The 70397-nt window shown below is 51.5% G+C and overlaps 2 protein-coding genes across 2 annotated transcripts; both read right to left on the bottom strand.

The window, feature by feature from the left end:
* Window positions 1-12563: 12563 nt before the first annotated feature.
* CHAT (choline O-acetyltransferase) lies at window positions 12564-61668 on the bottom strand. Its single transcript, XM_045567972.1, has 15 exons — window positions 61427-61668; window positions 59240-59343; window positions 55982-56173; window positions 55278-55396; window positions 53888-53941; window positions 50143-50323; window positions 48036-48213; window positions 30060-30229; window positions 27587-27687; window positions 26630-26758; window positions 24125-24247; window positions 20538-20679; window positions 20322-20384; window positions 14608-14745; window positions 12564-12888 (listed from the first exon to the last, which is right to left on the bottom strand). The coding sequence occupies exons 2-15, from the start codon at window positions 59303-59305 to the stop codon at window positions 12619-12621; spliced, it is 1926 nt and encodes a 641-aa protein (XP_045423928.1). The 5' UTR covers window positions 59306-59343; window positions 61427-61668; the 3' UTR covers window positions 12564-12618.
* A 1478-nt stretch (window positions 61669-63146) lies between these two features.
* On the bottom strand, window positions 63147-65567 carry SLC18A3 (solute carrier family 18 member A3). Its single transcript, XM_045567971.1, has one exon. It carries the CDS (start codon window positions 65131-65133, stop codon window positions 63535-63537), a length of 1599 nt encoding a protein of 532 aa, XP_045423927.1. The 5' UTR covers window positions 65134-65567; the 3' UTR covers window positions 63147-63534.
* Window positions 65568-70397: the final 4830 nt, after the last annotated feature.

Raw genomic sequence — 70397 nt, 5'->3', positions numbered from 1 at the left:
TGCTCTCTTTCTATGAAAAATGACATTACTACTTTGATAGGGATTGCATTGAATTTTTAGATTGCTTTGGGTAGTACAGCCATTTTAACAATATCAATTTTTCCAATCCATGAGTATGGGGTGTCTATTTGTTTGTGTCCTCTTCAATTTCATCAGTGTTTTATAGGGTCTTTTTAATACATTTTTTGCCTCCTTGATTAAATGTATTCCTAGGTATTTTGGGAAGTATCTATTATAAATGAGATTGCCTTCTTGATTTCTTTCTCAGCTAGTTCATTATTGGTCCATAGAAATGCTGCTGGTTTTTGTATATTGATTTTGTATCCTGCAACTTTACTGACTTTGCTTATCACATCTAAGAGACTTTTGGTGGAGTCTAGCTATAAGATCATGCCATTTGCATAGGGGAACAATTTGTTTCCTTGTTTCCAATTTGGATGCCTTTTATTTCTTTCTGTTTCCTGATTGCTCTGGCTAGGACATCCAGTACTATTTTAGATAGGAATGGTGAAAGTCAGCATCCTTGTCTTATTCTAGTTCTTAGAGGGACAGCTTTCATCTTTCCCCTATTTAGTGTAACGTTATTGTGGGTTTTTCATATATGACCTTTATTATGTTAAGGTATGATCCTTCTATGCCTAGTTGGTTAAAAGTTTTTATCATGAACTGATGCTGAATTTTATCAAATGCTTTTTCTGCATCTATTGAGATGATCATATGGTTTTTGTCCTTCATTCTGTTGATGTGATGTATCACATTTATCGATTTGCATGTGTTGAACCATCTTTGCATCTATGGGATAAATACTACTTGATCATGGTTTATTATCTTTTTGATGTGCTGTTGGATTCAGTTTGCTAGTATTTTGTTGAGGATTTTTGCATCTGTGTTCATCAGGAATATTTGCTTGTAGTTTTTGTTGTTGTTGTTGTTGCATCTTTGTCAGGTTTTGATATCAGGGCAATGCTGGCCTCAGAGAATGAGTTAGGGAGAATTCCCTTCACTGATTTTTTGGAATAGTTTGAGGAGAATTGGTGTTAGTTCTTGTTTGTTAAGTTTGGTAGAATTTGGCAGTGAAGCCATCCAGTCCTGGCTTTTCTTTGTTGGGAGACTTTTTACTACTGACTCAATCTCATTACTCATTATTGATCTCCTGGGATTTTCTGTTTCTTCTTGATTCAATCTTGGTAGGTTGTATGTGTCCAAGAATTTATCCATTTCCCCTAGGTTTTCCAGTTTGTTAATTAATAGTTGTTCCAAAGTCTCTGATGATCCTTTATATTTCTGTGGTATCAGTTGTACTGTCTCCTTTTTCGTTTCTAATTTTTTTTATTTTGGTCTTTTCTCTTTTTTTTCTTGGTTATTCTAGCTAGTGGTTTATTGATTTTATTTATCTTTTCAAAAAATTAACTTTTTATTTTGTTGATCCTTTCTATTTTGTTTAGTCTCTATTTCATTTAGTTCTGCTCTAATCTTTATTAGTTCTTTCCTTTTACTAATTTTGGGTTTAGTTTGTTCTTGCTTTTCTAGTTCCTTGAGATGCACCATTAGATTTTTTTTTATTTGAAACATCTCTTTTTTTTATGTTGTCATTTATTACTATACAATTCCCTCTTAGCACTGCTTTTTATCCCAAAGGTTTTGGTATGTTGTATTTTTATTTTTGTTTCAAGAAATTTTTTACTTCCTCCTTAATTTCTTCTTTGACCCAGTAGTCATTCAGGAGCATATTGTTTTAATATCCATGTATTTGTACAGTTTCCAAAGTTCTTCTTGTTGTTGATTTCTCGTTTTATTCCATTGTGGTCTGAGAAGATGCTTGAGATGATTTTGATTTTTAAAAATATATTAAGACTTGTTTTCTGTCTTAATATATGATCTATCCTGGAGAATGTTTCATGTGTTGATGGGAAGAATGTGTATTATGTAGATGTTGGATGAAATGTTCTGTAAACTTCTGTTAGGTCCATTTGGTCTAAAGTGCAGTTCAAATTCAATATTTCTTTGTTAATTTCTGTCTAGGTGATCTGTCTAATGGTGAGAGTGGCGGTGTTGAAGTCCCCAACTATTATTGTGCTGGAGTCTATCCCTTCCTTTAGATCTAATAATATTTGCTTTATATATTTGGGTATTGTTATGTTGGATGCATATATGTTTAGAATTGTTATATCCATTTGCTGGATTGATCCCTTTATCATTATATAATGGCCTTCTTTGTCTCTTTTTCTGTTTTTGACTTAAAGTGGGTTTTATCTAATTCAAATATAGCTACTCCTGCTTATTTTTGGTTTCAATGTGCATTGTATATCTTTTTCCATCTGTTTACTTTCAGTCTATATGCATCTTTACAGGTGAGGTGAATTTCTTGTAGGCAGCGTATAATTGTATCATAATTGTTTACCCATTCAGCCAGTCTGTATCATTTAAGTGGAAAGTTTAATCTGTTTACATTCAATGTTATTATTGATATGTGAGGTCTTATAAGACCTTAATTGATTTCTGGTTGTTTTATATATCCTTGCTCCTTCATTTCTCTCATTGTTTATCATCATGGTTTAGTGGTTTTCTGTAGTTATAACATTTGCGTCCTTCCTTTTCCTTACTTGTGTGTTTGTTCTACCAGTGGGCTTTATACTTTCATGTGTTTTCTTTTTCTTTTTTTCTTTCTTTCTTTCTTTCTTTCTTTCTTTCTTTCTTTCTTTCTTTCTTTCTTTCTTTCTTTCTTTCTTTCTTTCTTTCTTTCTTTCTTTCTTTCTTTCTTTCTTTCTTTCTTTCTTTCTTTCTTTCTTTCTTTCTTTCTTTTTTTTTTTTTTTTTGAGACAGAGTCTTGCTCTGTTGCCTGGTAGAGTGCCATGGTGTCAGCTTAGCTCACAGCAACCTCAAACTCCTGGGCTCAAGCGACCCTCCTGGCTCAGCCTCCCAAGTAGCTGGGACTACAGGCGTGCACCACTATGCCTGGCTAATTTTTTATATTTTTAGTTGCCCAGCCAAATTTCTTTCTATTTTTAGTAGAAATAGGGCCTCAGTCTTGCTTAGGCTGGTCTCAAATTCCCAAGCTCAAGCAATCCTCCCACGTTGGCCTCCCAGCGTACTAGGATTACAGGCATAAGCCACCACGCCCAGCCACTTTCATGTGTTTTCGTGATGGTAGATATCGTCCTTTCATATCCAGGTGTAGGACTCCCTTAAGCATTTCTTGTTGCGTCAGTCTAGTGGTGATGAATTCCTTCAGCTTTTGCTTGTCTGGGAAAGACTTTATTTCTCCTTAATTTGTGAAAGATAACTTGGCCGGGTATAATATCCTTGGCTATCACTTTTTTTCTTTTAGTACTTTGAATATATCATCCCATTCTCTGCTGGCCTGTTCTGCTGAGAAACCCACTGTTATTTGAATGGGGGTTCCCTTATAAGTGACTAGATGGTTTTCTCTTGCTGGTTTTAGAATTCTCTCTTTGTCTTTGACTTTTGAGAATTTGACAATAATGTGCCATTGAGAAGACCTTTTTAAATTGTATCTATTTGGGGATCTCTGAGCTTCTTGTATCTGGATGTCTAAATTTCTTACTTGACTAGGAAAGTTTTCAGCTATTATTTTTTAAAATAGGTTTTCTATCCTTTTGGTTTCCTCTTCATTCTCTGGGACACTGAAATTTAAATATTTGGTTGCTTTCTGGTATTCCATATGTCACAAAGGCTTTGCTCTTTTTTAAAAAATTCTTTTTTTTTTATTGTTGTCTGATGGGGTTATTTCAAAGATCTGTCTTCAAGTTCTGAAATTCTTTCTTCTGCTTGATCTAGTCTATTGTTGAAGCTCTTCAGTGCATTTTTTATTTCATTCAATGAATTCTTCAGTTCCAGGATTTCCATTTGGATCTTTTTCTGATATTCATCTCTTTGGTAAATTTATCATTCATATCCTGAATTGTTTTTCTGATTTCTTTGTATCATTTATCTGTTTTATCTTGTATCTCACTGAGCTTCTTTAATATCAATATTTTGAAATTTTTTGACATTTTATAATTTTCTTTTTGATTGGAATCTGTTGCTGGAGAATTATTGTGTTCCTTTGGAGCTGCCATGTTTCCTCACTTTTACATGTTTCTTGTGTCCTTACATTGATATCTGCACATCTGACCTAACAGTTGCTTCTCCTGATGTTTTGGGTTTACTTTCATAGGAGAAGATTTTTCCTGAAGATATATCTATGATGTTGGTTGGGTAGGGCACTGTAGCTCTGATTCTGGGTACATGAAGTAGTGTAGTCTCTGTATAATTTCTTCAGCTGTAAACAGCATCAGTTGTGTCTATGATTTCCTCAGTGGCTTAATGTGTAGTTTTTAGTGGAGGCTGTGGTTAAAAGTTTTACTGGGAATGGGGATACCAGGTAGGCCAATCCTTGGGCCCCAGTGGTGGTAGTGGCAGGCCGAACATACCTCTTCTTGGGCCCCAGTGGTGGTAGCAGCAGGCTGAACATACCTCTCCTTGGGCCCCAGGATGGTGTATGCTGGCACTGGTGTTAGTGGGTCCAAGAGGACTGATTCTTGGGTCTCCAGGTGGCTTGCTCAGATGTTGGCAGTGGCAGTGGTGGCCTGGGCATGTGGGAAAGTTCTGAGGCCCCCAGGCAATAGGTATGGTGTGGGCAATGGTAGTAGCAGTGACAGGACAACCCTTAGGCTGCCAAGTGGTCCGCGCTGGTATTGGCAGTGGCTGCCCCAGGCCCCACAGGTGGCACGTGTGAGTGGGTTCCAGCTGAGGTGGTAGTAGCAGGTTGGGTGGGCCCATCCTCAGACCCCTGGCATGAGTGCTCAGGTGCCAGTGGTGGTGGGTGGGGCAGGGCAAGCCCCAGGCCCCTGGATGGCATGCTTGGGCACTGAGGTGAGTGATGCAGCCAGGTTGGGTAGGCCTGTCCTTGGGCCCCCTGATGGTGTGTGTGGATGCTGATTGTGGTGGACAGAGGTGAGGTGATCCCCAGGTCCCCAGCAGAGTGCTCTGGTGGGGGCAGCAATGGCGGTACTGCAGCCCTGCTGCTGGGGAGGGTGGGATTGCTTTCAGTGGCAGCAGCTATAGGCAGGTGACTGGAGTGTACTCCCTTCAGCCCCAAGTGACAGCTGTGGGTAGGAGAGCCTGCCCTGAGGGTACTTGTAAATGCACTGTGGTCCCACTGCTGGAGGTGGCAGTGTCACTGCCAATGGCTCATGCTTCAGCCCTGATGGCAATAGCCAGCAGCAGCAGTGGCTGGGGGTGGGGGATGTCAGTGGGGCTCCAAGGGTGCAGCGATGCAGAGGCTATTGGTCCCCAGGGCAGGATGCAATCTGGTGGGGGCTGGGCTCCCCAAATGGCACCTGGCCGTTGCTGCTTAGGACTTGACAGGTGTGTGGGACCCAGTGTGGGCTCCGTCCCTCTGGAGCTGTGGTATCGTGTGGCTTTCAGTCAGCTCCCCGTGTTAGTCTCAGGGCCCTCCCGATGTTAGTTGAGGGGCTCTCCCGTGGTAGGATCGCAGGAGTCCATGCTGGAGATGGGGACCACTGGGGCCTCTCACTTTCCCTTTCCCCACCCTGGGGAGCCCAGCAGGCTGCCCTGCTTCGCCCTCCTTCCTTGCTTTGGGTGTTTGCTGTCACTTCTCTGTTGAATTCTAGTGTTCTCTTCTATTCCAAGTGTGATTATCTGCTCACTGTTTGGGTTCTTCTTTGCGGAGGAGGCAAGTACCAGATGCCTCTTGTCAGATCTCTTGAAGCACTGCCATGAGGTTTTTTACAAAACTGAATTATGAATGACTGTTGAATTTTATTGAATACATTTTAATGATTGTAATGAACCTACTATTTTTATTCTTTATGTTGTTAATGAGTAAGTGACATGTACTCTTTTTGGATAAACCTGATTTGGTCATAGGTGTATTATCTTTTTCATATACTGTTAGAATTTGTTTGCTTATATTTTGTTTAGGATTTTTGCATATATATGCATGGGTGGAATGGACTTGTATTTTTTTAAAATTGTATGTTCTAGTCTGGTTTAGGTGTCAAAGTTAAACTGGCCTCAGGGAATAAATAAGGGAGTATAGAAAGAGAGGGCATATCCCCTTGTTTTGAATATAATTGAAATGATCAGTTCCTTGAAAGAACTGGTCTGTAAGACTTTATATTCCTACCTCTTTTTATTTTCTCCGAGGGAAGATTTTAAACTACTGCTTCAGTTTACTTAAGATTTATGAGACTATCTGGAAATTTGTTTATTCTTACATTAGTTTTGATAAATTGTATTTCTCTAAGAATTTTTCTATTTATATCTATGTTTTCAAATTTATTACCATAAAGTAGTTGATGTATTTTCTTTTTAATGTCTGCTTTATTGAAGTTATGTTGAGTTTTTATTCATAATAGTATTTATTTCTAACTTTCTTTATTTCTTTTTTTTGACTGGTTTTACCAGACTTGTCTGTTTTGTTAGTCTTTTGAAACACCCAAATTTGCTTTGTTTAGCTTCTCTGTTGTTTTGTTTTCTCTTTTATTGGTAGCTGTTTTTATCTTTATTATCTTCTTTCTACTGCCTTTGAGTTTACTGTTTGGTTCTTTGTCTTACTTTTTAAGTTACACTTAGCTCATCAATTTTCAGTGTTTCTTATTTCCTGATATAATTATTTAAAGCTATAAAGTTCCCCTAACCAGTTTTGCTATATCTCAGAAGTTTTGATATAAGATATCTTTATCATTCTGCTCAAAGAATTTAAATTTCCAATATGATCTATTCTTTGACTCAGGAGTTTTAGAATCATGTGTTTCTTCAGTTCTGGAATATTCTTAGCCACTTTCTTTTTGAACAGCACTTTCCCCCAACTCTCTTATCTCTCTTTCCTGAACTCCTACATGTATGTTGGAACTCGTTATATAATCTTCCCTGTATTCCTTTAATAATTTCCTTAATAATATTAAACATATTGTTAACATAAAAACATACAGAGATAAATTTCTAAGTAAAAATGTTTTCTGGGGGAATAATATATAGGAAGTAAGATTGTAATCCAAGACATACATACAGACCAGGTGACTTTTGGTATGTGCAGAGAACAAAGGAAAAGGTAAGGTTTTATTAAGGAAAGAAGTTAGGGTATGGGTATGTTCGTACTGAATGGGTGCCGTGTGCACTGTCTGGTTGATGGACACGCTTGAAACTCTGACTCGGGTGGGGCAAAGGCAATATATGTAACCGAAACATTTATACCCCCACAATATGCTGAAATTAAAAAAATAATAAAGTACTATGCAACCATTAAAAAAAAAAAGTTACACCAGTTGTTTTGAAAGGACGTTTATTGGCCCTGACAGCATCTGACAAGAGCTGGTGAATTCTGATTGGCCAGTGTCAGTGGTTGTTAGGTGGGACATGTGGTCTTGGGGTTTTGGATTGGGCTTGAGAGACAGTGCGTCAGGCAAGTATTCTTGTAATAAGAGGCTAGTTGTCCTTGTGCTGTGAGCGTTCCTTATGCTGCTGGATGTTCTTGTGTGATTTACATAGTAAGCTGTGGTTTGGAAAAATTTCTTGTGCTAGTTCTGGTCATCAGACAACTCTTGCATGACAGCCCTCCCTTCATGGCCTTCTCTGGCTCCATTTTACCAGGGTTTGACTCTCTACTTTGAATCTTATAACTTTCACAGTACTTATTTTATAGTTTCTCTCTGATTCATCTATTACCTCCAGCCTTTCTCCTGTTAGCTTAATCTGCTACTTTCCCTCAATGTACGCCATTTCTGGTGTTGTTTGTATTTTCTGTGAACTCACCTGCAAGTGTTTTCCCCCTGTGGGTGTTCAGTGTGTCCGGGGTGGAAAGTGGTTTTATATTTGATTCTCATGAGGTCCTCTGGGTCTTACTGACTCAGACCAATTTGGCTTTTAAAAATTATTGGCGTGGAGGGCCTGCTTATGTAAGTTGTATAAATTCAGACTCTTCATCCTCATATGGCCTAAGTTTATGGTTTTAATTTTTCATGGATATCTTTTTCCTCCATCTACAGCCCTGAGTGGATGGCAGCCTTCCTCGCTCGTCTCCGGGGCTGACGAGAAAAGTTTTTCTAGTCCTTGTCATGTGGTTGTGACACCTCCGGGAGGTCCTGGCTTTGTGCAGGGAGTTTAGCTGCTTCCCCAGCCTTGCATGGGCTGTTATGTCTTCTCGACTCGCAGGGATGGCCAGCCCAGTGGGGCCGCTGGCATCTGTGTCTGGGCTGGTATGCCTTTAGCTCCTGCTTACTGCTATGCTTTGACATCATTCTTTTTTTCTGGAATGTGAGGATCTGTTTTCTTTCTTTTGAATTTGACTATCTATTTAAGAGAATTTCCCCCTTTGTGTGTGTGTTTTTGTAAGAGGAGGGGTCCTTCTGCATCAACTCAGCCTGCCATATTGCTGTTCCCAAGTATAAGAAATAGAGACCAAGGACAGGGTCTGGGGTCCATTGGCATATATGGGACAGAAATAGGAAGAGAAATCCCTGAAGGAAATGAAAACAGATGGTAGGAGAAAAAGGAGAGAGCTGGTCCCTGGGAACCAAGGGAGAACAGAGCTTCTGGAAAGGTCCTTTGATGTGACGTGAGGCCGGCTTTTCCCAGGGATGGCATATTGTTTATCCTGCAGACTCAAGAGACTGCTTTGAAAGGAAAACTCAGAGAAACGCAGGGAGATCAGCTAGATTTATAAAGGGAACTCAAGGCACTTTCTCTCTCTCTGTCTCTCCCTCTCCTCTCTTCTCCTCTCCTCCCCTCTCCTCTCCTTTCGTCTCCTCCCCTCCCCTCTCCTCTCCTTTCGTCTCCTCCCCTCTCCTCTCCTTTCCTCTCCTCTCCTCTTTTCCAAGGAGAACTGCTTAGGAGTAATTTGGAAACTTCTAGTTGCTCTTGTGAACCTAGGAGGGATTTCTTCCCTGCCTCTTGTCCCCACATCTACCCCACTGGGAGCGTCAGGTTATTTTGTACCTTGGGGGTTGGCTTGCCTGTTTGTGCCTCTGTCTTGGTGTCCGTCTCTTCACCTCTGGTTATTCGGGGGCCGCCTGCACCATATGTGATAAATAAGAGCAAACCCACATTACTTTGATCTTGTTCTTCCTTTTTCCCTCCACTCCTCCTGGAATGTTCTTAGCTGTTCTCTCTCTTTGAATAGTGCCTTTCCCACATCTGAATCTTGCAAATCCATACACTTTAAGGTTCTTTTTAGACTCAAATTGGAAAGCATTTGGGCTTTCCCTTGGAGGAATCTCAGTTCTGACTCTGTGGATTTTTGTGGCTGTGGAGGGCATCTTGCAGCCTGGCGTCTGTCTGTGGGACGTGCAGGGCAAAGGAACCCGTGTGTGCATGTGTGTGAGAGCCTGCAACAAGAGTGCTAGGTTTGCACATCACTTCCTAAGTTTTTAAACAATGACCACCTCATATCATCTCTCCACAATCCTAGAAGGGAGGAGTGCTGACATCAACATTCCCATTGTGTAGATGAGAAAACCAAGGACTAGAGAGGTGAAGTGACTTCCCCAAAGTCCACAGCAAGTTAGAAATAGAGCTGGGTTTATGGTTCAGGCATCCCGCCAACTGGCCTGGTGCTTTGCCCTCCTCTCCGTGCTGCCTAGGCACGTTCGTTAAGGCTGAAGAGAAGATGCCCATCTCCACACCCAGGTTTCTGCCCACCTGGTCACCAACACCCCTCGAAGCCTGCCCACCCCTGACCCCCACGCATGGCGGCATGCCACACATTGAGGGAGACTCCGTTCCCTCCTCCCTTTTCTCTCCGGGCGTCTGTATCTCTCAGACATCGGCTACTGCTGCAGGCAGACCCCAGACAGAGACAAGCGAATTGTTGACCCAGCTCACGGAACTTACAACATTACATTTTATAGTATTTCTGGGTGGAAACAATGGCTAACATCATCTTTCTTGGCATTACTTTTTATTGAATACAGACTTACAGTCCTTAAATAATTTGTATATAATGCTTTCAATATACAGGTCTTTAATCATACATATATTTCTTCAAAGCACAAAACTATAAATTAAAATTGAAAGGCTATACACATATACATATTGCCATAAATCTAGAACTATTTTATAAAAATAGAACTCAAATATTAACTTTATATATTTTAGCAACTTAGCAGTACTGTAAGGTGGCCACATACATTTTTGTTAGGCGTCACTATTCCAAATGACTGTCTCATTTTCTGTCTCTTTGGGGACACCTGGAGCTGACTCCTTTCCCAGGGTCCCCACAGAGAAGCCCATGGCCGTGGCTCAGCGTTGCCTTTGCATAAAGTCTCAGTGCTCCCATCTCTTCCTGGAGGGGGAAGACCAGCTTCCAGCCCCTCCTCAGGGAGAGGAGGCGTTCCCTCCTGCCAAGCATCTGCCTTTCACACTTCTTGAAGTGCACAGTTTAATGTCTGAATGTACAGAGTAAGTTACCTTTCCCTATGCTTGGAGAACAGAAGATGTGAATTTGGGTCTGTCACATCAGTATAGTTTAAAAGAAAATCACCCGAACAGTGCTCACTGGGGAAACGTCCTCCAGAAGGGAGGCACTGCTGCCCACTCTCTCACGCAAGGTCCTTTGCGCACATGCTCTCTGATCCTCATAGCCTTGAAAGATGAGGACATTCCTGTCCTCATTTGACAGTGTAGGGAATTGAGTTTCTGGGCATTTAAGTCACTAGGCCAAGGTCAGCGGGGCAGCCTGACCCCAAAGCCAGAGCTCTCTGCCTGCCCAGAAATCCGCAGAGGGAAACCAGAGGAGAGCTAGGATCTGCACTGTGGTCATTTGGTGAGAACAGACCAGTGGCGTTGGAACGGGCAGTCCACCTGCTGGTCCCCAGACACCTTTGGGACTCTTGGGCTGCACCTTCCCAAGGGGAGCAGGAAGGTGGCCGTGGGAGGGAAGGAGCGTGGACCTACAGACCAGTGACTTGACTTTGTTCCTTGGAAGGGCGTGCCCACATCTCCCACAGTATCCAATAGAAACCCTTCATCTAAAACCAGGGTGCCAGGAGTTCCCTGCTTGAGGCTGCTGGTGTTTCCAAAGAGCCGAGCAGCGAGTAGCAGTCAGCTTTTGGCCCACCTCACCTCAGCCCGCCCGTGGCAATCCATCCTGTGGTGTGAAGAGCTTCCCTGGGCCAAGGGGAGTGCTCAGAATGACACGGGGTGGAGAATTGCAGGGGAAGGAGCTCTTCCAGGAACAGGCGGTGGGGAGAGAGTGGACTAGCAGCGAGAGACCCCAGCTCTGCACAGCCCTCTGCTTTCTGTGCTTTGGAGGTTTCTGGTTGCTGTCCCGGTCCCTTCCCTTGCGCTTTTAGATGTTCCATAAAAATGTGCCCCAATGGGAAGAGCCTCTCACACCTCCTGTACCACCACAGGCTCCCAGGACACGCTCAACTCTGACCCTGCTGGGCTGGCTGTCCTGCCTCCCGCTCGGGCTGGCTCTGGGCAAGCCATTCCCTCCTCCCAGCCTGCTTGCTGCCAGCTGTCCTCCGAGTCCTGAGGCCACCAGTGAGCCCTGCTCTGGGCTCCTCCACTCGGATTGTAGTCAGAATTCCTGGATAGCATCCTCCAAATAAAGGAGCCCAGCTGTCTAAGGATGTCTTGCTTGCTTGGGCCACTGAGATCGTTTTCTGAAACTAATGTCAGGGTGGTTTTCTTAAAAACCTGTTTTGTAAAAACAAAACAAAACAAAACAAAACCACAAAGTAGAAAAACCAAAGCAACCCTCTCTCTTCTCCACCTATTGGGGCATGTACAGCGGGGAGCAGAGTGGGAAAGATGCAGAAAAATGCAAATGGTGGGGTCTGGGGGACGCACCGGTCCTCCCTAATCCACCTGTGCGAGGTGCCACCTGCTCCGGGCCGTGTGCTTTACTCATCGTGGACCTCCCTGGTGCTGCCTGGGAAGCAGAGAGGGGCACCAACTCCAGGGCAGTTTCAGATAATCTTCTCCCCTTTCAAAATAGCTGGATGCAATTTTCTGAACCCAGTGGAAGGCTGCCCCTGGGAGCAAAGGCGGAAACGTGTCTGTGGGCCGCCCAGGTCACTGTATTTTAAATGAATGTGGGCTGTGTGTGGTGCGTGTCAGGGAGCGGGTGCTGGCAGGACTATGTGGTTCAGTGGAGGCACTGAACGCCATAATCAAAGTGATTTGAATCTGAAAACAAAGCCTCCTCGTCCAGAAGAGGTAATGACCCAGAGCTGCCTCTTCCTCCGTGATTCACTTAGGTACACTGCATGTAATCAGGTGACTCATTCTTTCGTTGGGCAGAAACATCACCTAGACACGCTAGGTCCTGCAGGGGAAGGAAACATGAACATTAAGCTTCCGAGGACCAGAGAGGGAGGTCCTCCATGTGGCTCCCCCACCTCACCCAAGACACCTCCAGGCTGGTCTCACTGCCCAGTGCAGAGGGCACCTTGAATGACGGTTCCCGTGCATAGCCTGGGACTCTTTCCTCCCCTCTCTCCGGCTTGGTGTGATGCCTCCATGTGGTCTGTGGGTTGGGCCCTGAGGTCGGGGAGCTGCAGGAAGCGGGGGTGAGGGATGGGCGTGGGGGATTGGCAGGGTCTGGGGATTGCGAGGCTCGGCTTAGGAGGAGAGACCTAGTGGCAAGAGTCAAGGTTGGTGCCCCTGGCTGGGCCTCATGGCTTTTTCCTTTGTTGCCAGTGGCTTGCCCTCGGCAGGCTGCGGTGGACTGCAGAGGTCTCTCATGTCAACAAGGCTTTCTTGCACAGCTTTCGCAAACTTGGTAGAAGAGGTCTCTTTGCAGCTGTGAAAGCTGGAGATGCAGAAGAGGATGGTCTCTGGCTGGGGGTTGTAGCAGGCACCATACCCATCGGGGACCACAGGACCATAGCAGCAAAACATCTCCATGGTTGTGGGCACCTGGAGAAGAAGACAGGTCAGAAGCTGCCTGCTCTGAAATGCAGCCTGCATTCCAACACTCGGGGCCTTGGCTGTGTCTTTGCTTTCCTGACTATTTGCCACCAGGGGGGTTTGACTGAATGAACCAAATCGACCAATTGCTTCAGCATGGATGGACACAGCCAGAGTCATAGAAACAAACGCATCTAACTGCAGTCATCGGAGGGAGAGGGGCCTCAAGCCCACTCCCGGGTGTGCAATCTGCTCTACTTGCGGAGCTGGAAGCTCCCAGAATGACCCGGTGCTGGATCTCGGGCTGAATCTCCCCTTCACCTGGGGGCAGTTTGAGGCACGGAGGCAATCAGGGTAATTTACTAAATGGCACCCTGGTGGTACCCAACAGTTAGATGCTTCCCAGAGGGAGTAATTTATGAGCTGGAGGAAACCTGGCCCATCCTCTCTGTCGATTTCCCCGGATCCTTAATTACTGTCAGTACTGCCTGGCTGCTCTGACGTGCTCGCCACAGCCCGCCATGCACAATTACCCCGCACTGTGCGTTTCAAAGATTGCCATCAACTGGAGTTTTAGTTATGCACCTAGTATGGTTTGAATTCAGAGTGCTGAGATTTTGTAATCTGTATCACAGATCAAGAAAGTGTGTTTCTGAAGGCATTCAAGCCATAAATGCTACTTTCCAGTTGGAAAATAACACAAAACCCCCACACCCCAAATTAATTTTATTAGCTGGTTCTATGGGAAAATAGAAAGGATCCTGTGCAGGTCAGGGTCTGGTTTGTTTCAAACTCACAGGTTTCCCGTGCTGTGTACTTGGGCCTTCGGAAGTGACACTGGCCGTTTTAATGGGGCAGAACAAACCATTAGTCTTGCGAATAGAGTCACCGCATTGTCAGATAAATTTGCCGTGCAAACAGCCGAAGGCCATAAAGCCATTCCAAAGCACTTTTTGCCCATGGATGGTTTCCTGAAGAATTTATGTTGTTGTGTTCTGCCCTGGTTTATTCGTGTCTGCGTGCTCACTGCCCTAATGACAAAATCAAATCACTGAGTGGACTCCCATCCTCACACACAGCTTTCTCAGACCCTTTTATTGCCCACGTCCAGCTGTTTGCAGTGAGGTGGAGGGTTGGTAAATTGACAATTGTGGGGTATTTCCTAAACTCTCCTTTCCCTAGTGGATTTCATCCTGTCTGTGTGACAGTGGTCCGCCAGCAGAACCAGGCTGTAGTGCTGGTTAGGAGCCGTTAGGCTGCCAGCTGATCTCCTGCTGCCGGTTGCTTGGCACTTTGTAATAGTACCCGTGGCCTGTTTGGAGGGCCCATCCGGGCCAGGCACCGGGCTGGGCTTTCTCCTACCTCATCACGTCAGGCTCAGCAAGACTTCACTCTGGACCCGTCAGGCGTCAGAGCCCGTGGTCCCTGGAACACCCCTCTTTGGTCATAGGTTGGAAGGTGGGATCGCATAATGGTTGGGGTGTCAGAATGGATGTGTTCCCATCCTGTCTCCACTTCAGCTACGGTGGAGCCTGTGTTTACTCCCATTCAGAAGACAGGAAACGGCCTCCTAATTGGCATGTATATCATTTTGCCGATGGTCACACGGCTCATCAGAGGCAGAGGTGGGACCCACCTGACTCCCGCCAGGGGGCTTGTGGCCACTGAGCTCTTTGGAAAGCTCACTGGTTACACTACTCTCGGGCGATGACCGCACGCGGCATGTACCTGGCTGGTGGAGAGGACAAACCGGTTGCTCATCAGGTATGTTTCATCCATGAACATCGCAGGCAGCTCCTCGCACACGTCCCGGGCCAGCTCCCGCAGCGCCAGCAGGTGGTTGTCGATGGCCATCCCTGTTATGGCCTGGGGAGTTGGGGACAAAGAACAGGAGATGAGATGTGGCAGACTCTCCCAACCAACACTTTATCCTGCAGCAGGAGCCCAAGAAACAAGGCATAGAGGGCGTCAGGTCTGTTCCTCAGTCTTGCCCGCTAGTTCATGGGCTCAGGATCAGTTCAGTTAAACCGGATTCATAATCTAAAAAATCGATTTGAGACTGGAACTACACATCTTAGCAGAGGCTCAGCTGATAGTTTCAAGGGGAAAGAGCTAGTTGAATGATGAAAGGTCTTTTTCTTGTCATCGTAAGATATTTAAACTCTAACCTAAGGATAGGATAATAGCAGTGAGGGCTCCAGCATTTCAATGTAGGAGGATTTCGGGGGGATGGTGAGGCTGGAAGTGGGGTACCCATCCCACACCTCTCCCACTTGAAGCTGGGTGCGTGGTGTGCACACTGACTCTTTTGGACTACAAGTTTACTTGGAGCAATTCTGGGGACCGATGGAGACTCAGGGGGGCCACCCCGACCTATACCAATAATTTTTGGGTGAACATCAGGGTAACTGTGAGTAGCTCTTGGGGTTTCACAGTTATGTCAGATGGCCGGGCTGCTGTTGAAGGCCCACACAGGCGGAAACCTCCCATCACAATGCACTTGGCTTAGGTTTACAAGGCACGTTTTGGGATTTGACAGCTGTTCCCTTTCAGTTGAGAATGAATGCATGAAGATGACTCAGAGGCTGCAGTCTCTCCGAACGCACCTAATTATAGGCTGAAAAGACGTACGTTACACAACCACAGCTCACTTTAGATGTGCCCCATTAGGATGGAGGGGAAGAACCTTGAGTCCGTCTATGAAGTAGACCACTCTGTTAACGTCTCCGGGTACCTCTGTGTAATCCCTGATTTGTGTGGGTCCATAGAAGCAGCTGCTCTGTAGCCAGCTCACCCCCGTTTCCACCACCTCTGAGCTAACCGTAGCAAGAGGGGCTGCGTTAACAGATCATTTGGCTGAGAGCCATGAGTAGTAAAGAGTAAAATGACTCAGCACTCAGCCTTCCATTCATTCATTTAGGGAATCTTAACTGAGTGCCTACAATACGCCTGATGCTGCCCGGTCCTGGAGCCACAGAGAAAAAGGCTGTCATAGACTCAGTCCTCGTGGAGCTCACGGTGTCACCGGGGGCAAATTTTCATCAACCAAGCAAACATATGGTCATACACAGAAGTGAGTGCTAGGAAGGAAAAGCACAAAGTGCTGGAATAAGCCGTCGGGGAACTGGACCACCTTGCCTGCCCGCCATTGGAACTGACTTCCCCAGGACCACCGCCAGCTGTACTGCCAGTCACCAGGAAGTTTTCTTGCTGCTTCCTGCTTTCCCTCACCCCATGGCCACCCAGGCACCAGATTCATCTCCCAAGCACCCTGATATCTCTCCTCTCCCCACCTCTTCTCTTTGATTCAGTTCTTACCAAGTCAAAATTATTAACACAACAGAACCCTATGGCAATGTTTTTTTCTGGAAATTTTCATAAATTTAAATTTGTTATCAAAGTTTTATATTTATATGGTTTACAAATCCAAATAAGCCAAAGGCTAAGGTTACTTTGCCAGCACTGAGTCCCATTCCACAGTGGCAACCCCTCACAGTTCTCTTTAGCTGTGTCTTTCTGGCATTTGCGTTCATGTTCCAAATTCATGGTTAGACTGCCACTGCTATGTTTCTCATTTTCACCCATAATCTTGTTACAGAAGGTCAAACTTTAGCTCCTTATGCCCCTGCTGCCCCAACACGTGTCTGCTCTTCCATCCTCCTAGTAGAATTGTTTTTTCTTTGTTGTTTGATCAGTATACAGTGTCATCACACATAAAGATCAACATACATGCTTATAATTAAGCAAGTATTCATAGCTGGGTCATGAAGTATACTAGGATTAGATTTCCTTTCTTATTGAAATTTTTGTTTTTTCTAGAATTAACAAGTTTTAAATTATTTAATTGTGTGTTTTTACATGTGCTTAGCTTTCTGTGTATCTATTTGTAACTGATTCCTAAACAGTCAGCCAGAATTTCAGTCCTCCTCTTACTTCTTGCCCTCTATGGACTGATTGCTCCCATGTCTGTTGAACAGCTGTCAGTGTGTGATCTTTTGCTATTACCTGGGGAAATCCCACTACCTCTTTCTTGTGTTAAATCTTCTGTTTTTTTAAGCTTTTGGCTTCTTCTTTTATGTTTTATTTTCTTACTTTAGAGGCCTACATTCTCCAGTACCTTTATGAGAAAGAGTGCTTAACAAGTAAAATTTTTGAGAACTTGTCTGTCTAAATATGTCTTTATTCTATCATCAAATTTGATGACAGTTTAGATGGGTGTGGAAATGTGTGCTGAAGGTCATTTTTCCTCAGAATTTGAAGGTATTGCTCCACTATCTTCCACTGTCCATGACGCTGTTGAGAAGTCAATTGCATCTTTATTATGGATCTTGGTACTTGATATTTTTTCTCTGAGTGATTTTAGAATCTTCTTTTTGTCTGTAGTGTTGTGAAATTTCCTTTGGTATGAGTATTTTCTATCTAATAAGCAAGGTTCTTGGTGAACTCTCACAATAGGAAAACTCATGTTCTTTAGTTCTGGGGAAATTTCTTGAATTATCTTGTTAATGCTGCCTCCTCTACCATTTTCTCTTTCTGAACATCTATTATTTGAATATGGTCCTCCTGGACTGATCCTCTTTTCTCTTCTATATTTCATCTCTTTGTTTTTTGGTGTTTGGGGGATATTGTCTGAGCTTATCTCCCAATCCTTCCACTGAATTTTTTCTACCATATTTTCCCCCAGAGTAATTTTTATTTCCTGAAAAACTTTTTTAGAATTTTCTATTCTTATATGAAGATGTAATAACTTCTTTTGTCTTTCAGATAGTCCCAATGATCATTTTTAAAACATGTCCTCTTGTTTCCTGTATTGTTTTCAGGTTTCTTTTAAAATATCTTAAATTAAGATTTTTTAAAAAATTAACAAAAGTGTTTATGTTGGTTTCAGACTTTTATGTTAGCAGCACTCCTCAGTGTCTGGTGATCTATGGCTATCTGTTTATATCTAAGAATAAAGCACTGAAAAATGATTAGGAGGGTGGTGAGAATGCATTTGTTAACCTGTGTGCTTCACTGTGGGGTCAGCTGACGGGGCTCTTTCACTGGGGACCCCAGTCATGAGTTTCGGTGTCTTCTCTCTTGGCCTGGTCAGTTTCACCACAGAGAAATCTTCTAATCTCCTGCTTGGGGAGGGGTGATAGTAGAGGTGGTTCCCAGTGTGTGTGGAGCTGAGTGGCTGGAGGGTTTACTATGGAGGACGCAGACTTTGATCAATCCCCTTATTTTCAGTATAGCATCATCTCCCTCAGCTGTGCCTGGTATCCTTCCACTTCATCCTCTCTGAGAATAAACTTTCAGCCCACCATTGGAGAGGGATGAGGTAATAGCCTGGCTGCATGGGGTGGGAGAATGGATCTGAGGGTCTAACTGCTTCTTATATAGATCATTAACTGCTATGGTTTGAATGTTTTGGTCCCTTCCAAAATTTAAGTACTGAAACTTAATGGCTAATGTGTGAGTATTCTTAAGAGGTGGGGCATTTTAGAGGTGATTAGGTCATGAGGCCTCCTGCCTCATGAGTGGGATTAAGGCTCTTACAAAGGAGGCTTCACACAGCATTCGGCCCTCTTGCCTTTCCACCTCCTGCCATGTGAGGACACAGCGTTTGCCCCTCTGGAGGACACAGCAAGAAAGCACCATGTTAAAAGTGGAGATTGGCCCTCACCAGACAGTAAAGATCAGATACCTTCCAGGGCTTTGATCTTGAACTTCCAGCCTCTAGAACTGTGAGAAATAAGTTTCTGTTCTTTATAAGTTACCCAATCTCAGGCATTTTTTTGTAGCAGCACAAACAGACTAAGACATCAACCATCTTCTTTTCATCCCCACCCCACCCCCACTTTTTGTGGGTGTCCCAGTGCCTCAGCCATCCTGAGGTTCTACAGTGCAGTTCGCTGGGCTCCCGAGCTCCTCTCACTGTTCTCTAAGTCAGTTGCCACGAGTTCTACTTTCCAGCTCTAAAACTTTGTGGTCACCTCCTTTCCCATTCTCTTTTCCCTCGTGTATTTATGGTTTTAAAAAAAATTCCTTGGCTGTTGTCTTAGAGAATTTCAAGGTTAAATTCTCCATGTGTTTGATCTACCATGTTGAATCAGAGTTCACGTCTTCCTCGTCATCCCTGCCCTGTTCTACTCCAGTCCCTACGCCGGCTCTCTGTCAATGTTAGAAAGGTTCGTATTAGTGGCTCTGCCTCTCAGCAAACCAGACCCCACTCCAGCCAGTCCCTCTTCTGTCCACTCACCAGAGTACGCTTTGTAATGGGGAATCCAACCTCTTCTGCTCCTCTGTCCTTTGCAAGCTGCACTCACTGAGCTACTTGCTTTTCCTTGAATGTGTCCTACTCTCTCAAGACTCTTTGCCTTTGCACATGCTGTTCCCTTCTGGGCCACATCTCCCTTCTGTGTGTGCCAGCTAAGCCTCTCTTCACCCTTCATGTCTCATAGTCAGCACCACCCCTGGGAAGTCTTCCCAGCTTTCCCAAGCAGAGGAACAAGCTTGCTCCTCCATGCTCTCTGCTACTTCCTGGGGGCTTTTTTCATGGGGTTGGGGTTCACATCAACAGGCCATTCCTCCCAACTACCGAAGGATAGGGCTTATGGACTGCATTTTTTGCTTTCTAGCGCCTTGCCTAGCTAAAGCAGGAAAACAAAAAAATGCCTACTGAGTACATGAAAAGGTGCTTAATTTTTCCCAAACAGAACAAACACTTAACTATGTAGAGGAATTAGGGACCTAACAACTGAATTAGAGAAAAGCCTACATTGGCTAATTCTAAAATCCCAAAATGCATTGTACTTGCTTTCAAGTATATGGAGTGAATTTTGGTCAACTCCTTTTCATAGATTATATGATCCTTCAAAGACTATTAGAATGATTTGCAATTAATATATTGATCACCAGCCCAAGTAGTTGCTTATTCTCTATTGTTTGTATGCCAGTGATGGCTTTGCAGTACCAGAAAATAAATTATTTCCCTAAACTAGGGAAACATTCCCCTTACAATTTTGGTTTCACCATTAATTTTCAGCAAAGACTTTTTATTCACAGGTAGTATAAATAAATACACGGAGAACAAGAGGCAAAACTAGCCCCAGGTGGGAATAGCTACCGCTGCACCTGACATCCGGCAAGGCATGGGAGCCCACACCGCTGGCTGGCGGGGCTTGAGCCCACCCCCTCACATTTGACTTCTCTTGTTGTTTAAACTGTAAAGTGCCATGCATATCAGGTGCTATCAGTGTCATTAAGTTCGTTTCAAAGGGTTCCTGTTTCTTGGGTTCTAAAAATAAGAAAAAGGAGGCTGAGAGGTGGGGTGGCCTTGCCAAGTCACCAGGCAGCTGGCGGTGGGGCCCTCACACAGGGTCTTGCGCCGTGGCCCAGCTCTGGCAGGCCCTGGGCACAGCTCGGATGCCGCAGTGCTGAGGCGGTGGGACACCACTCACCATGACTGTGTACTCGGTCTGCGCGCGGATGGCGTCCTTCAGGAGCAGCAGCTTCTCGGACGCCTGTCAACAGAGCAGAGGGCAGGCACGGGGCTGTCAGACGCTGCCCAGTGACACACGGAGTCCACGGAGCTGGTCGTCGGGGAGCCCAGTGGACAGAAGGCCAGAGCGGCCTCCCTGCTCTCTTGGCGGTTCCGTGGGGCAGGCGGGACTTACCGGCGCGGCGGCCCTGCGGTCGGTCACGGCCCGCACAAAGGTCAGCGCCTCCGGAGTGGCCGACCTGATGTTGTCCACACGGCCCTCCCGGAACCGGCGAACGGACGCGCTCTCGTAGGTGGGCACCAGTCTGCCGTGGAGCCTGCGTGAGATGCAGGATGAGTGGCCAAGCAGAATTTATTCCCCGGGAATCACAAATGCTGAGAGAAAAGCAGCCCCCGAGGCTCGTGCGGCAGTCCGGCTGCGCGCGGTGTCTCACGGGAATGTCGCCGGCGGTCCGGGGTCCCCAGGCCGGGCGGAGCCACGCACACCCGGGCACTGGGGCCGCCGCGCTCACACAACACGGGCAACTGACTGGTAGCTCTTAAAAAGAATTCCCAGTCTGGTGGGAAACCTAGAGATTTCTGTGACACTCAAGGAGTGTTTGATTACGAGCACAGGATGGAATAGTTGTGCAATTAATCATTCACGCCCTTGAGGGAATCCTGTTTATTTAAGGCGGTTCAGGCGCGACCCCTGGCTGGAGGCGGGGAGGGGCCTCCGCGGTGGTGAGCGTGAGCTGCCGCACAGGCCGGCCCTGCCCGGTGTGTGGGGGCTGCCAGCAGCCCCGCGGCACCTCCCTGATGTCTGCCACCGCAGCAGCGACCACGCCCTCCCAGCCAGGGCAAGCCCCTGCTCTCACATGTGGGAGCAGGGCGGGCATGCCTAGACTTGCTCACCTGGCTGGCACCCCCTTTCTCACCAGTCGGTAAATTCCACCAGAAAAAGACACAGAGCTCAGAGAGGGGCAGAGACAGCCCAGAGTCACACCGCAAGTTGTGGCCCTGTGTCTCAGCCCTCTGGGAACACCGGGTGGGCTCCGTAGAGGGAAGGCCGTGTCTGATTCTGCACCGTGTGTGGCACCTCATGCTTGGTCAACGAGGGAATAAGCTCGGCGTGTCTCCCAGCACTGGCAGGGAGCTCCCCTCCTGCACCTCTATGGGCCCCGGAGGCAACGCCATGGCCAACTCCAATTTAGGCACCTTCCAGATTTCTGCTGAATCTAGAAGCAGATTGAAACAATTGTTTGTATTACAGCTCAGACTCTGAAGAAGGCCATCCACGGGGAAGCAGGTCCACTGGCTGTTCGGTGAGCCCACGAGCCTCTGGCTACGTCCATTCCTGGCCTGCCCAGTGACCCTACGGCCCACTGGAAGGTGGAGGAGGGGTGTGCTGTGCAGGCTTCATTGGCCCCTCCCAGCTGTGGACCTGAAGCTCAGAAGTGCTCAAAGCAAGGGGTCTCAGTGGCCTCCCAAGTGAAGGCTCTGGCAGGACACTGACCTCATGTTCCCTCTCAGCCTTGTGCCCTCTGAGTGTCACAAAACATTTATAACAGCTCCAGCTCAGTGCCGGTGAGGGTTCTGCATCTGCATGTCTCCGTGAGAGCCCAGTCTTCATGTGGGGTGACATCAGCCTTCTCTAAGGTGTCCTGATAGGACGGCCACCCAGAGTGGCTTCGTTCACCTCCCGGAGAGCCACAGCCCCGCAGCGGACCCTGGGGAGCTATGTCCGCATGGGCGCTGCCTGCTCATGGGTGAGACTCCTGGCCCTGGCTTTATTGCAGGGTCACACCCACCACAGGTGCTGCAAACTGAAAGCAGGTTCAGGGGACAGCGCCGGACTGTCTGCACCAGACAGTTTAGGAGCTGCTGCTTCTGGAGCCCAGGAACCCGCAGGAGCCAGCCCCATCTTCTGGAAGATCCATTTTGCATTTTGGTTTTTCCCGCCTCCTAAGAAGGCCCACTGGCCCCTCCCCCTGCCTTCATCCCTGGCACCCCACTCTTCACCCCGTCCCCTAACAAATAGCCCCCAGGGCTACCTCTGGAGAGGTATTTCTAAATCCCAGCCCTGGCCAAACTGCACATCTGAGACTCCGTCCCTGGCACCTACTCTGTGCCAGGTATGGTGCAGGCACTGGAGACGCCCTGAGGCACCCGAGCTCGGGTTGGGGGGACCATCCAGAAAACAAAGTCAGTAAATCCATCATCAAAGCACTTCACACCAATAACAACTGCCTTCAAAGAAAAAGAAAACACAACGTGGTATGATGGAGAATGGGGTGGCAGCTTCAGATGAGGGCATCGGGGAGGGTTCTGGCATGAGGCCTGGGATGGCAGGGGCTGGTGTGGGAGGAGCCGTGCTGGAGGGAGAGGGCTCAGGGAGAGCCCCAGGTGTGGCCAGGGCACAGGGGTCCTTCTAGGCTTTCGTTCTGAGCTCGGTGGGAAGCCACAGAGCTTTCCCCCTGGTGAGGGATCTAGTCTGATTTGCATGTTTCCAAGTTCACGCTTCCTGGGTTATTGCTGGGTTGGGACAAGGAGGAAGGGGAACAGATGCTTTGTCTAGGGGGTTTCACTGAGAACTAGATGGCACTAGGAGATGCTTTGTCTACAATGGGAGGGACACACTGACCAGAGGGGGCTTCCAATAAGGAACAGATGACATGTCAAGGGGCCTTCCAAGGACTGGACAGATGTTTGGTCTACAATAGCGGGTCCCCAAGGACTGACCAACCAGAAAGAGGTAGAAAGGACACAAAGTGGAGATACAAACAAGGCCACAAGAGTGTCTTTGGAGCATTCCCACAAGTAAGGTGACAGTATCTTCAAGTGACCTACCCTCATTAACATGGTAAAAATCATACCTACCCACACCATGACAGTTTACAAATACCATGGAAACCTCCGGAAATTGCCTTACAAGGTTAAAAAAGGGGCTGGCCCCCAGTTCTGGGAATTCTCCACCCCTCCCACTTAACATAAAATTAGAGAATCAGCATAAAAGGGAAAATCTTGTTAAACTCAGGGTCTTCTCCACTGGCAGGCGTTGACCTGTTCCTTCTCCAGAATGTACTATGCTTTAACAAACCTGGGCACTTCATTCCAGCAACTCAGAACCAGTAACCATTCTTTGGTGCTGGGAACCAGGAACCAGGGAACATGGACCTGACCTCTGGTCCCCACACCTGACACTATGAGGGAACACGCAGGGAGTGTGCTGCGGTTGCCCAAGCACGAGATGAGGTGGTCTGGGGAGGGGCCAGTGGCAGTGGGGGTGGGCGGCAGGGGACAGGGTCAAGAGACCCCTGGGGGAGTGCTGACGTGGAGGCTGGGGGACGAGAGGAAGGGGTGAGTCAGGAGAAGTCCAAAATCTTTGACCTTGTCCCATTTCCTTAGCAAGTGGGGAAGCTTGGGGAGGAACAGGCTACAGCAACAGGGCTCAGGCGGGAGGAAGAGCAGCCTCCTCCCCCTCGAGGTCCTCATCCCCTCAGCTCCGCGATGCAGCCCTTGGAGCTCTGTGCCCTTGGACCATTGCCCAGGCAGTTCCGTGAGGCCACATCCTTCCTTCTCTTGTCTGGGGTTGGATTTATTGGCTCCAACTTGAAACCCAGTTTGGGCAGTGCCTCCTTCCACACAGCCTGTCTCGGTCGTCCCCCAGTCCTCTAGGTCCACTGAAGGTCACCTTTCCCTCCAGGACGCTTCTGGGCCCTATAATGTAGAGCGCCCTGTCACTCAGGCCACCTGGGTGCAGACCCACCCACCTTTGCTCACCTGTAGAAGGCCAGCTGGAGGGCTACCTGGATGAAGGCGTCAGGACTGCATTTCTGCTTTTTAATGAATGTTTTCCCGTAGTTGTCAAACTTATAAACGGTGAAGTCGAGATTCTTTACTATTCTGTGGGAGGGAAAAAAAAGACGCTTTTATTGCATGCAAAACAGAATGCAGGCGCCACAGATCCACCCGGGCTTCCTGAGGCGGGTCTGCGTCCCTGCCCGCCAGGAGTGCACCGTGGCATCAGAGACATGTCTTGACCTATGACAGTGGCAGGAGGCACGCCAGACCAGGGCCACTCTGTGATGAAGGTGGGTGGGGAGGCGAGCCTGGCTGCAGCGATGAGGGGCAGGGAAGGGCAGGGGAGAGACATTTGCACTGGCACAGAGAACACGGCCCGCAAGCCAAACTGAGCCCACTGCCCGGAGGCAGGCTTCACGGACGCCCTCCATCCAGCCCGCCTGCGACGGTGTGCAGCCGCCCCACGGTGTCCCTCGGCATCTGGCCCTCCCGGTGGAGCTCACTGCGCAGGTGGCCAGAGCAGCATCTCCTCCCGAGACACCCCTGCGGCGCTGCGGGAGGAGGGGCCTGGGTTCTGGCCGCTTGTCACCATCACCACAGCAAGGGTGGATCATCTGGGGCTTTGCCGGTGGCCGGAAACCCATTTTACCCAGAAACTGTTGCTGAGCCTCTGGTGACAGGCCCGGGCCTTCGTCACTGTCGGAGCAACAGGAAAATCCCCCAAGTCTACACTGAGGGTCTTGAGCACTGGCCACTCCACATTGACAGATCTCCTCCTTCAAAATGAGTCTGGGGTCTGGGCCGACCGCCCACTGGAGCAGTGCCCAGCAAGGCCCACCCACCTGCCCACCCGTCACGTGTGAGCGCAGAGTCCGGGGTGGACACCTGACTCCCACTTCCTTCGGGACTCCGCCTGCCCCTCCTTGAACTACTCCTCCTGCCTATAGGGGCTGAGCTCCTGGGGGGCCATTCCAGGTGCTAGGGCCCCGGGGGGCTTGGAGGGGGCCCAGTTCCCACAGGAACTTGCTCCTCATCCCGCCTGTTGACACACTCCTTGGACAGACTGAGCTCACTGTCACTGCAGCCCCTTGGAGACCTCTCCCCAGCTGTGCCCGCTCAGACCGCCCCCTTCCACAGCTGCTCAGGACCCCTCAGGCTCCTCCTGCGTCCCCACCTGCAGGCCTCTCGGGCTCCCCTTACCCTTAGAGCACATGGGGTCTGCTCAGGTCCTCTAAAGTGAGCAGGCTCCTTCCTCCCCCCGGGACCTCCCGGCCCACCAACTCACTCCTCTGGAAGCAGCCTTATCCCCGAACAATGCTGTAGAGTCTCAACGCGAGCATCACTTTGTAGAAAACCCGAGGCTTCCCCTCCCCAGCAGCTGTCCATAGGGGGTTCCTCTCCACACCCTGGCCTCCTGGCCTGGCCATACTCTGTCCCTCACCCGCGCTGTTCCCCCAAACCCTGGCAGAGAACCCCTCAGGGGCTCTTCACCACCAGCAGGGCAGCTCTGCAGACTCCACAATAGGACAGTGAAGCTCTTTACAGTGTGGCCCCAACTTCCCTTTTGTGCCCCAACTCTGGTCATTCTCTCTCACTTGCTGGTCTCCAAACCAGCCTGGATCATTATGAACCTGTACAGACTTGAACAAGCTGCTTTCTGCCTCGTTCCCACCTGCCTGCGCTGTGAACTCCTATCCATCCTTCAAGGCCCATCTCTGCAAACCCCTCCCTCACTATGCTGGCTGAGTTAAAGCTCCTATCTCTTTGTGGGTTCAGATCTGCATGGCTTTCTTTGGTTTCGGCACTAATCTTATTGTACCACACATATTTTGGTCTGGGGTCTACTTCCTCCACTAAAGTGTGGAGTGATGGCCCCATGGAACATAAATTTCTGTGAGGCCTGGCATGTGTTTGAGGAATGAATGAATGAATGACTGCGTTCATGCTCACTTACTGAATGAGGGAATGAACAATCACAGTCCAGACCTGGTTGCCAGCCCAAGGCTGCCAGCACAGCTAGCTTCTGCCCCGGCACCTGGCCCCCCAAGACGGGCTCACACCCATCCCCTGCCTGGATCCCGTTAGGGCCTCAACAGCCCCCCTCCCCTTGGGGAAAAAGGGCCCGTTGTCAAGTTGCAGTGTAAATTCAAGCAAATTGAAATAGCTTGGATTCAAATGACCTATTCAAAACAGTTGTTTGTTACTCCCTGAAAGCACGGGGTGATTTCTCAGCTTGACTCTGCTCAGTCAGGTGAAACCTGCCAAAAAAAAATAGCTCCACGTTTGCATTTTATGGAAATAATGGATACTTCAGCAAGGTTATTTCCCTGAGAGTTATAACTCCCCTGTAGTTTGACTACATTTCCATGAGGACAGCAGTGGAGCTGGGGTGTTTGGAAGCTTCCAGGATGCCCGAGCAGCTGGGGGCAGGGGGCAGGTGGCCCCCAGAGGACCACCTCGAAGGAGACTTTGGCCTTTCCTTACCGTTGAAGATTTTCTGCGGAGGAGGCCAGGTGGCCTTGCATTTCCGGGGAGCATTTCCACCTCAGCCTCCGGGGGGCTGGGAGCTCGCTGACAGAGTCTGCTCGCACCAGCTTCTTGCTGCTGTTCACCCTGCAGGCACAGAGAGGCGCCTCCTGAGGCCCTGCCACTGGAGAGCCACGGGGCTGCACGGATCTCCGCCCTCTGCAGTCACCTGAGCTGTTGGTGTGTGTGGCGGTGCAGTTTCAGGGGGTACAGCTGCCCCTGAACCGTGGCACAGAGGAATAAACCGAGGCTCAGAGAAGCCACCAATATTAGTAGGTGGAAGAGCCGGGCTTCCACCCAGTTCCTCCTGACTCCAAAGACCATTATTTCTTTTCATTTTTGTCCTGTTAGATCATGTGACACCACTAACACTTACACAACACTTGGAAAGACACTTAAGAGCAAGCTGTCTACCAGGGCTGTCTGTCTACTGGGGCTGGCTTGCGTGTCAGTGGCCCCAAAGAGTTCCGTGGACGAGACTGATTGAGGACGTCGATGCAGGGAGAAGACCCTCAGAGGGAGTGGGCAAATTTGTGAGTGGAGGAAGAACACTGTGTGTATAAGGCCCAGAGAAGCCTCATTCTGGCCAGCTCGGAAGCTGGAGAGGGACCCAGCCCGGGGGACCCTCTGTGCCAGGTCAGCGCTCGGCCCAGCTCTGGCTCAGCACAAACGATAGGTATTGATCTGAGCTTCCCCTCTGCTCACGGCAGAGGTTCCTGAAAATTCCTCGCCACGCCTCTCCCTGATGGGCCTAGGGTCTGCACCTCCATCCATGGCCCGTGGAGCACATGAAGTCGCATTCCAGCCGGGTTTCCAACCCACCCTTCGCTAAGACCCTTTGCAGACTGACACAGCCCCCCAGCAGCCACCCCCGTTCTTCCCGGCTCTGGCAGTCTGCCCCACCCCCCGACTCACATGTGTTTGAGCAGGTGCTCCGTGCACTGCACCAGGACGATGCCATCGAACGGGGAGTGTTCGCACACCACGCCGCAGGTGCCGTCTCGGCCCACCACAAACTGCAGCGGGGAAGAGGGAGTGGGCAGAGCCTGCGTTTCAAGCCAGTCCCTCGGCTCCAGGTCAGGCCCCCAGCTTCTCAGGAGCGCCCTACTCCAAGGACACCAACACACATTATTTCCTGAAGAGAATGCTGAACAATGATTGTGGTGGCCTGAGGACGTGAGCGTCTCAAACAGCTCTGAACTGTGCGACCTCCCTGCCACGCAGGCTCTGGGCCGTGCGGGTGGGGCCCCACGGTCCGTGGCTGGAGCAGTGCAGGGATTCCGCTGAGCTCACACCGAGTCCGCACGGCGTCCTCGGGGCATGGGCAAGCCCCGTCAGCCTCTCTCAGCCCTGGTTCCCCTTCCTGCTGCACGTCGCAGCCGTCGTCCTGCAGTGCTTGCGTGACAATTCATCTGGGGGACCCCGTTTGTTTCAGCCCCACTGATTTTATTCCCAGGAGTGAGACCAGAGTCCACTCTGCAGTAGATGCTTGATAATTTTGCTGAATGAATGAAAATGAAAGACGATGATCTGATTTGCATGGTAAGCAGATCCCTAGGGAGAAATAAAATATCCCTCCAAGGTGTAAAGGAGAGGTGAATGAAAGGTGCTCTGTGAGTTGCCGCCCGGGCGTTGAGTCAGGGACCCACACCCTAGCTGTGCTGCTGCCGGGCACTGGAGAGCCTCGATGAGACACTTCAGCTCTCTGGACTTCCCTGTGCTGTCCATGAAAACGGCCCAGTAGGGCCCAGCTCACAGTCGGGACGAGGAAATGAGGGGAAGTGTAGGAAGGATCCACAGGACCAGCAGAGATCACTTATGACTTTTCTCAAGGACTTTACAAAGACTGTATTGAGCTGACTCGGAAAAGGAACATCCACAGGGCACGAAAGTACCGGGAGAAAATAAAGAGAAGGACAAGATTTGGTTCTTAAAGTGTAACCCAAGTAAAGCAGAGCTGCCTTGTAGCTCATCACACCCAAGAGATCCTGGTCCTCCGTCCGTCGGCAAACAAAGCAAGCCGGCCCACCGGCCCTGGCAGTCTTCGCTGGCGGCTCCCCCGCACACCCCGCCCACGCGCTGCGAGAGCCCTCTCTGTGTCCTCCTGTCCCTCACGTGGTGTGCAGGGCCGGATCTTTACTCCCGCCCTTGGGACAGACAAACTTCCCAAAACCCATCCCTTCCAGGCTCTGCCTCTCTCCAGCGGCCCTGCTTTTCTGTCCTGAGACCAGCTCTCCATCCGTCGGATTGAGGTCCCCGGAGCCTCGCGGGCTTCTCCAGCTCAGCTCCCGGATCATGGGTGCTGCCCACGAAAAGAGCCCGACGGTACAGCCTCCGCCACGGGAGGCAGGCCGGCGTGCCCACTCCCACGCGCCTGCCTTTCTGTCCCTGTCTCTAAAGGTGGGGCGGGAGGTGGTGTCTTTCAGGAACTGCTACCTAGGCTCCCTTCGCCCCAGGTCCTGCGCGTCCACTGCGTCACTAACCCCCACAGCTGCTCCGTGAAGGATGACGAGCCACTAGCACCACTGTGGAGGCTCAAGCAGCTGGCACAGCAGCAAGAGAGTTCATGAGAAACCGCAGAATCAATATGCAAACCAACACAAAGGAAAGCCTGCAGAACCTGGGGACAGAGCGGAGGACAATGAGGCGTTGCCCAGACGTGCTTACCAATGTGAGCTAAGCTAACCCGACGTGGAGAGACGGTTTGCTGCCTTTTACATGGTCATTGTGGCCGTGTGGTGGCTTTAAAAATAAGCAAGTCTGGATTCAGGACGGGCATGTTGGGGGGAAAAGGATGGAGGAATGGAAAGGAATGGCCCCACCCTGGCGTCATCCCGTCTGCATGGGTATCTTCCTCTAGACCAAAGAAGTGTCTTGTTTCTAGGCTTATGTTGTATGAATGAAAAAATATGAACTATTTCATTTTAGGACTTTTCTTCTGTGGAGATGCTGGCCTGGCCTACCCCTCGGGGGCTGCGGGGGGTGTGCGGCGGCGGCCAGGCCCGGGTGGTGGGCATCCAGAGCGGCTGGCGGCTGTGGCGCCACACGTGACTCCCGCTGAACACGCTCAGGCTTCGGTCAGTGGCTGTGGGACTCTCCCGCCCTGGCACCCCCCCCCCCAGCAGTGTGGCCCAGACCTTCCTGGCACAGGCTGCAGGGAGGTTAGGGAGTTTGAGCTGGGTTTGGCCACGTGCTCCCGAGAAGAGCGCTGGCCAGCCAGGAGGTCGACACCAACAGCGCCACTCCAGCCTCTCCGGCCCCGGCGGCCCTGGGTCCAGCGGCCCGGGGTGCAGACTCCGGCGCGAGGGCCTGCCAGGAGCGAGCACGCGCTGGCTCTGGGTGCTGGACTGCGCGGCGCGCTCAGCGGGGCCACCGAAGTGGGGCTTACCTGCAGGGACTTGTCGTACCAGCGGTTTGCCCCGTTCTTGCTGCAGCCTCCGCCGTGAAGGAGCTGGAGCGCCCTGTTGGTGTCGCTGGGCTCCGCACCCCCTGGCGCGTCCAGGCACACGAGGCAGATGCAGCGCTCGATCATGTCCAGCGAGTCCCGGTTGGTGGAGTCTGCAGAGCAGGCGAGCATGGCCTTAGCACCTGTCCCACCCCAGGCCTGGGGTCCCCTCCGCAGAGTCCCCCACATGGCAGGGCAGCCCTGTTTTCCAGGAAAACGCACCGGGACGCAGATCTTGAGGCAGCCCTGACCCGCGGTGGGCGGGCAATGATGTCGGCCAGACTGCCCTGAACCTCCGTCCCACCCCGGTGGCCCAGCCCACTGTCAGCGTCCCTCCAAGAGTCCTGCCTCCAGCTACAGCTGCTGCTGCCCGCAGATGTGTGAGCCACTGAGCCTTCCTGCGGGGTGAAACGGGATGCTGGGACCCTCAGGCCAGCCCACGGCAGCAGAGGGCCCCCGTCCCCCACCCAACAGCACCCTGCGCTCTGGCGCGTGTGAGCCACATCTATGGGTAGGAATGTTTATTTGTCCTGAACTATGATTTTCAAACATTTAAATTAGCTGTTGAAATTGTAAAGTTAGGGAATTTCGCATGAAAATCTGAAAAACGTGTTTCTCGCCCCTGCCGGCAGGCCGTTAGCGCAGAGGCGGAGTGGCAGGCGCATCTGCACGAGCTCACAGCGGCTGTTTCGGGCCCACGGACTCCTCAGGACCAAGACCAACAGCCACTGCGGTGCAGGAGACGTGTGGCCAGGGGAGCCCAGGCTGGACCGCAGCTGCTTCTCAGGTGTAGCCCCTGACGGTTCCCAGGCTCTGGGACCTTCTCCTACAGGAAGGGGTCTTGGAAAGAGAACTCCCCCTGCCCCTGCCGCCTGGTGGCACTGGGGGAATACAGACAAGCACAGCTTTTCTGGAGGGGAAGTGGGGGAGTCAGGCACAGAGGACTTGACTTCTCCACGGGGGACATGCATGCTCTTCCTGGAGAACAGAGCTGCCAGCCAGGTGGGCTGCCCTGGGCAGCTTCTCCACCAGGCACAGGGAGGATCACAAAGCCCGCCTGCTGGGACCTGATCCTGGCCAGGGCTGTTCCTGCTGTGTGTCCCCTTCTTCCGAACAGGAGTCTCTGTCGTGCAGACATGTGCTTTCCCCACCGTCTGGCACTGGAAGTAGGAGTAGATGGCCTGCCTTTTGGTTTAAAGTTCACCAAAAGTTAAACAGTCAACCAAGACCAAAGTTTAGAGTTTTGGTTTAAGATTCCAAGGAGTCACATGGAGACCCAACAGTGATGGCTGCACATGGCCTGGAGATCCTGATCTCTGGGCTGGATGCTGTGACAAGATGAGGCACAGATTTCTCCCCAGCCCGGGGCAGGGGTGAGAGTGTCCTGTGCATGGGAACATGGGGTGCATGGTGTTTGCAGGCGAAGGGTGGAGATGCCAGCTGCATGCTCTAGCTCCTTTCTCCCCTTGCTGGCAGGACCCCTGGTTTTAGCCTGGTACAGAGACAACAAACTAAAGCTGTATTTCCCAGCTTCCCTTACAGCCAGGGGTAGCCAGGCATCTAAATTCTGCCACTAAGGTCTAGAAACACTATATGACAGCTTCTGGGGCACCTCTTTAAGGATAACTAGCACGTGCTCTTTGTCCTTTCCATGCTCCTCCATCCTGCTGCCTGAGACACGAGTGCAATGGTCGGAGCTCACGCCTCCACGTTGCCTTCCTCAGGCACACGGAGAGCCCCTTCCCAGTGCGTCAGTCACTCCCCAAGACGCTTCCGTACGTCTCATCAACACCTGCTGGGTACGCGGATGCTAGGGCCACCTGTGCTGGTCTCTGCTCCACCCAGGTGATTTCTTCAGGTCCACAACAGGTGTCTACAGGTGCCCTTGCCTGAAAGGAATCCCTAGTCCCCATCCATTCCCTTCCTCATACGTTTTGCAAATCCTGGGGGCAGGAGGTGTCTCCCACAGCGGGCCTACTCTGGGAGGCCAGCGCAGCTTGGGGACATCTGTTCCTCCTTCCTGTCTAGGATGAGGCTTTGGGGAGTCCTGTGCTTTCAGGACCCCTCCAGGTCCCTAGGAAGCCAGGGTGACTTCTCATTTCTGCATGGCCTCTTGGGCCTTCCTGCCTCAATCTGATCAGCATCAAGGCTTTGACTGTGCCCTAAGGATCTAAGGTAAGTGAGAGTCAGTCCCCTTCCTCCAAGCTCCGTAAGTGTGGTGCAGCCACCACATCAGAACAGCTCCTTCTGCCCACAGGGAGAATCCGAACTTCTAAACACGGCACCCTGGGCTCCACGATTTACCGCTGCTGCCCCTCAGGTCACCTCCCACCATCCCTGTATCCCTGCATGGGCCTCACAACCTCCTGCCACCCTCTGATACCTGTGCATATGCCATCTCCTGTTCCCAGGACAGGGGCCCTTCTCCTACTCTGCCTGTCAAAGCCCTCCCCAGCCCCCCTAATCCTCTGGCAGTGCCGGCCCTGCCCTGGAGGACTCTGACACCCAGAGCTCGCCACCTCTGCGGCCTGCTCAGCCCAGATGTGGAAACTCACTCTGTCTATCAGGCCGGCCTCACACAGTGCCCGAGCACAGGGCTGGACCCACCCCTCTATAACCACCACCCCATACTGCACAGTGAGGGACGCCACAACTGTCCCAGACCCACATGCTTTGGGCAGTCACTGCCCATCCAGCACCTACAGGTCTTGAAGCCCCCATCTGGTGCCCTCCCAGATGTCTGTGAGCTTGCTGAGGGTGGGGCCGGGGTCCCCAGCACAGGCTGGGTACAGGAAAGTGTCCATGGATGGTAATGGACTTCAGTGTGCTTCCCTTGGCCTGGCCCAGGTGAGGCTGGGACCTGCGCACCCAGCTCAGAGAGGGGGCCTGGAGGTGCCCACTGGCTAATGGGAAAGGCCCATGTCCTTCCGAGGAAAAAAAATCCACAACCTTTGCAGCATCGAGCATCACGGTATGGTGGGGGAATGGCGCAGGATGTGAAACTGGGCTAGTGTAGGAATTTCTCCCCCTCTGCAAGGTCCCCTGCTCTGCCCCTCTCCCCTCCAGTAGGGGACCCTGCAGATGGCTGTGATGCTCAGCCCTGCACTTTGTGCTGTGCCAGGGCCCCCTCAGGCTCCCAGGCTAGCCAGCACTTTCAGGGAATGGGGAGGCCTTGGCCAGGCCCGGGTCAGGTTCAGATCAGCAGAGAGGAAGGGAGGGGCATGCCAGGAGGGATACAACAGTGCGGGACAACAGTGTGGGGGTGGGGAGGCTTGTAGGTGGAGCTTCACTTACAGCTCATGAGTGACAGCATGCAGAATTTGGGTGAGGCTTGAAGAACACAATGATGTGATGCTATTAGCCAACCTTTGTTGAGCACCTACTATGTGCCTGATATCAATCTAAGCATGCATATTGATGCATATGAGATAGGCACCATTATCACGCCTCATTTATAGGTGAGGCCATTTACAAGGCTGCAGTTATAAACAGGGGATGATAATAACCATCCAGTATGTGGGGGAGCCAGGTTTGATCCCAGGCATGCAACTGCAAAGCCAGGTTCACCATCAAGGGCTGTGCATGTCAGGTTCAGTGCAGTGACTTCATCCAGCAACAACAGGAAGTCACTGAAGGATCTCGGGCAGAGCTTGATGTGGTCAGAGAAGAGTCTAGGATACTTGGCAGCTTGGGGAACGCATGGCCTGGATGCCAGCCAACGGGCCATGGGCAGCCTGAACACCTTGATCCTGCTGGCCATGCCTTGGTGTGCTTGCCTTCACCAAGCTTTCCTTAGGAACAGCCCTAAGGCCAGTGTTGAGTGGGCAGATTACAGCTCCCTAGGAAGCCTACAGCAAGCCTGTCCAAGGGCCGGCCTGATGCAGCCTCCAGGCAGGAGAGCTTGGCACATTCCTTCCCTGCCGATTCAAGCAAAGCTGGGAGCAAGAAAAGACAGCTCCCTGGGCATCGGTGCCCTGGCTACCTCCAGGCCAGAGAGAGGGATCCCCGAGGAGGGGCTGAGGTCTTGGCATCACATGCAGGCTGTGCAGGGCCCAGGAGCTCAGCACCACCCAACAGGAACCAGGGCCTGGATCATTAGATAGAGTGAAATGGGAGCAGGACAGCAAAGCTGGAAGCCAGGTGGCCTTGCAAATGAACTCCCTGCATATAAGTAGCTGATCGGTCAAATGCTGACAAGTTTATCATGTAAGGCAGTAAATGAACTACACCCAAATTCATCCACCATGACTCTGGCCCAAATGTAATGGAAACACAGGGCAGCAGGCTGGAGGCACACGGCAGGAGCCGTTTGTCTTGTGGCATCCTCATCAAGCACATCGAGGCTTGTTTAAAGTGGTAAATCAATCTTCCTCAAGGAGCCCCTGCTTAATAGTGAGAGGTGGGAATTGAGTAACAGGAGGAGCTTGCTCCAACACCCACGCCTGGGGAGCTGACAGTTTCGGTGGTGCAGAAATTCCAGAGGCCATAAGGCCTTGGGGAGCCCTGGGGCTGCTGTTAGAGGTTGGAAGCTTATAGACTGTGACTCAGGTGAGCAAAGATAAAACAAACACCCGGTACCACTGCCTGTGGAGGGCTGCAGAACTCTCAGGTGCTGTTGCCCAACATGCACACCTGTGCACAAGCACACATGGGCACAGACTGCCCTCTCTGGCATGCTTGCCTTCTCTGAGCTATTACCTGGGAAGTTGGCATGAGTAGATTTCTACTGTCCTGCCTGTCCTCTCTCACATAGTCCAGGGAGATGGATGCACTGAGCTCCTTCTCAGAGGCTTAGAGCTTCTAAACCTTTGCCAATCCCGTCTGAATACCTTTCCTCCTCAGATGAAGGGGTTGCACCTCCTTTTGGGAGGTAAATCTGCTATCACACATCCTACATTCTCCCCTCCTCTGTGGCCTATGAGGTGATCTTTAGGTTCCCAGTCCCCAGAGGCTATGAGGATCCTGACAAAAGTGTTTCTTACCCAATGAGGCCTGATTCTTACAAATTATAACAGCTTTGACTTGAGTTACAAAAGCCTCTTTTAAACAGTTGAAGAGGGAGGGTCTTCTACTTCCAGGTAGATGAAATTGACTTTTCCTTATTTCTCCCACTAAAAACCCTGGAAGTTATATTTAAAACAAACATAAGAAGACTCTGAAAGATGGAGAAAGGAAGGCAGACCAGCTACAAACCTTGGGACCCAAGGCTACACATGGTGGCAAGTTCTCTGGGTATTATAGACTGAATTGTGTCTTCTGAAAATTCACATGTTGAAGCCCTAAACTTCAATGTGACTGTATTTGGAGATAGGGTCTTTAGAAAGATGATTAAAGTTAAATGAAGTCATAAGAGTGAGGTTCTAATCCAATAGGGCTGGTGTCCTCACAAGAAGAGGAAGAGACATCAAGCATGTGTGTGTAGAGAAAAGGCCACGTGAGGACACAGCAAGAAGGTGGCCATCTGCAAGCCAAGGACAGAGGCCTTGGGAGAAGCCAACCCTGATGACACCTTGATCTCAGACTTCTAGTCTCTAGAACTATGAGGAATAAACTTCCATTGTTTAAGCCCCTAGCCTGTGGGATTTTGTTGTGGTAGCCCCAGCAAACTAATACATGGCATTTTTTTTTTTTTTACCTAAAATATCCCATACTTGAAGCTGAAGAAGACAACAATATAAAAGCACAAATCAGTATAGACAAAAACAAACAAACAAAAAAAGCCTGCTCTCTCTATCCAGAGGATCAGAGTAGCAAGACATAAAACTTTTAGATAATCATTCTACTTCACCAAACACTACAGAAAAAAAAAAATGTGTCACCGCCCCCCCATCCTTCCTCATTTCCCCTCCCCACCAGCAATGGCTGAGTGGGCAGCCTAGACATCTACCATCATCAGTTTGTGATGAGGCATCTCAGCTTCTGAAGGTATCAGTGAAGGGATAGTCTCAAATGGAAGCTGGGACTTTCATTTCCATTGGGCAGCAACCAGCACCCCCACCAATTCTAACACAGTATTAATAGAGACCATGTAGGAAGCTTGAACTTCCACCCCCACTCAGCAATAATAAGGAATAACCTCCCCCAGGATGTCAATATAAGCTACGTGAGGAACCTGTACTTCTTGCTCCACCTTTCTATAAACTTACCCCTGCTGGAGCAGTGTCAAGGGAAGCCAGCTAAAACAGGTTTAAATAAACTTCAGAGTATCATAAGATAATACCTCCATGTTTCCATAGAAAATCACTTACCATACCAAAAACTAGGAAAATCTCAACTTGAATAAAAAAAAGACAACCAGTAGATGCCAGCACTGAGATGACAGATATTCAGAATTATGTGACAAATATTTAGAAAGCAGTAATAAAAAAGCTTCAACAAGAAATTCTAAACACATTTGAAACAAGTGAAAAAAAAGAAAGTCTCAGCAAAGAAAGAGAAATTCTCAACAAAAAATAAGTATATAAGAACTAAATAGAAAATTTAGAACTGAAAAACAGAATAACCAATATAAAAAGCTCAGTGGATGAACTCAAAAGCAGAATTTATGGGGCAGAGAAAAGAATCAGTGAACATGAAGACAGAACAACAGAAATTAGCCAATCTGAAAAGCAGAGAGAAAATAGACAGGGAGGAGAAAAATGAACAGAGCCTTAGGCACCTGTGAGACAAAAGGTCTAACATTTATGTCATCAAATTCTCAGAAGGAGAGGAGAGGAGAAAGAGGGTAGAACAGAAAGTACTCAGAGAAATAATGGATACAGTGTTCCCAAATTTGGCAAAAGACATAAACCTAAAATTTCAAGAAGCTAAGTTAACCCCAAAGAGGGTAAATTCAAAGAAATCTACAACAAGGCATATTATAGTTAAACTTCTGAAAACTGAAGACTAAGAAAACATATTAAAAGCAGCAAGAGAGAAATGACACTTTATCTGTAGGGTAACAGCAATTAGAATGACAGCAGATTTCTTATCAGAAACCATGAAGGCCAGAAGGAAATGGCGTGTTTTTCTAGTGCTGGACGAAACAAACTGTCAATCTAGAATTCCATATTCTGAAAAATACCCTTCAGAAATAAAGGAGGGAATCAAAACATTCTCATTTGAGGAAAAGTTTATCCCCAGTAGACCCACCCTAAAAGAATGGGTAAAGGGATTTTCCTAAAAAGAAAGGAAATGATAAAAGAGAAATACCAGAACATCATAAAGGAAGAAAGAATAATAGAAATGATAAAAGGGAAATACTGGAGCATGAGAAAGGAAGAAAGTACAATCTGAGTAAATAAATTCATTTTTATTTTCCTTTAGAGTTTTCTAAATTATGTTTCACTGTTGAAGCAAAAATTATAACACTGCCTGCTGAAGTTCTAATTGTATATAGAGGAATTATTTAAGACAATTATATTGTAAACAGGGGAGAGTAAAGGGAATAAAGGGTGGTAAGCTTTCTACACCTCATTAGAACTAATAAAATTTCAATACCAATAGAATGTGTTATGTGTATATAATGTAATATGTATAGAAACTGCTAGAAAAAGCTATACAAACAGAGAATACTAAAAAACACTATAGGTAAATCAAGATAGAATTCTAAAAAATGTTCACATAACCCACATGAAGGCAAGAAAAAGAAAGTAAGAATTGAAAAGCAGAAAACAAAAAATAACATGGCAGAGTTAAGCCCTAACATATATAAAAAATTATATCAAATGTAAATGATTTAAATACACAAATTAAAAGGCAGATTGGCAGAATATATTATAAAACATTACCCAGTTATATGCTGTCTCCAAGAAATTCACATCAAATATAATGATATAGGTCAGTTATAAATAAAACGAAGGAAAAAGATATATCATGCAAATGTTAATCAAAAGAAAGCAGGAAATGGCTACATTAATGTCAGATAAAGTAAACTTTAGAGCAAAGAAAATTTACCAGAGACACAGAAGGGCATTACAGGGTAAATCCACCAAGAAGACAGAGCAATTGTAAATGTATATGTACCACACATACCATGAAATATGTGAGGCGAAAACTGACAGAACTGAAATGAGAAATAGACAAATCCATAAATGTACTTGGAGACTTCAACACCCCTCCCTCAGCAATTGATAGAACAACTAGACAAAAATTCAGCAAGGATATAGAAGAATTTAACAATATCATCAGTTGACAGCATCCAATTGACATTCACAGAAAATTTCACCCAGTAACAACAGAATGCACATTCTTTTTAAGCACCCATGGAATATATGCCAAGATAGACTATATTCAGGGCCATAAACAACACTTAACAAATTGAAAAGACTCAAAGTCATACAAAATGTATTCTCTGACCACAGTGGAATCAAAACCAGAAAAATAACAGGAAAAGTTCCAAACATTTGGAAACTAAACAACACACTTCTAAACAATCATGAGTCAAAGAGGGAGATTTGAGCTAAATTTTAAAAATACGCTCTATCAAAATTTATGAGATATAAAGTTTTGGTGAGAGGGAAATTTATAGCACTAAATGCTTACATTAGAAAAGGGAACATGTCTTAAATCAACAATGTAAGTTATTACCTCAAGAACCTAGTAAAAGAAAAGCAGAATAAACCCAAAGCAAGCAGGAGGAAATAATAAAGAGTAGAAATCAATGAAATTGAAAACAGGGGTGGGGGGAAGGAAATCAACGAAAAGAAAGCTGGTTCTTTTAAAAGGCCAAATTCCTAGCAAGATCAACAAAGGAAAAAAAAAAAGAGAGAAAGAAAGAGAAGACACAATCACTGGTATCAGGAATGAAACAGCGGCTATCACTATAGACCTTATAGACATCAAAAGTGTAATAAGAGAACACGCTGAACAACTCTACACACATGAATCTGACGACTTAGATGAAATGGACTAACCCCTTGAAAGTATAAGGAACGCTAAATATAAAATGGATAATTTGAATAGCCCTATAACTATTAAGGAAATTGAATTCATAAGACTAAAACTCCCCCAAAAAGAATTCTTCAGGCCCAAATGATTTCACTGAATAATTCTACATTTAATGAAGAATTAACACCACATCTATATAATCTCTTCCAGAAAATATAAAAAGAGGGAACACTTTCCAATTTATTTTTATGAATCCTGTAATACCTTCATAACAAAACAAGACAAATACAGTACAAAATAACAAACAAAAAGCCAAAGCAGCTATAGACCAATGTCCCTCATGAATATACACACAAAAATACTGAACAATATATTAGCAAATAGAACTAAGCAATATATAAAAAGAATTATATACCACGGCCAGATAGGGCTTATTCCAGGGATGCAAGGCTGGTTCATTATCTGAAAATCAATGTAACTCACCACATTAACAGACTAAAGAAGAAAACTCACATGATTATATGATATTAATTGACACAGTAAAAGCATTTGTCAAAATTCAACATCCAGTCATAATAAAAATCTCTTAGAAAAGTAGAAATAGAAGGGAATCTCCTCAACTTGATAAAGAGCATCTATTAAAAGCTTATAGCTACCATCATATTTAAAGGTGAAAGACTGATGCTTTTTCCCTAAAATCATGAACAAGACAAGGACATCCACTCTTACCACTGCTATTCAGCATGGTACTGGAAGTTCTAGCCAGCACAATAAGGCAAGAAAAGAGAATAAAAGGGATACAGATCAGAGAGAAAAAAGTAAAACTGTCTGTATTTTCATATGACATGATTGTTTATGTAGAAAATACTAAGGAATCTACAAAACCAGAAACAAAACTCCTAGAACTAATACATGAATTCAGCAAGGTTGCAAGATACAAGATTAACATACAAAAATCAATTATATTTTTGCATGCCAGTGACAAACATGTGGACACCAAAATTAAAAATATAATACCATTTACAATTATTCAAGACAAATGAAATATTTCAGTATAAATCTCACCAAAAATATATAGGACTTACATGCTGAAACCATAAATCACTAACAAAAGAAATGAAAGATCTAAGTAAATGGAGAGATATACCATGCTCATGCTCTGGAAGACCCAACATAACGAAGATGTTGGTTCTCTTCCAACTAATATACAGGTTTAACGCAGTATCCATCAAAATCCCAGCAGGACTTTTGTAGATATAGTCATTAATAGTTTAAAATCTATGTGAAAAGGCAAAGGAAGTAGAATAGCTGAAACAATTTTCAAAAATCATAAAGTTGTAGGAAAAAGTGTATTCAATTTCAAGACTTAGTAAATAGCTTATGTAATCAAAAATGTGTGGTATAGGCAGAGGAGTAAACACATACATCAATAGAACAGAATAGAGAACTTAAAAAAATAGACCTACAAATATGCCCAACTAATTTTGACAAAGGTGCAAAGGCAATTCAAGGGAGGAAGAATAGTCAATTCAACAAATGCTGCTGGAGCAATTGGACATCCATGAGCAAAAAAAAAAAAAAAAAGAAAGAAAGAAAGAAAGAAAACAAGAAAAACCTTGACATAAATCTCACACTTTATACAATATACAAAACTTAACTCAAAATGGACTTCCACCTAAATGTACAATGTGATACTAGGAAACTTTTAGAAAAAACATAGGAGAAAGTTTTGGCATCTAGGGCTACACAAAGAATTTGTAGACTTGACACCAAAAGCATGATCAACAAAAGGAAAAATTGATAAATTGGACTTCAACAAAATTAAAAACTTTTATTCAGTGGAACACTCTGTTAAAATGGAAAGATAAGCTACAGACTAGGAGAAAATATTTGCAAACCACATGTTCAACATATTAATAGAAATAATATCTAGAATATATTATATTAACAACTCTCAGAATTCACAGTAAATAAAAAACCCCAAACAACCCAATTAGAAAATGGGCAAAAGACATGAAATGATACTTCAGCAAAGAGTATATATAGATGGCAAATAAGCACATGAAAAGATATTCAACATTGTTAGTCATTAGAGAAATATAAATCAAAACCACAATGAGATACAGCTATACACCTATCAAAATGGCTAAAGTAGGCTGCACGTGGTGGCTCACCCCTGTAATCCTAGCACTGTGGGAGGCTAAGGCGGGAGGATCGCTTGCGCTCAGGAGTTTGAGACCAGCATGAGCAAGAGCAAGACCCCGTCTCTACTAAAAAAACAATAGAAAAACTTAACCAGGTGTGGTGGCTGGTGCCTGTGCCTGTAGTCCCAGCTGCTCGGGAGGCTGAGGAAGGAGGATCATTTGAGCCCAGGAGATTGAGGTTGCTGTGAGCTATGATCACATCACTGCACTCTAGCCAGGGCGACAGAACGAGACTCTGGCTAAAATTAAGAAGTGACAACACCAAAGGACGCATAGAAATTGGATCCTTCATATATTACTGATGTGAATATAAAATGGTATAATCACTCTGGAAAACATTTTAGCAGTTTCTTAAAAAAACCAAACATGCAAGTATCATGTAACCTAGCAATTTCATTTCTGGGCATTTTTCCAGAAATGAAAACTTATGTTTATACAAAAACCTGTACACAAATGTTCATAGCAGCTTATACTAGCTCAAAACTGGAAAAACTCAGATGTCCTTTGTTAGGTAATTGGTTAGAGAAACTGTGACATCTAACACCATAGGATACCACTCAGCAATAAAAAGGAATGAACTTGACACACGCAACAACTTGGATGAATTTCCAGAGAATTATGCTCAGTGAAAAAAGCCAATCCCCAAAATCGTACATACTATATGATTTCATTTATATAACACTTTTGAAATAGCAAAATTATAGAAATGGAGAACAGATTTGTGGTTGCCAGGAGTTGAGGAGGGAGGAAAGCGGGTGTGGCTATAAAAAGGCAACAGCAGGGGTCCCTACAGTGACGGAATGTTCTATAACACATCTTGACTACATCAGTGTCAACATCCTGGTTGTGATATTGTACTATAGTTTTGCAAGATGTTACACTGAGGGAAAACAGATACATGTGAGATCACTCTGTATGATTTTTTAGAACTGCATGTTAATCTACAGTTTGCCCAAAATAAATTTAATTTAAAGAATCAAGAACCAACAAGTGTTCTTTTCTCTGGGTTCTAACCACTCTTCCCACAAAGGCAGAGGATAAAAGAACTATCATGCTTCCAAAATTGGGGGGAGGAGTGGCAGGTAGGGAAAGGCAGGAGATACAAAAAATGCCCCCCAGCTGCCTTGTACCCCAAATATTATTGTACTGCACATAAAATGGAGAATGAGGGCAGAGAGACGGTGACCGGGGAGAAATTAAAGAAGAGAGGAGTCTGGCGTGTGCTGTATGTGGGGAGCTCAGGGGAGGCAAAATGCACTGCAGAGTCACTAAGGGTTAAGGGTCATGCAAGGAGCAAGGGCCACCCAGGCCCCTGCCTCTGACCACAGGGACAATGCCATTCAACAGGTGTTCATTTTCAAATTCACCAGATTTCTCCAGAGAGGCTGTGGGCCTAGGGCAAAGAGTCCCCCGGGCATTTCCCCAAATCTAATAAGAGCTACCATTCAGCGCACATCCTCTGAGTGCCAGGCACTAGGCCGTCTGTTTACAGCCCACCCCCTTCCCCCAGTCCCATCCACAGGGCGGGCTGCTATCTCCACGCCACAGACTAGGAAGGCCAGGCCAAGCCCAGGCCTCTTGCCCTGGACCACTTGTCTCCCTGTCTGACGCTCTCACCCATAAAGACCTTCATGCTTCTACTGTGGCAGGGCAGCACCGGCCCCAGCCCCTCCCCAAAGCAAGGAAATCACATTTCTCAGGAGGTATTTCTGGGCCAATTAAATCAGAGAGGCTGTTAGTGGTAATGTGTAATTGGTTTTAAAATCAGCAGACTTGCCTAGCTCTGGATGACAATATTTAAAAAGCAAAATGCCCGCATCCTGAGTGGTTCTTGTAAACCATGACCGAGCCCTCCGCAGCTGCAGCTGCCTTCTGTCAGTTCCCTCCTTGAAAGCAGTGGCTCAGCTCTAATTGGCTGCTAGGGATAAATATTTACGGGACTGTGTAAATGGAGAGCATCTGCCTCTGAGGTCTGGTGGCAGGATCTCCACGGCAGCACCCAGGAAAGCCAGTGGGCTGGGGGCTCTCCAAGCTGGCCATCCTTTTTCTGCAAATTGACAAGCACTGTAGTCTTCCAGACTCGGGGCCAAATGTCTAATTAAATTCCCAGACCAGGGTAACCGTGTTGGCTCCTCCTGGGTTCAGGAGGGCACAGCTTCCAGGCTGGGTGGGGAGGCCCTGAGAGGATGTGCAGGCCCCTTCTAAGGCCCCAGGCTCATCTTCAGAATCCCACCCCTGCCTGTGGGGCGCTGCCGATCTCAGGCTGGGGACACAGGCGGTGTAGGACCCCGCCTCCCCACGGACTACCTCTAGGGGTGGGGAGCTGCTCAGTCGGTAGGAGACGCGGCCTCCTCCGTTCAGAAGGATGAGATCCCCACCTCGCAGGCACAATGAAGACGTATGACAACAAGGAACAGCAACCACGTGGGACCGGGCCAAGCACAAAAGGAGGACCAGGCTGCACGGCAGCCACTAAGATCTGAGTACGTGGGTCTCATCCTGGGCTGCATGTGAAAACACCAGGGCGCTTTGAAAACAGATTGCTCGGCCCCACTCCTGTGCCACTGGAAAATCACCTGGGCCCAGGAATCTGTTTTGTTTTGTTTTTTTAAGGAATGCTCTGGACGATGCTGATGTCGTCAGCCGACAACCCAGTCGGCAGCCAGGGCTGAGTCACGCTGACCTCAGCCCACCTGGCTTCAGCCGCAAGTTCTACTCTGGACAGGAAGCCCTCCCGGGTCTCGGCCGGCAGGGCGGGGCGGCCGCCACAGTCCCTCAGGACTCCGTCGGAAGTGCTCCTCTGGTTTTACCCTGCACACCCTGGTACCTTGGCCCCAGGAGGACACTGGCAGAGGCCTGTGGGTGACCAGACTGCATTTAATGATGGCAATTCACACACTCCTGCACGTGTCTGAGCAAGCCCTGTGTGAAAAGCCCCATGTGGGGGCTGTCAGGGTGCAGCAGGCAGCTCGGCCCCTCCTCGTGCAAGCTGTGCCACCCTGGTGGTCCCTGGACCTCCTCAAGCTCTGTCCCCTCAGTGTCACAGCAGAGGGTCGGGCTGGAAAGCCTGGGAGCTCACAGTAGGGAGTTGCTCTGGTTGGGGGCAGGGTGGCAAACCAGGGGCAGTGTCTCCAAGGAGAGGGGGTTGATGAAATGAAGGGTCAGGGCGGACAAGCCCCTGCCCCAAGGGGCCTCAGTTGACCAGATGAGAACCCACTTTGAGGACACACTTTGAGCTCAGGCTCCTCAGTCCAGACTCCACCAGAATGAGAGGGGCTCGGCCTGCCCAGGCCCAGTGCCCACGGGACTCTCTGTACGCAGGTCCTGGGAAGGGGACCTCGGGGCTTCAGCCGAGAGGGCTGGGAGCCATTCCATGGTGTTAATCGGGATACTGCTGTGGGCCAGAAAGAACCTCAGCCCCAACACCACAGCCAGGCAGCCGTGCCTTCGCCGGGAGAGTAGCTTCCCAGAAGTTAAGGATTTGGGAGCATTGAAGAAAACAGACCACATCCCCAGGGGGGCCACCTGCCCTCCCCTCCCCCACCGCTCCGTGTGTGCCCTGAGTGCACTCAGTCCTCACCCTTCCCCGCTCTGCCTCCGGAGCCCTGCATGGCCCCTGCCTAAGGACAGGCCAGCACCCCTCGCGGCTCACCTGTGCTGTAAGTGCTCCCTTCGCCTCTGCCCCAGTGGGCCGCTTCCCTCAGTCACATCCACCAACTCTGGCTGCACCTGAGGACTGAACAGTGTGTGGGAGGGACGGGGGACTCCGCATAACAGTGCTAATTGGCTTCTCCTAAAGTCTGACCACAAACCCTCCTGTATGAGCTCAACACAGTCCACGAATCTTACAAGTTTCCTGAGTAAGTTCTCTTTGCCACTTTCAGGGGGCGATTTCATACCCTGCCTTTTACCTTCAGAGCCCCACTCCTGCCCCCGCCTCAGCTCACGCCGCCACTCTGCTGGTCTGAGCACAGGAGCTACCAACTGGGAGGCTCCTCTCGCTCCTGCCACCAGAGCCACAGTCCCACGGGCCTCACTCCCAAGCTTTCTGATTTTCCCTGCACCAACCAAAGATCTCTTACTCTCTGGGTTCCAGCTCCTCTGCCTTTGCAAGAATTCCTCCCTCAGTTTATCTCCTCTCCCCCCATCAATTCCTTTCACCAGGCCCCTTCCATGCACTTGCATCTCTAAGACCTCTCCCCTTGGCCCCTCCTCTCCCAGCAGCTCCTCGTTTCCTGCTCCCTTTAGTGCCAAAATATCTGAAAAGAGCCAACTGCACTTACACTGCTCATTGGCCGCCTTGTTTGTCCACAATTTCCGCTGCTGGTCAATTTCCACCAGCGCTCGACCATTCCTTCTTCCCGCTACTCCAGTCTGACCCCCGGCCAGCTCACTTCGGGGGCTGCCACGCCCGTGTCTCCTCTCTGCCCTGCTCTTCCTCGGGCTCCCAGGAGCATTCCACGTGGAAGGGCACAGGTGAGCCTTGGTGACTCATCTCCTGGTCTCCCTTGCTTCACGGGCTGCTCTTTCTCAACCCCTCGGTGCCTTTTTCTAACTGACTTCTGGGTCCCCCGTTCTTCTGTTCCTGGATGATCTCATCCAGGTCCATGACTTTAGACATCGTTCATGTGCTCATGGCTCACAAATTTATAACTCTGTACCAACCTCTCCCTGGAGCTCCAAACACATAGATCAAACTCGACATCTCCACTCAGATGACTCAAGGCATCTCAGATCCAGCGTGCACAGAAAGGACCTCGCCATTCCGTACCCTCCCCTGCCCCATTTCCCATCTTAGTAAATGGTATCGCCATCCACTCGGTGGCTCAAACCACACACACAGGAATCTCTCTCACTTCTCTTTTCCTTCCTGATGCTTTTGCTTTGAAATATAGCTAGACCCCACTGGATTTCCCATCATCACTCTCAACCCTGGCCCAGCCTGCCATAATCTTTTACTTGGAAACTGAAATCATTTCCTAAGTGACGTCCCTGTTTCCTTTCCGTGGGTGGGGGCTGCTCCAGAGAGGAGGGCTCTGAGAAGGGTCCGTCTCCGGCTGTGCAGACTACACGGTGCTAACCTGATTAATTGGGTTGCCCGAGGGGAGGTGCGTGTCCCTCCCTTCTGTCACACTTCCCTCAGAAACAGCACTTCCATTCAGAAAGCCAGATCAAGTGCCATTAACAAATTAATTCTGATCAGCGCAGCTCAAGCACTCAGACCTCAAAGCAATCCCGCAGTCCTGCAGGGGCTGTCCTGGGCCTGGCCTGGTAATGAAGTGGAAACATGCTGGAAGCAGAGGCGGTTATTCTGGTGCCTGTCTCTGTCCCTGGAGGGGAGAGGAGTGGGATTTGATTACAACGTGGTTTCCTGAGGGAATTAACTCACTTTCGAAATATAAGTTATTAATTGGCCAAGTAGCAGGTAGGTCCATGAGGACAGTCGCTCTCGCTCCCCCCTGGGCCCGGAATCCTCCTCTTCAGGACCAAGCATTCAGTGGGTGGCCAACCATCAGGTGACAGAACTGGTAGGTGGGAGGTAAGTCTGGGGCCTGGTGTCATTCCTCACCCTCATTCTCTTATTTAACCAATGTAACTGGGCCCCCCACTGTGCTCAAGGAGGGCTGTAGCAGGGACACCCGAGCTGAGCTCTGCATGACACAGGGAACCAGAACCAGTCGGCTCTGGGGGAAGAACCTTCTAGAGAGAAGGCCTAGAGAATGCAAGTGCCTGTTGTCAGATAGCCAGGTCCCACTATGTCCAGCACAGCCATCCTTGGCAGCTGGCTGCTGTCCTGGTGGTCCTGTGGATAGGACGGGCATGTACCTGCTAAGCAGCTGGCTGTGCCTGGGGTCGGTCCACCTGCTTGGGTGCCACCTTCCCTCCCTCCCTCCCTCCAAACCCTGTCACTCCTGCACAGGGCTTTGCTCCATTCCCACCTCTTCCATCAAAGCCTTTCGAAATCCCAATTGGAAGGACCGCCTCCCTCTCTGAAGTCCTGGAGCACTTATCTGACACCTGCTGTCTCCATGGCCCTGTGTGGATAAACATCGCATTCCCATGTGCTGGGAGTGCTCCCCCCTGCTCGGGCTGCTCAGGGGCAGGGGCCTCGACCCTCTGTCTCTCACCCGCCTGGGCCTGGCCCTCAGTTACAGACACTCAGGGAGTCTGAACGGATTGTCTGACCCAGTGGAAGTCTGAGGGGCAGATGGAGACTCATAGGAGGACACTCCATCCGGCCCCTGGAACGAGGGCTGGCTTTGGGTTTGAAAAACAGTTTCCAGAAGGATGATTAAAAATTTTCAAGAATATTACTGGCTTTCTGATGGGAATGCTTGGAGACTTTCACAAAGAAAGCAGCCAGCCAGAAGGAGAAGGGCCAGCTTGAAGAGGAAAAGTTCCGGGATGGAAAAACCAGGTGAAGGAGGCGGCCGACCACCTTCCCAGAGGCAGGTTTCCTCCCAGACCTGCACCTGACCGCACCTGACCGCACTCCAGCCACTCAGACCTCTGAGTGAGCACCTGCCCAGCTCCCCCTCGCAGCAGGCCTTCCTCCGGCGACAGCCTCCCCGCCCCAACGCTCCCAGACATCCCACAGTTCCAGCGCTAGCCAGTCTCCCCCAGAAGCCAGAATATTGTCAGAGGAAACACAAGGGCACAAAAGCGGCTTCCGCGTCAAGGCGCCTCTGCTGACCGCAGGACCTGCGGCGGGTCCTGAGCCGGAGGGCGGCCCAAGCTCGCGGCCAAGCTGATGCGGATGAGGCCCTGGCGCCCACCCCGGAGGAGGGGAAGCCGATGGGAATGAGGATGAGATGGGCGTGGAGACGTGCCAGGCACTGCCGCTGACCTTTCACGAGGACTGTCCTGGCCTCGGCCCACTCGCTCCTCCCGTCGGACGTCAGCAGGCCGATCGGAGGCGAGCGCTGGTCCTCGTTGGCAGCCATTCTGACTATCTTTCTCAACTGAGTGAACAGATCCCCCTCACTGAGACGGCGGAAATTAACGACAACGTCCAAGACAAAGAACTGTAGGGGAGACAGGTCAGACACGTCACTCGTGGGGCGGCCCAAGGCGCCCGGCCTCCACTCAGCCTTTCCAGGGGAACTCGGGGTGGGTGCTCAGGCCCCAGGCTCCCAGGGCACTTGGTGGTTCCGAGTAGTCTCAACCTGGGGACCAAGCCAGTGCTGCCGACTGTGCTCGATTCCAAGCTGCCCCCAATCAGAAAAGGCAAGATTAAACTTTGCCAAAAGAAAAGTTGTTCTGTGGTTCCTAGTTAGGTATAAAACCATTATGTTGTAGGGAACCGAGTATAAGTTGGTACAACCACTGTTGGAGCACAGTGTCTACCAAAATTAAAAATGTGCACACCTACAACTAAGCAATTGCACTTATAAATGCATGTGTTAGCCTAAGGCTTAGAGGAACATATCCGTGTGCACTGGAAGACGTGGGCAATGTGCACCCCGGCCTTGTTGGCAATAGCAAAATGGTTCTCCAGGAGGGGGTGGCTGAGTGAAATGTAGTGTCCTTGTCCAGCGCATGTCTATGCAGCCATTGGAAAGAGAAGACTAGGTCTAGGTACAGCTGTGGGGATACATCTCAAACACATGGTGAATGGAGGTAAAAAGCAAGCTAGCAAATCATATGCAGAGGAAGATTAAAATGGAAATCCAACATGCTCTATGCATAAATATATGCACCTACACATGTGTACCTACATGTGCTCTGTATGTGAGCCCTGTGGGGCTGTCATTTTGCAGCGTTGAGGGCCAAAGCCTTGGACTTTGTGAAAGGTCTGTTCCTAGGCCCAGGTGGAGATGCCCTTTTCAGCTGACTGACATGAATTCCTGGCTCCCTACCCTGATCCAGAGCAGGAGCCGCGAGAGCATTTCTGAGAGGGGTGTAGACTGCGGCCTGCTGGGGCTGAGAAATGCTGGCTTTGGCTTGTGAATGAAGATGGAGAAAGGTTTCTGGTCTGTGGCTGGCCAGCCAGGGTGCCAGGTGGGCCACAATGCTTCCTAGTTGGCCTTCAAACATGGGAACGGGGGTCACAGCCACCCTCAGATGGCAGACTTCCACTGAGCTCTCAGCTCACTGAAAATGTGAGATGAGCCCAAGAAGAACACACTGTAGAGCAAGCACCGGAGGTCCCTGGGACGGTTGCAAAATTGGGTTTTAGCAAAAAACAAAAACCCCATACAAAATAAAACCCTTTTTTGTCAGATGAAATATTGATGTGACGCCTCACTGTATAAAATATATAGTGTGGTGGGCACTGGGAAGGGTTCAGGAGCCCTCAGGCTCAGCCCATCCCCCAGGCCCCAGGGTGTCCTTGTTGGCTATGTGGAATCCAGCCTGAAGACCTGAGCTGCAGGGTATAGAGTGTGGCGTTTGGGCATTGGCCGGAACTAGGAGTCCATCTCACTCTTGCACAAACCATTTGACTTGTCCAAATCTCATAGCCTCATCTGTTGCACAGAGATCCTAAGATCCTGTCTGCAGGGTCACTGTAAGAATTAAATAGGATGAACGTGTGTGTGAGTGCTGAGCCCATGGTCTGGCACATGGGAGGTCCTGTCAGTCAGTCCTCAACTCTGTCCATCTGTCAGTGTGTAGTCTCCAGAAAGGCCACAGCCTGGGGGACTGCATGGAAACAAACAGATGTGCAGGTGGAGGGCTCGAGGCCATGCTGGGTCTTGTTCACAACTCTCAGTCCATCAGGGCTGAAATGAGAGCCCAGTGAGTTTATTCTCCAACTGATGATTCTCCTCATTCTTAAAAGCCAACTGGTAGAGAGAAACGGACTGACTGGGAGTAGGAGACCCCAGTTTTGGGCTTACCATGTGACTCAGGGAAGTGGGCTGAGCACCCCTGGAGAAGCAGGAATGGATGCATGCACATGGCCACTGCATGCCCCACGCCCCTCCCCAAGCTCAAGACAAGGGGCTACTTACCTGGTTGCAGCAGGCCACGATGACATGCTCGGGCTCAGGCATGATGCTACTCTTCTGGGCCACCAGCATGTCCTGGGTGTGGCCGGGGAGCCGGTAAGAGGAGAACAGCCCGTAGTACTGCTTCATACAAAGGGGCTGCCCTGACAGTTGGCCTGTGGCACAGTCCATGGGGATGGAGTGGCTGGAGGGGTAGTGGGGAGGGAAGCAGCCATCAAGGAGGGGTAGGGGGAGACAGGGAATAGAAATTCATTCTATTATAACCTGATCAGGCAAAATGGGGCACAAAACTCAGAACTGCATCAGCATGTCAGTCACAGAGCTCAATTGTCCACTTTTAAAAGTAGTGGAGTGCCCATTTCCAGGGCACAGGAAAGAGAGACTCTTAGGGTTTTCTCAAACCTCCACTAATCCACCCTCACCCCTGTCTCAGGCACTGCATGTGTAACCCTTGCCATGTAGCCCTCTGCACCTTTGCTTATGCTGATCTTCACTTGGCAAATCTTTTCCCCCATCCCTGAATTCAATTGTTCTGTTGAGAAAACCCTTGCCCCTCATTTAAGGGTCTACTCCTTATCATCTCTTTTAGAAGCCTCCTGTGAGGTTAAGGCAGGAAGTTCTCTTTCCCCTATAATCTCAGCATGCCTTATGTCTATCCTTCCTTTCTCTCTCCCTTCCTTCCATCCATCCATCCATCTGTCCATCCACCATCCATCCATCCACCATCCATCCATCCACCATGCATCCACTCATCCATCCATCCACCATCCATCCATCCACCATGCATCCACCCATCCATCCACCATCCATCCATCCATTCACCATGCATCCACTCATTCATCTATCCACATCCTTCCATCCATCCATCCACCATGCATCCATTCATCCATCCACCATCCATCCATCCACCCATCCATCCACCATCCATCCATCCATCCATCATCCACCCATCCATCTACCATCCACCCATCCAGCCATCCATCCACCATCCATCCATCCATCCACCATCCATCCATCCATCCATCCACCATCCATCCACCATGCATTCATTCTTCTATCCATCCTTCCACCCTTTCAGCCAAAAAATATGTGCTGGGCCTCTCCTCTGTGGCAGGCACCATTCTGGGATCTGGGGATAAAATACAAGACATGTACTTCCTGCTTTAATGGGGTGCAGGTATGAGGATGTGTAGATGGGAAGTAGACCAGAAGCAGCAAAACTCATGAAACAGGAGACTTTCAGGTGGTGAGACAGAGTGACTGGTAGGGGTGGGAGGAGGTGACCAGTGGCAGTATCACTGAGACCTGGTAGATTGAGCTGGGCCCTAAGGGTGACAGACTGCCATGGAAGACAGCAGGGTGGAGTGTCTCATGGCGCAGCCAAAGTGTGGGCATCAGACTGAACTGTCATGACTGACCCATGACAGGGTGAGTGCCTGAATCCAGAAACGTTTGTAGCAATGCAAAATAATTTTATGACTGTTGAATCTAATAATAAAACACATGGTCTTGTATTTTCTGCTTTTGTACCATTTTTCTAGTAATTCATTTTTTGTTGTGTTTTTAAAAAATCAGTCCTTCCTAGAGATAGTTTGAGAATCACTAAAGGCAGAAAGGGAGCCAGTGGGATTGAAGCCCAGTGAAGGGAAGGCCAGAGAGGTGGCAGGGCAGGTCCTGCCAGGCTGCAGTGGGGTGGCAAGGGGCTGTCATTTTATTCTTGGTGCAGTGGAAACCCTTGGAAGGCTGTAGCATGCAGGAGCATGATTTGGTTAATGTTTTGTTTTTTAAATGATTATATGTGGAGAATGGACCAAGGGGGTCACAGGAAGTACAGGGAAGGAGGCTGCAGCTGAGATGGAAAGTGATGGGGCTGTTGGGGAGGAAGAAGGGAGGGGCTGGGGATGTGTTCTGGAGGGAGGTGGTCACACCGGAGCGCTGTGGGTTAGATGAGGGTGTGATGTAGAAAAGGAACCACAGGCGGCTTCTAAGTTCCCGGACTCCCGGCTGGGGTGCGCTGGTGCACTTACTGGAGGGCAACACCGGCAGGGGGCACGGTGCGGGCGGGAGTGAGTGGCAAACCTCTACTGGGCTCGTCTGCAGTGACAGGAGCCACCCCAGTGGGGATGTCTAGGGGCTGGATGATCCGAGTGTGGGGCTCAGGGGAAGGGACAAAGCTGTTTTTTTGTGTCTGTTTATGTGTCTGTCTTGCCCAATAGTCTGAGAACCTCTTCAGGGCCTGGATGAGGCCTTATTTCTCTTCATCTTCTTAGCATCAGTACTTTGCAAAGTGACTAAGTGAGTGAATGAGTGAATTTTAAGGTTCAAATGTTCCAGCCTTAAGTCATTTACAATCACTGGATGCGGGAACCTTCCTGTGGATGTGCCCAGGCATGTGTGTCTGAGTGTGCACACACACGTGAGAGTCTGGCATCAAGACTGTCAGCGATGGATGGGCACACGTCCCCAAGCCCAGCGGACAGGGCCGCTGCAGAGCTATTGTAAGGGGGGAGGCCCTTTGAAAACAGAGACTGTGCAATGAGCTGGAGGGGTGAGTTCTGGAGGAGGCAGACAAAGACACACCACGAGCAGACAGCAGCCCCAAGGTCTGGAGACCCAACACGAGAATGGGACAGTGACTGTGGCACTTAGAGAGGAGCAAGCAGAGTGTGTCCAGGAGTGTCTGGCGCAGAGAGGCACTGGAGGGTCTTCTGTGTGTCTAGCCAGGACCCAGAGCTTGCAGGCATCGTCTCATAGGACAGGCGCAGAGGCTCCATGAGATGGCTACTATTACTATTTCCCTTTGACAGATGGGGAATGACAGCTAGGCGCCATCGCCCAAGGTCAACACGCGAAGTAGTGTGAGTGCCTGAATTCAGGTATGCTGACCCCAGGGCCCAAGCCCTGAGCTGGTTTGCCCTTTGGATCTGGGAGCCCTGCCCACTCCTCTCCAGAGAGAACAGCCCTATCCCGGCGGCGGGGGTTTGGGTCTGAGCCTCTGACCCAAGGTTGGCTAAACACTGAGTTGGATCAAGTTGAACAGACAGTGAAGTTTACCTCCTATGCCCTCCTTGCTCTGCCACCTCCCAGCTGTGTGACCACAGGCAAGTTACTTAACCTCTCTGAGCTTCAGCTTCCTCGTCTGTATGAGGGACACTGCTTTGGCCCTTCTCTCCCAGCATCTGATATCCTCATAGTCTCTGCCTTGGAGACCTGGGTCCTCCAGGCCCTCTCCCTCCCCCTGCTACCCCCAGCACGCTGGGGCTTGGCTGGGAGAGGGGCTTTCCTCTGAAATCAAAGCTAGTCCCGTTAGCTGTCAGAATACCCTCGTGTTCACTGACCTTGGTGGCATTGAAGAAACAGAGGCTCGGTGTGGGGACACCATTCCCCCAAGTGGCAAAGGGGAACTCACATCACTTACTCTAAGAACTCTTCCTCCCCATCTTGCAATGTGTTCTCCAGTTTCAAACTAATGCAGACCATGTGTGTACATCTGCAGTGTGGAGGGAGGGGCATTTTGAAAAGCTCAAGGAAGGACAATGCTTACTCCAAGAAAAGGAGTAGTTAACAATTGGGTCCCCAGTGCCTGATGCTGGGGGAGTGGGTGGGGAGACACCTGCTCTGTGACAGGAGCTGGAAAAGACAAGGTCCCTGCCCAGAGGAGCTCCCTGTCCAGTGTGGGAGGGAGAGAGAGGCACAGGCCAACTGTGCCTGAGCAGGGCACTACCCTTCCCAGGCGGGGCCATCCTACCTGTCCAGCAGGGCCTTGTAGCTGAGCACACCCGAGATGAGGCTGGCTGCAAACCTGCGGAGACAGGTGAGGCCTGAGCCTCTCCTCCCAGAGCCCAGGCTCTCCCCTCCCAAACTCTCTGATCACCCACCATATGCTAGGCCCTGGTGGGGCACTAATCAGATGTGGTTCCCATGCCCCCCAGTGCTGTCAGCCGATCACGGGCCTTGGATTCAAAATGCTCCTTTGGTGGAGCAGCTCTGGGGGAGAGGAGAGGAAACTGGGGTGACCTCAGGAAGGAGGAGGAGAGGAGAGGGAGAGGGAGACCAGGAGGGCCACAGAGCAGGCCGGAGGGGCTGGATGGGGAGGGGTGGAGTTCTTCCCGGGAAAGACCAGTCCTAGAGCAGGACAGGGCTAGGACCCCTGAAGTTTTGGAAAATTCAGTATCCTGGGAAAAACCAGTAATTTGGTCCCTTTAGTGCCAATGAAAAGGAAAGCAAGAACTGGGGGGGAAAGATGCTAGAGAACCGCGCCACGGGACCGTGTCATCTTAACCATCCATGGCTGATGAGGCCTGGCTTAATTGCATTGGGAGGAAAATAGCCCCTCAGATGCAATTTTGAGGACCGTTCTCAGAAGTCATCCATCACACCTTCCTTCTGCCCAGGGGAGGCCCCGGCTGCAGCGGGAGGGGCTGACTGGCCTCCAGGCAAGCCAGGCTGGTCTTGGGGAGCCGGGGTGGGGCGGGGCCTTCCCAGCATGGCTGCGCCCTGCCTAGAGGGGAGGTGGGCACTGCCTCTTCGCCTCAGGCCACTTTGGCCCACCCCTCCCTCTGCACTGTCCCTACCCTTTGCCCCATTCGGGTCTTGAGAGCAGAGGCTCTGAGGGCCCCCGCAGGGAGACTCTTCCTTCCCCCACCCTCCCTCGTCATCAGCGGGCCCAGCGGCCCTTCCAGCGGCTCAGTGAGCTCTGAAATTGCAGCAGATGGTGCAGGCTCTGGCGGCTGGCAGGGAGGAATCGTCGCCACCCCTCTGGGGCCTCTGTTTGGAGCTGGGGCTCTGGAGGGCAGCAGAGACCCTCTCAGACAGCCCTGTGCTGTGCCTCTCAGCAACAAGTACTGACACACGCCTCCTCCCAGGGCCTCGGCCAGGTGGCAACTGGTGTGGGGACATCTGAGGCCCATGACCTCTGTTAGTGCCACCTCACCACAAATAAACATATTCTGAGGCAGACCGTGTATTTGTTACTTGGGTGCAGCCGCGCCTAGCCTCCTTCCTGACCCGATGGCCTGGAGGTCACTGTCTCGCTCAGCCAAGGCGCTAGCGTTGGCCTTTCCTTCCTGTCACTGGGGCCAGGCCCCCTCCCTTGGGCAGGTCCCCAAGCTGGGAGACCAGGAGCACCGTGGCCTCACCTTAGCTGGTCGTTGGTGTCTTGGAAGTGCTGCCGAGCAAAGACCACAGCTGGGCTGGAGTTGACAGGCAGGGCCAGGCGGTTACTGAGATACATGTCGTTCAGCCAGTACTCAGACACCTGCACCGAGGCAAGTGGAGGCACACAGTGACACCCCCTACCCCCGCCAAAGTGCCTCCAAGGGCACCTTGCCTGTGGAGGACACCAGACTCCTCCTGGCAGCCTCAAGGGAAAATCAGGACACATCGCTGGAGCACTCACTTCATTCATTCATTCCACAGATGTACACTGGGCTCCAGTTTTCTGCTCGGGCCCAGGTCTCCCCAGGCCACCACGCCCGTCCTTCACCTTTGCCCTGCACTATCTCCTTTCTTCCATCCTGGTTTCACATCCTGGCAGCCTGTTGCCCCCATCCCAGTCTCCTGTTCGTCCTTATGCGTGTCTCCTTCCTGCCCTTCACCCCTTTTGCTTCCTGACCTCGTCCCTATGCCCATCTGTCCCCCATCCCTCCTCCTGTCTGTCCCTCACCTGGCCCTGGCTGTACCCCAATCCATGCCTCCTGTCTGTTCCCATCTCTCCCCCATCCCTGTCCCCTTTTGTCCTGTCTGCCCATATTTGTCCCCGACCTGCCCCTCACTCAAATCCCTGTCTCCGGGTCTGCCTCCTCCCCTCCCCGTGGGTCCTGTCTCCCCCATCACCTCTTACCCAGTTGGCTGTCTTCTCCTGCCGCTCCAAGAGTTTTTGCTGCAGGGTCTCGCCAAGGCTGCCAGGGGCCCCAAACCGCCGCACGATGGCCTGACTCTTCTGGAATTGCTCCTCGGGTACCAGGTGTCGCATGCACCGCAGGTAGGTAGCCAGGGTCTGCTGCAGTGGGGGCACTGGCAGCTTGGGCAGTGCCTGGAAGAGAAGGTTCACAGGCAATGTCTGTCTCCCGGCGCGGCCTTGGTATCTGTCTCACTCTGGTCCGTCCCTGCTCTCTGTCCTGAGACCTGTTTCTAGGGCTCGACTCAGCAGAATCATGAATTTAGGAAGCTCCTGTTTGCTCTCCCTGCTCACTCCATGCTCTGCCCCCAGGAAGACACAAAGTGCAGAGGAAAAGATCATGATGTTGGCACCAGACAGACCTGGGTTCATACCTCAATCCTGCTGCTGACCAGCTCTGTGACCTTCGGCAAGTCACCCTCTCACTGTGTCTCAGTATATTCCCCTGTAAAATGGGGGTAATAACCCCCACCTCTCATAGGATCAAAGGGATAATGGATGTGAAAGTGTTTATAAACCATAAACGACGGGTCTAAGATAAAATAGTCCTGTTATTGATATTGTTGTCTGCTGGTCACTCTTGGTATAAGACTGGGGCTCCAGAGTCTGATTAATCTCTGGACCTGAAGGTTGGTACTCTTAGGGAGAGATCTGGAAGGGTAAAAGATGGTTTTGGGTGGAAGACACTCAGCACTGCCCTAATGACCAGAATTCTGCAAGAAGTTTCCCTGGAAGATGACTCACGTCCTGAGCTCCTCGTAAGTCCATCCTAGTTATAAAACCCAGGCAGGGAGTTTTGATACACGTGGGTGTTGGGGGCAGGAGTTGGGGGTACAGTGGAAGTCCCTCTTCTCCAAATCTCTCCAGACCTCAGCTCCTCATCCATAGGACATAAGTAACAATTCCTACCCGAGAGGGACACAGAGAGAACTGAATGGGAGAAACAACTGGCCCCAAACAGACACATAAAAAATGTTATGATGTTGCTGTCCTTATCCCTCCAGAGGAATTCCTAAGAGGAAACTCGTAATCTTTGGGGGCCCCAAAGTGTGGCTAGAGTCTGGGCAGAACCCCCACCACCACCCTACGTGAGCACTGTGCCTCCCAGTTCACCCACCGTGTTCACCCACTTAGAGGTTTCATGTGGGTCTTCAATTTTGTGACTTAGCCATGGCAGGTATTTTTGTCCCATTTATTTATTTATTTATTTATTTATTTATTTATTTATTGAGACAGAGTCTCGCTTTGTCACCCGGGCTAGAGTGCCGTGGCATCAGCCTAGCTCACAGCAACCTCAAACTCCTGGGCTTAAGCGATCCTACTGCCTCAGCCTCCCGAGTAGCTGGGACTACAGGCATGCGCCACCATGCCCGGCTAATTTTTTCTATACATATTTTTAGCTGTCCAAATCATTTCTTTCTATTTTTGGTAGAGACGGGGGTCTCACTCTTGCTCAGGCTGGTCTCGAACTCCTGACCTCGAGCAATCCACCCGCCTTGGCCTCCCAGAGTGCTAGGATTACAGGCGTGAGCCACCGCGCCTGGCCTGTCCCATTTATTGATAAGGAAACTGAGTCCCAGAGTGGAAAGACCAGTCCAAGGTCACACTGCAATCTGGTGGCAGAGCTGGGTGCTGAGTTCAGTCTTCATGATCCACTTAGCTTCCTTCCCTGGTTGTTCTCTCCCTTCCCCACGCCCTCGTTTTCAACCCCTCCTTCTCTTCTTCCCCACCAAGCCAGTGACAACAGGGAAGCAGGACTTTTAATGTTACTGCTTAAATTACACAAAGTCGGCGGGCAGTGGGCCACCTTCCTGCAGGGGCTTCTGCTCTGTGGGTGGTGAGTTTCCATGAGGCAGCCACGGGTTCACCCCCACCATGGTGGCTGTGCAGGGAAGGGGCCCCTCGAAAGCACCCCCTGCTCTGCCGCTGCTGCAGCACCCTGGGCGGAGGAGGACGACCACGTGAGTGTGCGCTGATGGATGAATGACGGCCCTCCACCTGTCTGATCCTGTCTCTAGAGTTCACTGCTCTGGCAGGCGTCAGTGCCAACTGCAGGCTGCTCCTGCCCTGGGGGATGACGGAGGACGGGTCTGGACAGCACCCAGGTGCCCTGCCCATTCTCAGCCAGCCAGGTCCGGACCCCCACCCAGGCACTCTGGTTCTTCCTTCCTATGTGTGCATGTGTGGGTGGTGGGGGGTTCTGTGAGGTGGGTGGGTGGGCAGGCACCCAGAGAAAGCCCAGCCCAGCTGGCGGTCTGACCAAGAGGGCCAGCAGGTCTGGCTGAAGGCCCTGCTAGAAACTGCCACCCTTCTTCTGGGGTCTGGCAGTGTGCTGGGGACCTAGCCTGGGGAAAAGGGGATCAGCTCAGACATCTCAGCCTCCCATGCTCTTCCCCAGGCCCTCCTGGACTTCTGGCCCTGTGTCTCACGTCAGTACAGCGTTCCAGGCAGTGCTTGTGAGCCAGGCCCTGGGATGGACTTGGAGATGATGGGGAGACGGAGCCTGCTCTCAGAGAAGCCATGGTCCAATGGGCTGGGGTGGGGGAGCATGCCGTGGGCAGAGGTAACAGTGGAGGTGTCTCAGTTTCGGAGGGCAGGACAAGGTAGTGAGCAGCCTCGTGGGGAGAAGCCAGAAAGCTGTGATCAAGGTTTCAAATGAAGGCGGGGGGAAGAGGGCAGAGAGGGTGGCAAAATGACATTTGTGGGAGAGGGCCCAATACATGCAATGACCTGAAGTCAGAAGCGTTGCTCTATTACTCGAAGGCATTGTCTCAGGCCAGTGGGGAAGATGGTGCCTAAGCCTCCAGGGCTGCACTCTTGATAGCAGTTGGAGCAGAGAGGTGGCAGGGCTTGTGGGGAATTCAGCCCCCCTAAGGCAAGCCTACTGGGCTCAAAGCTATCAGAAGGGGAACTTGGGGTGTGGACCCCTGGCCTGGTCAAGTGCTCTCTCTGGCTTTGGGACCAGTAAGTGTGGCTGCCAACATTCCCCTGGCACCCCCTAAGGCCACTCCCAGCCCCTCCAGGTCCTCCCAGGCTCCTCAGCAGGCCCAGGGCAGGGCTGCAGCCCAGGACTCATGCCAGGAGAGTACAAGGCTCGGGGCCAAGCAAATGCTGAGGGCCAGTGCCACCCAGGACTGCTCTGGAAGCAAGGGCATGTGAGCAGAGAGAGCAGGGATGAAAGGGGCTCCAAAAGTCACTCACAGACTCTTCCTCACTGCTGGGAGTCTTTGTTGCCATCTTATGAGGGCCTTTTTCCAGGATGGGCATCGTGGTGACCCCAGGTTCAGGGAAGCAGAGGTGTATACCTGAGGACCAAGAAGGGACAGGCATCAACACAGCAGCCACCTGGGCCTGCCATGATCACTTTCCCTCCCTCAGCTTGGCCCCACCCCACCCCATGAGGAGGCCAGAGTCTGACAGTGTATAGCAGCCTCTTTGCAGGCCTGGCCCCAGTCTCCACCCCCTGACCACATGTCCTCTATGGGCCCCCAAATGGGAGAGGGTAGCTCCTGAAGTGGGCCTCCAGTGGGGACCTATTCTCATGAGGCTGCTGCCACTGAAGGGCAACTGACCACCCCAGGACAGCACTGAGGGTGCAGGGCTAGGCCTGCCCTCTCCAAATCCATGAGGGCTCTCTGGCAGAGCACTTGTTTTGTTCCGGCCTGAAACCCAGTAGATATGTGCTTTGCTGATTAAAATCTCTCTTTCCCACTAGACTGTGAGCTTCTCAAGGACAAGACCCTTTCTCCCTGCCATGCTCAGTGCTTCATCTCTGGGGCCTTGCCTGGGGCCTGGCTTGGAGTAGGGTGAGTGTCAGTGAGCTGAGGAAAATGAATGCATGCCTGAGGAGATGGATGTGTGCATGAGTGACAGCGAGAGGCACCAGGGCCCTGTGCTCCAAGAGGCACTCTGGGCTGATTGGGAGGCTGGCCTGCGGTCGGGGCAGGGAGGGCCCTGGGGCCTGCTGGATGGGTTGTGATGTAGGCAGTCTCTGGTCCGCAGGCCCCCAGTGTAGGGTGCCATGGGAATGCTGAGGGGGGTAGTGCAGGGAAGCTGGCCAGCCAGGACCCCTAGGGACCACCTGCTTTGGCCTGGGCAGAAGCAATTAATTTTGAAGGTGCAGTAGACTCCAGCCAGGCCAAGGGGGCAAAGGCCATTTTATAAGGCTGTGGGGCACAACTGCTACCCTTTGAGATTCCCCTAAACCTAAACCTGCACAGGCACACACCCATGATTGCCACTAGCCCACCCTCTGTTTTCTTTCAAGAGCCTGAAGCTGATGTTTTAGCCCACTTCCCCCCCAACACCAGCCTGACCCAGAGGCAAGCACGGCCAGGTATGGAGACATGGCACAGCTGGCCCCAGGAAGAGGGATGAACCAGGCCCAAGGACGGAGGAGCCTGGGGCCGCCTTGCAGCCTGGGCAGAGAATGCAAAGTCTTTGCTGGCACAGTGCAGGGACACTCCCGACTGGGTGGTCCCCAGGTCCCCCGTGCCATAAGACCATAGAGGCTACCCTCAACTGCAAAGTAAAAGAGGCCGCATCCCTGGTGAGGGTGGTGGTGTTCTGAGGGGACAGTGAGGACAATGGCATGTTGGTAAGGGCCCTACAAATGGTGTGGGCAGTGCCTCCTCTTGCTCTTGCCCTGGGGCCCCACCACTGCAGGAAGACACTAGCAAGGCTTCAGGGACCCAGAGCCTTGGAGAGCAGGGTGGGACCAGAGAGGGATAAGTTCCCTGATGGTTCTGTGATGGTCCCTGCAGCTGCCAGCTCCTCTTCCTCCTTGGCCCTTGGGCCAGTGCCTTAAGGGTGTGTGTGTTTGTGTGTATGTCTTTCTGTCTGTTTTGTACCTCCCATCCATGCTCCTTCTGGCCTGGCTTCCAAAGGCTGCCAGAGGGGTGTCTGCCCTGTCCTGGAGGCCCAACCCCAGCCTGGTTTGGGGTCACAGGCTATCTGTACGCTGCAACCTGGCTCAGACTTGCCAGGGCAGCCACTTCTCCCCCTCTACCCCCACCTCCCCTAGGGTCTGGAGAGAGGTGGGTGCCAACCATTACTTCAGCGAAGTGGAGTGAGACTCGCAGACCCTCCCACTGCACACAAAAGCGAAGAGCTCCGCAGGTAGCAGATGCGGTCCAGGTGAAGGGAGAACATGCATGGAGTCCCAGAGCCCTGCGGGTCAAGCCTCTCCAAGCCCAGGCACCCAAGCAGCGGAATCTCGCATCCTCCCAGCTGTCCCCCGACGGCCGCTGCAGCCCAGGACTCCGCGGCTGCCGGGGCCTCTTGGCCCGGGTGCGGTCCACGGACAGAGCCTCCGACCGCCGCCCTCGGCTCCCGGGCCCCGCTCCCCGCACCGAGCTGGCCAGGCCAGCCCAACCCAGCCCGCCTCACCTGCTCTCCTGGCTCCGCTGCCTCGGCTGCCGCCGCACCGCACGCGCCAGGAGGGACTGGGGGCGGGGGTGTGAGCCGGAAGGACGGGGCGGAGGGGAGGGGCGCGTCAGCAGCGCGGGGTGGCGGTGGGGGGTTGTCGCTCGGGTCTTTGGTAGAGCCTCCGACGTCGCCAGGTCCCCACGGCCGCCCGACTGGGGCGAGTGAGCTGGCCGCGCCTCTCCTCTCCTCCCTCTTGTTCCTCCGCCCTCGCCTCTCTCCCTTTCCTCCCTCTCCCAGCCCCTCCCCCGTCTCTATTCTTCAAGGTCCTCTGTCCCTCCCTCCCCCCGCACTCCCTGCCCCGCCGCGAACCCACCTCCCGCCCCCGGAACCTGCCTGGACAGCGTCCTGGACTAGCTCGGGCACAAGCGGTAGACCCAGGCCCGAGAGGGGCCGCAGGACATTGCCCCGCCCACACCCGGTGACCCCAGACCAGCCTTCCCCAGTCCCCGTGCTCCCCCGACCCGGTTATCCCCGCCGGCTGCTAGTGCAGAACCCTGGAGCGGGGTGGGCCCGAGGAACTAACTGCCCTCCCCTCCCCTCCGTCCAGGCGGCCAGTCTCAAACCCTACTACACCATCTTTCAAAACAATAATAATAATAATAAAAAGAAATCTGTTTGTTGTTCACTGCAGACCTGCTTCCCTTTCCATTGCCACCCCATCCCTGCGGGCGCGTGGGGTGAGGGCTGTAGAGGAGAGGGAATACAGACTCTATCGGGCTCCCCTCCCGGCAGACCTGGGGGTGCTTAGGAACATGCGGCGAGAGGCAGACTCTCCTCCCAGACAAAAGCCCCCCCCCCCATGTAGACCTCCACGCAAGAATACACTCAACCCGCAAAGACAGACCCCGCCTGGACACACACATGCCCAGCCCCACGCTGAGGACAGACACGCACTCAAGGCAGTGCAGATCCCCGCAGACGCAATCTAACACACAGGCGACCCCAACCCAGCCACGGCTCCAGGCTGGGTCCCGAGGACTCTGCGGCGGTCATCAGACCGCGGATTTCAGGACTGGAAGTGTCGCGCAAACGCTAGCCTGGGGCTCTCAGGACCGGGATTCAAGATGGGAAACTTTTCTGACAGCCCTGGGCGCCTGCTTGCACTCAGGGCAGCGTGGGGATGGAGCGAGTTGGCACCAGCTCCCGCACTTGCACCCCCTCCCTTCGCGACTCAGACCCGCAGGACCCGATACAGCAGACACCTCCCTCGCCTCTCGCAGGATAGAGCACACATCACACGCGCGCGTTCCCGAGATCGGACCCTGAAAGGTGGGATCTGTTTTTCTTCCTCTGCCCGGAACAGCTCGGCTCCTACCGCTTTCTCGAAGCCTGGACGGGGCGGGACGCTGGTGGTAAGGGAAGCTCAGCCCAGGCGCAGAACTCAGCGGCCGGAGCGGGCGTGTCCTCAGAGGGCGGGGCCTGGCGTATCCAGCTGGAGCGTCCTCAGGTTCCCCAGGGCGGCACCCCCGGGCGCTGCCCTGGGCCTGGGAAGGAGGGGCTGTCCCGGGCTGAGGGGAGCGTGCGCTCCAGGATGACCGTGGGTTTGCTTCCTTAGTATCCCACAGGCTGCCCGCATGCCCGCTAGGCTCAGGCCTGGTTTGGGGCTTGAAGACCCAACTCACCCTCTCTGTCCCGGCCCTGTGCCTGGCTGCCCATCCCCCAACAGTAAAGAGACTCGGCCTCCTGGGACAGACATGGTTTATTGATTCCAGCTAGAGGCACCGCGGTGCAGCGGTCGGTTTGGCACTGGGAGGAACGGAAGGAAAGACAGACGCTTGGCTCTACACAGAGGAGCCCCGAGGGAGGGGGGCGCGCGCCTCTTCCTCTCTACAAGGAGCGCATCGCTTCGCTTGCCTCGGCGCTCCATACCCCACTGGACAAAAGGGAGAGGGACACGGAATGGGCTATGGGCGGTGGGGTGGGATTCGGGCAGGAGAAGTCAATGCTGGCGAGGGGGAGGGGGGCTGGGGTACGCGCTAGAGGAGGCGGGCCTGAGTCTGAGCTGGCAGAGCAGCAGCCACTTTGACCCAAGGGGGTGGGGCGGGCGGCCTGGAGGAGGAGCCAGGCTGCTAGCTGCGGGTATGGTAGTAGTGGTAGTCTTCCTCGCACTCGTCAGAAGGGCCAGGAGGGCTGCAAGGCTCGCGGTCCGGGTCAGGCACTGGACGCTCACGCAGGCGCATCGCATCGTACAGACCCTGCGGCGGCTCGTCCAGCAGCACGTCGCGCTCTGAGCGGGAGCGCGTCAGGAGGCCCACGTTGCGCAGCAGCAGTAGAACGGGCGCATAGAGCAGGTTGGCCAAGCCCATGCCCAGGCTGAGCTGCTCAAAGCCGAGCGAGTGCACGATGTGGCCCGCCACTATGGGCCCGAGAGCGTAGGCCACTGAATAGGAGATGTCGGCGATGGCGTAGACGCTGCCGTAGACTGAGACGTGGCGCACGTCGACTAGGAAAGCGAGCGTGGGCAGCAGCGCTGTGTCGACCAGCGCTATGCCGAAGCAGAGGCCGCAGAGCGAGACCACTAAGGGCGCGAAGGAGCGGCAGGCGGGCACAATGCATGAGCTGGCACCGATCACAGCCAGCCCCAGCGCCCCGTACAGCCACTGCAGGTGCGGGTAGCGCGCCGCCAGGCGCACTGTGAGGTAGACGCCTAGCACGTGCGGCACGAAAGCCGGCAGCCAGGCCATGCCCATCTCCCACTCCGACGCTGCCATCGTGTGCTTCATCCACGTGGCGATGGTGGGCTCCAGGAAGGCGAGGGGAATGTTGCAGGTGGTGAGCGCACCGGCTACCACGGCAATGTAGGGGTCTAGCATGAGGCGGTGGATGGGCGTGCCCACCGGCAGGTTGGCCCGAGCCCGTGCAGCGGCTGAGAAGGGCTTGGCCACCGCCAGCAGCAACAGCGCGTCGCAGAGCGACACCGCGGCGAGCACCAGGAAGGGCACGCGCTTGCCGGCGAACTCATAGAGGATGCCCCCAAAGGGCGGCGCCACCAGGCTTCCGAAGCTGATGAAGGCCAGCGCCACACCCAGCGCTCGACTGCGCTCTGGCTCCTCCGGATACTTGTCGGCAATCATGGCTATGCCGGACGTGTCGGCGAAGGCCGAGCCCAGGCCCTGCAGGCTGCGCGCAGCGAACAGCGTGGCGTAGTCCTCCGCGAAGGCGAACATGACAGTGGAGGCGAACATGACGCCCAGGCCAATGAGCAGCGGCACATCATAGCTCATGCGGTCGATGAAGGGCCCGCTCAGGGGGTTCACCAGCAGCTGCAGGATGGCCTTGGAAGCAAACAGCACCCCGATCTTCACGTCTTCGCTCTCCGTGGGGTATCGGGGCCGCAGGCCGGATCCGGCAGGCCACGCAGCCGTCGGGGGCGCCGAGCTGTTGGCCGTGTAGGCGCTGGCATTAGCTGGAGTGGGCAGCGGCAAGGTGGGCTCCCACACCTCGGGGGTCGAGCTGGGGCTATTGCTGCCCCCGCGCATGTGGGCGATGTAGTCGGGCACGATGGGCACGATGACCATGTACAGCATATTGTCCAGTAACAGTGCCACGCACACGATGACCAGCACCAGGCGCCGCTGCCGCCGGGGCTCCTGCAACGCCGCGCCCACTGCCTCCGACAGCTTTGTGGCCGCTGCCCGGGCCTGGCCCGCCGGTGCCGCGGGTTCCATGCCCTCTCCCCGCTGCTCTTCCGAGGACGCCTCCACCAGGGTTGGGCGCGGGCGTCCCGCAGTGCAGAGACGAGGGCACTGGACTTTGGGGGCGCGGTCCTCGCCGAGCAGCGGCTCCTGTGCCTCAGGTGGCCGCGGGGCTCATGGCCCCGTGCCCCGGGAAAGGCAAGGAATCCGTCTGGAAAAGAGCCGCAGCTGCTCTTAGCCGATCTGGGGACCCGCCTCCGCTGAGCTCAGGGGCGGCCGGGAAGGCGGGCGCTCCGAGGGGCTGGGGCCGGAGACTGGGCGCACTGCCCCCGGGGCGCGCCCGGAGCAGCCCCCGCCGCGCTGAGACGCAGCCCGCGCTGGCCGAGGGGCATGCTGCTGCCGCCTGCCCGCCCGCCCGCCCGCTCGCCCCGCCGCTGCGCTCCCCTCCCCTCGCGTCGGCTCTTGCCTCCTCCGCCTCTTCTTTTTTCCCTTCCACTCGGGGCTGTGACGCGGCGAGTCCCAGCCCCCGAGTGGTGCCCGGGCCGCTTGCGTCGCTCATGCTAATGCGACGTCGGCGGGGCGGGGGCCGGGGGCGGGGCGTGGCCGGGCAGGGGTCCGCTCCCCAGATGCGCCAGGGCTGGAAGCCCCAGGAAGGGGTCTTGCTGCAGAAGAGTCCTGAAGGAGCCCCTGGGGATGGGTGCGCAGCGCGAGGAGCCGGTCCTCCGTCTGCCCCCACCTCCGGGTCTAGCTCAGCGCCGGCTCTTCTCCCCCGGAGAGAGGGGAGCGGCAGCAGGTTCCCTGCGGCCCCTCGGGAGAGGGGGGAGCCGGGGGCTTGAGATCTCCGCCTCAGCCAGGATCTCCGCGCACAGCGGGCAGGGAGCCCCCGAGGTGAGCCGCGCCCGAGTCCATCTGTTCTCGCAGCTGGATAGTGGAGCCGCGATCCGAGGGGCTCTGGGCACTGACCCCCAACCCTTTCTCTGGCCCCGCCCTCTGGCCCCTCCCCCACCCGGGAAGGGAGGGGGAGGCTCAGAGACTGTTGGGCCTGGTTCCGACCCGGGCTCCTGGGCAGAATGTTACGGCAGCGAATTTGCACGATGAGCATATGGGGATTGAAGGGACAAGTTGCTTCGTCCCCCACCCGGGGCCTGGAATATCAGCCCAGCCCCTTCCACCCTCCCGCACTGCCTCCCCACACTCCCCATGCCTGGACTCCCCCTTTCCGCTTTAACTGTCTTGGTCCCCCAGCTCCGCCTCTTCTTTCTTCCCTCCTTCTCACTCCCTCCCCACTCTAACTCCTCCCAGGCCCTCTTCCTACTAGACCAAGCCCTCTCTCGGCTCCTGCGAGCTTCGCCCAGTGTTCTACTCCCCCCTCCTCATCTCCAGAGCTGCCTCCAAGCCCTGGGTGGGCTCGGGAGTAATGTGGCTGGGTCTTCTCTTGGAGCTGTAAGAAACCCCTCGTGGATGCAGCGCCCACTCCCTGGACAGGGCCCAGCCGCTCTGCTGCCATCGGAGGCTCAGGGGGGGCTCACCTTCCGAGAGGGCGCACCGGCTAAGGCGCGCGGCTCTCAGCTGACGGGCTGGGCTGCCCAGGCTGCACGCTGGGCCTGACGGGTCCCCAGAAGAGCATTGACCCTGGATGGCACATCGGGGCCCCTTTTCCAGTCTGCGGGCTGGCAGGGGAGAGGCTCCAAGGCAGCTGAGGGTGGGAGAGACTTACGTTATTGAGGTTACAGTTTGTCTCTCTGTGAGAGGAGCCTTCCCATCCTAGCCTCAAAAGCAAAGCAGCATTAGACCCAGCTGCTGATCTCATCGTGCCCCCACCCCACAAAGGCCGGCGATGCGGCGCAAAGAACCTGGGCTTTGAAGGCAGGCAACTAGGATGACCCCCAGCCCCGCCACTTACTAGGGAGGGTGCCTGGGGGAACTGCTTCACCTCTCTTTCCCGCAGTTACTTTATCTGTAAAATGGAATAATAACAGTACCCACTGCTTAGAGTGCTGACACATAGTAAGAACAATGTATAATAAGTACTTGCTGTGTTGTTATCACCTGTAAAATGTGCTGTTTTATCCTCAATTCACAGTTGTGGGTCTTGTGAAGAACAGATAAAAGGCACAGGAGGCACGTGGCTACCTGGCTGGTTCATCTGGTTAGGTGGGCATTGTGATCCTGGGCTCCCTGTGGTTGGGGGGGGCATTGGAAAGTTGGCTTCTGTCCCCAGAAGAGAGGCTGTGGGATGAGATGATGGAGACCAAGGTGTGAGGGTGAGAGGCAGCAGCCTTGCCACCTTCGCTCCATCCCTCCACCCACGGTGGCACCCAGGAAAGGAGGAGAAACTCATCCACTACGCACCTGCTCTGCAGCGGCCAAGCTGCCCTCTCCCTAGGGTGGGAAAGAGCCCAGTGTGGGGACAGGACTTTGGGTGAGTCACAGCCCCTCTCTGAGCCCCAGCCTTGGTGTCTGTCCAGTAAGGGTTTAGGCAAGAGCCCACTCACTGCCCCCCTCAGCAGAAGCTTGTGCTGCAGAAGGGCTCTTTTGGGATGGAAAAATTATTTTAAATTTTATTTGATGACCTTTAGTCAATACACAGATACTCTCCAGCTCATCCCAGTCTTCCCTTAGCTGGCTTCACACACTTATGTCACTTACCTGGCCCTCCAGTCATTGGAATTTGAGACCTCTGGGCTCTTCTGACTCTACCATTATGAGGCTTTTAAAGTGTCAGTCTTCCAGCTTGCAGAGCAATTATTATTTATGCGCATGGTGTTTTCCCTGTCTGACTTTTTTAAAAGGGGGGGGGGAGGATTTGAGGCAGAAGTTTTCTGTCTAGTGGCTGAAGAACAGTGGAATCTTCGAGAAGAGAAACTTTCCCAGGGACTTCAAGGTGCAGACCCCTTCTCCTAGCCTCTGGCAGACAAAATTCATGACTTCATGAGTTTGAAGCCAAGTTATCTGGGGGCTCATACCTAACTCTGCAGTCCTCCGTTCCTGTATTGCAGGAAGCAGACTCATTTATTAAGTACTTGCTTTGTGCCAGTGGCGCTGTGTGTGCTGTTTTAGTTCATTCTCCCACAATCGTGGTGCAGTGTGGGTGCTATTCGCCTGGCCTTACTGGGCGTGGAGATCCCAGCTGCAGAGCTTGGATTTAAATCCAGGCTTTGGCACCTGTCTTGTGATCCTTTTGCTGCCTTCCTATTCCCTGGGCCACATTGTGCTCCTGCTGCTCGGTCTCCAAGGTGGTCACGCCTTGGCAGTGTAGGAGAGAGGGGCAGATCAAGACCCGTGGGAGAAGGAAGGTCCTGGGCTGGCTCCCTAAGGAGGTCCCAGAGACAATAAACTCCTTCACTCTCCAACTTCCAGATCAGAAGGCGACCCCCATCCATCATCAGACCCAAGGACTGAGTGCAGGGATTGCAGGGAGGTGACAGACCCCTTCAGCAGAAAGCTATGTAGGTCCTGAGTCACTGCAAGACCTGGCCACAGCCTCCATTCCTGTCCTGGTCTGCAGGGAGCTGTCCAGGGTGCTGGCCCTGGCTCTGCTACTTGCCAACCAGCCTCCCACAAGAATCTCGTCTCCTTTCTTCCTTCGCCTGCTGCTTCCTCTTTATTTGAACTCTTGGTAAGTTCCTTTTCCAAGACTGCTCTATCTGAGCATAACTTCCAGGCAAAGAGAACTTCTCATCCAATCCCATAAGAAAAAAATGGAAACATTCTTCTTTTTCTCAACCAGATATAGCAACTGTTGCTGTAGGGTTCATAGCTGGTACTCAATGTAAGTTGAGTGAACAAAGGAAGGAATTTATTTATTAGACATATGGAAGTACTTATAATGTGCCAGGCACTGTTCTAAGCATTTTACAAATATTAGCTCATTTAATACTCTCACCATCATTTATATTACCTTTTTATAGGTGAGGACACCAAGTAAAGTAATTTATTCATAGTCATAGAGCTCATGAGTGGTGGAGACAGGATTCAAATGCAGGTGATCTAGCTCCAGCACCCAGCTCTCACCCACCATGTTGCCCTGCTGTGGGACGGCTGAGGACCTTGAGATGACTTACTTGAAAGCATCTAGCTAAGTGCTTGACACTTAGTAGGAGCTTAATTATTAGTTTGTATGGATAGAGACAGCTTGGCGACTTCTGGCTGAAAACCTTTCTTCTCATTTTATTCACTGGCTACAACTGTGCCTGTAGTTTGATAGAATAAAGTTTGCTCCGTGCTGGACCAGTGCCATAGGGGAGCTTCTGGGGGACTGGGAAGTGCTGGTGTATGGGAGTTTGGGGAAGGGGTAGAAGGATAGCTATCCTGTGGTGCCTGGGCAAGATCTAGGGTATATGTGGGGGTCTTGGGTGGGTTGGGGGGGTGCTGCTACAAGGGAGGTACCATCCTAGTCTGCCCTCATTTCTGAGAAGGTCATGGGGCCTCATCAATTCCAGGGCTTCACTGAAACATCTGGTCCCAGAGAAGGGAAATGACCGTGTTTCTGCAGAAACGCAGGTTGGTGTTGGTGGCGGCAGCACGTGGGCAGGATGCCTGCTCTTGATTTATTATTTCTTTGTCTCCCTGGAAGCACTTAAGTGCAGGCTTGGTTCCAATGAATCCTTGTTGGATTCCAGCACTGGAGGTGGAATGCAGTTTGCTCAGGCCTCTATATGCCCTTCCCTGTGTACTTCCTTGGGAGGGCCTCAGGGCCTCAGCATCACTTAATTAATTTAGGCTTCCCCAGTCACATCTTCTCAGATTCAAAGGAACAGAGTGGCCCCTTGTCAGCCTTTCCCAGAAACCTGTGAGTCTGGTGGCTGGAAGCCAGAGGACTACGTGTATGCCTGGCTGCCCTTGGCCAGCCTGTCCTCAGGCCCAGATCTGCCTGGTGCACAGCATAGCTGGACCTCTATGGGGAAAGAAAGGGACTGCGGCTGTTGCTTTGTGGGTGGGCCTCTGGGCTCTTCCATACAGGTCCCAGAAAGAAAGCTCTCCTGCTTTCTTTCTAGTTCCCTGACACTTCCTATGAATCATTGGCTGGAATCACATCTCCAAATCCCTTTGGTTTCTGTTCCCTCCATGTACTTTTTATCCCAATCCAATGAGTGTCTCAGGCTCATATCTCTCCTCCATTGATACCACTGCCTGTCTACCCAGCCCAGACTGTACATCTTCCCCCACACTGGGACAGTCAGTCACCTCCCACTTGCCCCTCCCCTCCTGACCTGGCCAAGCCACTCCTACGGGGCTGCCAACTTCTTTTGTCTATAAAGTTTCAGGCAAGCTCCCAGCTTGCTCACAGACTCCTC

Source organism: Lemur catta, chromosome 14 (assembly GCF_020740605.2).
Source record: "Lemur catta isolate mLemCat1 chromosome 14, mLemCat1.pri, whole genome shotgun sequence".
NCBI lineage: Eukaryota > Metazoa > Chordata > Mammalia > Primates > Lemuridae > Lemur > Lemur catta.
Note: the sequence above shows the minus strand (reverse complement) of the source record. Positions and strands in the feature narration are given on the sequence as shown.

Coding starts and splice junctions, on each gene's coding strand:
- CHAT (XM_045567972.1), bottom strand. CDS start 59,305: ATGCCCATCCTGGAAAAAGGCCCTCATAAGATGGCAACAAAGACTCCC. Junction 26,759..27,586: donor GAGCACCTGCTCAAACACAT/GTGAGTCGGGGG, acceptor CTGTGCCTGCAG/GGTGAACAGCAGCAAGAAGC. Junction 20,680..24,124: donor CTCCAGCTGGCCTTCTACAG/GTGAGCAAAGGT, acceptor CATCTCACGCAG/GCTCCACGGCAGACTGGTGC.
- SLC18A3 (XM_045567971.1), bottom strand. CDS start 65,133: ATGGAACCCGCGGCACCGGCGGGCCAGGCCCGGGCAGCGGCCACAAAG.